General features: G+C 47.1%; 4 protein-coding genes across 5 annotated transcripts; 1 reads left to right on the top strand and 3 right to left on the bottom strand.

The window, feature by feature from the left end:
* Positions 1-22,446: 22,446 nt before the first annotated feature.
* Positions 22,447-26,950, top strand: LOC123119727 (boron transporter 1). Of its 2 annotated transcripts, XM_044539630.1 has the most exons (13): positions 22,447-22,641; positions 22,730-22,860; positions 22,955-23,037; positions 23,255-23,447; positions 23,558-23,696; positions 24,201-24,366; positions 24,517-24,683; positions 24,780-24,953; positions 25,038-25,133; positions 25,218-25,355; positions 25,457-25,776; positions 25,986-26,253; positions 26,394-26,950. In XM_044539630.1, the coding sequence occupies exons 2-13, from the start codon at positions 22,757-22,759 to the stop codon at positions 26,682-26,684; spliced, it is 2,139 nt and encodes a 712-aa protein (XP_044395565.1). In that variant the 5' UTR covers positions 22,447-22,641; positions 22,730-22,756; the 3' UTR covers positions 26,685-26,950. The 2 variants fall into 2 exon arrangements, with proteins under 2 accessions (XP_044395565.1, XP_044395564.1); XM_044539629.1 differs by having other exon boundaries at positions 22,466-22,860.
* Positions 26,951-28,946: 1,996 nt separating this feature from the next.
* LOC123119728 (uncharacterized) lies at positions 28,947-36,995 on the bottom strand. The gene is made up of 5 exons (XM_044539631.1): positions 36,852-36,995; positions 30,453-30,517; positions 30,124-30,168; positions 29,431-29,528; positions 28,947-29,334 (listed from the first exon to the last, which is right to left on the bottom strand). Exons 2-5 carry the CDS (start codon positions 30,504-30,506, stop codon positions 29,262-29,264), a joined length of 270 nt encoding a protein of 89 aa, XP_044395566.1. The 5' UTR covers positions 30,507-30,517; positions 36,852-36,995; the 3' UTR covers positions 28,947-29,261.
* Positions 36,996-43,962: 6,967 nt separating this feature from the next.
* Positions 43,963-46,254, bottom strand: LOC123124449 (WUSCHEL-related homeobox 5). Its single transcript, XM_044545065.1, has 2 exons — positions 45,704-46,254; positions 43,963-44,760 (listed from the first exon to the last, which is right to left on the bottom strand). The coding sequence occupies exons 1-2, from the start codon at positions 46,194-46,196 to the stop codon at positions 44,285-44,287; spliced, it is 969 nt and encodes a 322-aa protein (XP_044401000.1). The 5' UTR covers positions 46,197-46,254; the 3' UTR covers positions 43,963-44,284.
* Positions 46,255-61,625: 15,371 nt separating this feature from the next.
* LOC123124448 (uncharacterized) lies at positions 61,626-63,016 on the bottom strand. The gene is made up of 2 exons (XM_044545064.1): positions 62,565-63,016; positions 61,626-62,067 (listed from the first exon to the last, which is right to left on the bottom strand). Exons 1-2 carry the CDS (start codon positions 62,943-62,945, stop codon positions 61,897-61,899), a joined length of 552 nt encoding a protein of 183 aa, XP_044400999.1. The 5' UTR covers positions 62,946-63,016; the 3' UTR covers positions 61,626-61,896.
* Positions 63,017-70,979: the final 7,963 nt, after the last annotated feature.

Raw genomic sequence — 70,979 nt, 5'->3', positions numbered from 1 at the left:
GAGACAGGTTTTTCTAAACCCAGGTTTATTGCACCCATGGTAACAGTAAAATCTAAACAATTAGCAAAGTAAATATTTAAAACTAAAATTTTGTGGCCTCAATGATGACCAAGTGTATTACAGCTTGCAAAATTTTGTGGCCAAATGACATCCAAGTACCTCCATACAAAAATAACCTAGAATTACCACTCAAAGTTTTGTGCCCTTCTGAGCAGAAATTTTGTTCTTTTTTATTTGGAGCTTCTCAGGTGTCACTTGGGCACCAAATTTTGCAAGCACCTAAAACATTTGGTATAATCGAAGCCACAAAGTTTCAGATTTTTTTGATTTTGTTCAGTACTTTTTTAGTTTATTGTTCATCGTGGGTGCAATGTTTAGCCACAACTTTTCCATACGTTCATTTATTTCTACCGAGTGACTTGGGTCGATCAAGTCAAACCAAGAGGGCAGCCAAAATGTATGCACACAGAGGGAGAGTTAACAAAACTGTGTGAGTCTCCAAAACTTTAGTTCACATCACCCTCATCGCATCTTCATTTGTTTTGGTGCCAAACAAGAAATAAGACTGCACTGAAACCCATCATGCATGAAGCCATGAACCACTTGCATTGGACTGGATACTTATACGCTCCCCAGTCCCCATCACCTGCCTTCAAAACTACACCCTTTTCTATGGCTCCGTGACATAGTAGTGAACAACTTAAAACAAGTGAGATGGTGGAGTGAAGCAAACTAAGCGGTCGCGAACCAAACCAGATCAGCATATGGTACTAGGAGAGATTCAATGTTACTCATCAGAAATCCACTCGCTTGATTTCTTTAGATGCCTGACTGGCTGTAGTAAGCCTGGATATGGGCTCCATACGGTTTGCTCCATTGGAGGAAAGCCGCCTGGATCCGCTAAAATTATAGATGGGCTAACACATTGTCAGCGATACAGTCCAGATGAAGCTGGTTGAAGGGAGAGTGCACCAGAAATCTTTCAAACATATCCATGCAATACTTCACCGATTGTTGATTCTTCGGTTCATGTTTCTGCTTTACCGATTATTGATCAAGTTCTTAGAGATTTTTCTTCTGTTGGAACCGTATGGGCTAGTTTCTTGTCCCTGTTGAACTGGAGAGCGAGGCTACTCTTACTCTTAGGATTCACAACCTTTCTGATGATCCTAATATTTGACGAACTACAAGGACAATTCTGTGGAGTTCACATACCAGTACTTGACTAAAACCCAAACTTATATTATTTATTTCCGTAAGAATTACTACATTGTAATTTGAAGCGTTTACTGACGCAAAACCATTTTGATGCGTTCACGGTTTAAGCAGCGCCACATAAAGTAAAAACCATAGGTGAGGTACATGAAAGACTAGAAAGCCGACCCTGCACCCTACAAAAGTGAAGAGCCAAACAAGATTGGGTTACATGACATATGGTGACCATGGACACTGCAACTTGTGTCTGACCAGTCACCAGCAGCCCTGTTCCATCTTGATTTCAGCTTCACGTTAGTCTCATCAGAATAATACATTCAGGATTACCATGGATTCGCCTTAATTTTTGTTGGTTTCTAGGCATCCAGATTAGACGGTTCCCTGGTGTTTCTTTACGCAAAACATTGAAGCATAGTTCAAAATTCTGGCCATCACTAGTCTAACCTCGAAAACAAATCATGGTTTATCTCAGCAGCAGCAAGAGCGGGAATTTCTGCTAAATGGCAGTGGCTTCAGATGACGTTTGCTATGATCTTTGGATGTGTCAGTCAGCAAAAAAAGGCCGAAAGTTAAAGATAAGTATCTAGGCAGATATTGCTTTATTCACTTTCAGAAAAGAGTTAACCTGAGCTTTCTTTCATGTCAATTGTCAAGCACTGACATGAGTGTACCATTCAGACTTCTGATTTGCCATCATTCACAGCCACTGCCAAAGGCTTGCAAGAAATTAGGCTTTAGGTGTTGAAATGGAAGGAAAAGCATCGTCAGTGTATTGCTTGCCACCCATATGGTGAAGACGTGCCCTGGTTTGTCGACAAGTTAGATACTAGAGACAGAACAGTGATGTATTACCCAACGAGGAGACTCAATAATGCATACAGCATACATACTAGAGAGAGCAGATGAGATCATGAGAATGAGATTGTTTATCAAGTGTCAGCCTCAATGTTTCTGAACTGTCCATCTGTTCGTTACTAGTGCCATTGACTTCTGGTGGAAAGGGAAACACGCCGAAGCACGTCGTTGCCTGAGGCTTAAGGCAAGAACATGTCATTGCCATATATGGAAATGCAAGTAGTAGCAGTAGACTGTACTAATCACTGCCATCAGTCGAGTAGACTTACGCATTATACAGTAATCTAACAAATTGCAGTGAGCAACACTGAAACTGGTCATGGTTGTCAAACAGTTCAGCAAATTTGGCTTGAACCTACTCTGAGATTCCAGCAGCCACGATGTGAAATGCAGCATGAATTTTCTGTGGCATTATACTACTTGACATGATGGATGCCTAAGATCGATTTCATATGCTATTCTTCCAACGGAAGACTAGGACAGAGAACATAATTGTTTACTCTGCAATCATTTTAACTTATTAAACAGATTGATGCCTTCAATCTCTGACAGCATGGGCACTAGAGTAGTCACAATAATGCTCAAGTCTGTGATTTCTCTGGGGAGGTGCTTCAAGTTTTATAATAAAAGAAACAAATGTTCTTTAGTTTCATCACCCCCTTGTCAGTTCTAGTGTTCAGCAACTCCTGAACAATTGCGAACCTCATGTACGCAGAAGATATCTCGATCTTTCACTCCGTCCTGCACTGTCATGGGAAAATATACTTCAAAATAGACGCTGTGTCAGCAGGACGGTGCAAGATATTATCTGGACGGTTAACTGAAAATTATCATGAACATAATTTTTCAGAGAAATAGTGATGTGTGGAACGGTCAATGCTCTGATGAAGCTTCATTTGATTGGCCTCCAACCTATAAAGTTTATTATATTATCTTGCATAAGAATGGAAGGATGCTTAGATGATCTCATCATTTTTTCTGGAGAGGAAAAAAAAACCAGCGTCTGCATCGATCACGAAACAGGTTTTCGCCTCCTTTATAGATAAAGGCACAAACAGCCAAGCCGATACAAAGTGATGAGGAAACTCTCATACAAGCAGGTCGAAAGAAAATAAAACGACACTGGGCGAGTGGCACAAGTGCCACTAACCCAACACCAAGCATAAAAACAGGAGTGGCCACCCCTAACAAACTACATCCATGACTACTCAAGAGGAACGGAGCCGTGCCACCATGAGAAAGCACCGGACACCGAGCCATCTCTGAAAAGGGCTGACTCGCCGTTGAGATAGCTCCCTCGCGTAGGGCTGTGGAGCGTCGCTCCTGCCAAGAGATAGCAAGGACCGATAATGGAAACCACGGGGACACGTCTATAAGATAGGAGATCACTGGATCCACCCCACGCTAGGGATGAGAACGCACTACGCTAGGTTAAAGGCAAAACCGACGCCATAGGCCACCTACAACCAAGACGGACTAGGGGTCGGTGGTGATGCCCTTAAGAGGGTGATAACGCCGGGCGCCACCGGCGTCGATCCTGAAAGACAGACTAGGGTTTTCTTCCCGGACCCCTGGCGCTGTGAAGGGACCCCTAGCAACGCCTGCAGAGGGAAGCACAACTGTAGGTGCCGCCGTTGCCGGCACCGAAGTGCAGAACTTTCACTCAGACCCACACAAGTGACACCCGTGGACTCAAGGTTTTCGACCCAGCCCATGAGGGGGGCGCGGCCGCCTGCGCCAGACCTCCAGATCTACACCAAGGGGTCGCCACGAAGACACCAGGGCCACCCCTCACCTTGCTACCCACATAGCCAAGAAGACGCCACCACCGCGGACACGCTGCCCGCCACAAAGCCATTGTGCAACCTAACCATCGAGGGCCTCCTCCCCGGCATCCAGGAGCGACACCACGACCGTCAGGATATGGGGCCGCCGAGAAGCAAGCCTTGGACGAAGAGAACAAAGGAGGAACCGCCGTGGCGTAGCACCACCACGAGGCAAAATTTCGTGTTTTGACCCTTTTTGCAAACAAAATCAGGATCTGACCCCCGTTCGAAAATATTTCAGGATCTGACCCTTTTGCCTACCGCCAGGGGGTCTGGCGGTAGATTTGCACGTCCTACCGCCGTCCCCTCTGGCGGTAGGTCCTTTGACGGCGACTGACGGCCGTTGGCAGGCGCTGACGTGGAAAAGGGCCTACCGCCAGCGGGTACGGCGGTAGGTTACCGAAGCCTACCGCCAGACCCTCTGGTGGTAGGGTCTTGTGTGGTAGATAAGGTGGGGAGGGGCTGGATATTTCCTCCCCCTCCTCAACCACTCATTCAGGCCACTTCACCTCTCCACCGAGCTCAACTCTCCCCCCCCCCTCTTTCTTTGAAGCACAAGAGCCTCCCAAATCTCTCTCATTTGTTTGAGATTTCTTCGGTGGATTCTTACCATTTTCATCACTCAAGGTGGCTCTCTCATTTCCCCTCATTTTGATTGGTTGATATCTTTGTTTACTTTGCATTTGCTCATTTGATTGCAAACCCTAGCTCATCATTTTGGTGTGGTCAAATCAATTACTATGATCCATTTAGGTTTATGTTTGTGATTTCCTTATGTATGATGTGCTTAGAATTGCTTGTAGAATAGTTTGTGTACCTAGATCTAGTGCTAGTCTTAATGTACATAATTGGGGTTGGGTTAGGCTTAAGAAAGCAATTAAAGCTAAGTTACTTTAATAGCAACTTTTCGAAATGTAGGATGGCACCGTTCGTTTTCTTTGAAACTTCTGCTGAGGCGGCGGCGAACCGTGAACGCGAATTGATTGAGGAAAAGATGAACGTGTGGATCGAAGCCATTGATGCGTTGAATGCGGAGTGTTGGGCCTTTTCATATAATTATTTCAATAAAGACCGTTCCGAAAATTTTATAACAAAAAAGGAGAGGCAGATGAAGAAGCTCAAGACGGCGGAAAAAAATTGTAGGCGTGATCTTGCAATGCAAATTGCATTGTGTGTGACAAGGGGAGAATATGCTGAGATAGACATGGGCAATCATGGTCAGGTCATTGATTGGTTAGTTCGCCAACCATTCTCGTCGGACGAGAACCGGGCTTCTCGTTGGGCATGGGTCAAAGTAAGAAATGATGTTATTTGTTGCAACCCGGGACCGTACGCCGCATAGAATTGCATGAGGCTATGTAATCTTTTTCATTTGGACTGTAATGACATGCACCCTATGCTTGGTCGTCATTTGAACTACTATGACTTGTACCCTTAACATTTGAACTCATTAAGAACTTGGTGTTGTATGTCATATCAAGTAACCAAGTGTTGTACTCTACTGAATTTATTTTATTTTTTGGTTTATATCATCTAAGACCCGTATATTCATGTAGGATGGACAGTCAATCCATGACTATGAACATAGCGTGTGAGAAGATCATGGCGGAGCGACACCGTTGCTTGAAGAAGGAATGTGAAGCATGGTTGAAGAGTTGTGATGAGGCAAATGCAGCCATGAAGGATTTCAGCAAGTATCACTTTATCGAGGAACCTTCTGATGCTAAGGAGAAAAAAGCTTTCCGAAAGTTTGTGAAGAAGAAAGAGAGGATGCTTGATGAGCTGCAAGACCGGGAATATGCTTGCAGACACGCTTTGGCAGTTGAGATTGCGTTCACTGCAAGCAAAGAAGAATTCCGTGAGATGGACTTGAGGAAACCCGGCCAGGTCATAGGATGGGCAATCAAACAGGGCGTGTCAGAGAATCCCGCTCGTCGTGCTGCATGGGCTTGGTTCCGTGAAACGAATGGTGTGTTGGGTCATTGGGCAAGATCCACAGAATTTCAACTGAAGCGTAATCAAGCGCGTGACGATCAAATTGAACGTCTGATAAGTATGAGAAATATGTTACCTGTTTAGAAAATGTGCCGTTGAGCATGAGTTATTAGTTTCAACCGATGTCATCCGAACCGGGTCATGTTTTAATAAGTTTGAACATGTGTTATTCGTGAATGTAATGAACTATGTTGAATTGAGTTATGTATGTGCTTGCGAGATGATCATTCTAATATTTGATAGAATTGGATATATTATGCTAACATTCGACAAATGGGGCAAAACAGAGGGGAAAAGAGGAGAGAAGGATTGAGCATAGTTATGAGAATATCTAGGTATGATCATGTATATAGGCATCATGTCCAAGACAAGTAGACCGACTCCTGCCTGCATCTACTACTATTACTCCACACATCGACCGCTATCCAGCATGCATCTAGAGTATTAAGTTCATAAGAACAGAGTAACGCCTTAAGCAAGATGACATGATGTAGAGGGATAAATTCATGCAATATGATAAAAAACCCATCTTGTTATCCTCGATGGCAACAATACAATACGTGCCTTGCTGCCCCTACTGTCACTGGGAAAGGACACCGCAAGATTCAACCCAAAGCTAAGCACTTCTCCCATTGCAAGAAAGATCAATCTAGTAGGCCAAACCAAACTGATAATTCGAAGAGACTTGCAAAGATAACCAATCATACATAAAAGAATTCAGAAGATTCAAATATTGTTCATAGATAAACTTGATCATAAACCCACAATTCATCGGTCTCAACAAACACACCGCAAAAGAAGATTACATCGAATAGATCTCCACGAGAAAGGGGGAGAACATTGTATTGAGATCCAAAAAGAGAGAAGAAGCCATCTAGCTAATAACTATGGACCCGAAGGTCTGAGGTAAACTACTCACACTTCATCGGAGGGGCTATGGTGTTGATGTAGAAGCCCTCTATGATCGATGCCCCCTCCGGCGGAGCTCCGAAACAGGCCCCAAGATGGGATCTCGTGGGTACAGAAGGTTGCGGCGGTGGAATTAGGTTTTTGGCTCCATATCTGATCGTTTGGGGGTACGTAGGTATATATAGGAGGAATGAGTACGTCGGTGGAGCAACATGGGGCCCACGAGGGTGGAGGGCACGCCTGGGGGGTAGGCGCGCCCCCTACCTCGTGGCTTCCTGTTTGATTTCTTGACGTAGGGTCCAAGTCCTCTGGATCATGTTCGTTCCGAGAATCACGTTCCCGAAGGTTTCATTCCGTTTGGACTCCGTTTGATATTCTTTTTCTGCGAAACTCTGAAATAGGCAAAAAAACAGCAATTATGGGCTGGGCCTCCGGTTAATAGGTTAGTCCCAAAAATAATATAAAAGTGTAAAATAAAGCCCAATAATGTCCAAAACAGAAGATAATATAGCATGGAGCAATAAAAAATTATAGATACGTTGGAGACGTATCAAGCATCCCCAAGCTTAATTCCTGCTCGTCCTCGAGTAGATAAATGATAACAACAGAATTTTTGATGTGGAATGCTACTTGGCATAATTTCAATGTAATTCTTCTTAATTGTGGTATGAATATTCAGATCCGAAAGATTCAAGATAAAAGTTCAATATTGACATAAAAATAATAATACTTCAAGCATACTAACTAAGCAATTATGTCCTCTCAAAATAACATGGCCAAAGAAAGTTCATCCCTACAAAATCATATAGTTTAGTCATGCTCCATTTTCGTCACACAAGAATGCTCTCATCATGCACAACCCCGATGACAAGCCAAGCAATTGTTTCATACTTTAGTAATCTCAAACTTTATAAACCTTCACGCAATACATGAGCGTGAGCCATGGATATAGCACTATGGGTGGAATAGAGTATAATGATGGGGGTTATGTGGAGAAGACAAAAAAGGAGAAAGTCTCACATCAACGGTGCTAATCAATGAGGTATGGAGATGCCCATCGATTGATGTTAATGCGAGGAGTAGGGATTGCCATGCAACGGATGCACTAGAGCTATAAATGTATGAAAGCTCAACAAAAGAAACTAAGTGGGTGTGCATCCAACTTGCTTGCTCACGAAGACCTAGGGCACTTGAGGAGGCCCATTGTTGGAATATACAAGCCAAGTTCTATAATGAAAAATTCCCACTAGTATATGAAAGTGACAAAACAAGTGACTCTCTATCATGAAGATTATGGCGCTACTTTGAAGCACAAGTGTGGTAAAAAGGATAGTAGCATTGTCCCTTTTTATTTCTCTTTTTTTGGGCCTTCTTTTTTTGGCCTTTTTTTGGGACAATGCTCTATTAAATGATGATCATCACACTTCTATTTATTTACAACTCAATGATTACAACTCGATACTAGAACAGGGTATGACTCTATATGAATGCCTCCGGCGGTGTGCCGGGATATGCAATGAACCAAGAGTGACATGTATGGAAGAATTATGAACGGTGGCTTTGCCACAAATACTATGTCAACTACATGATCATGCTAAGCAATATGACAATGATGAACATGTCATGATAAACGGAACGGTGGAAAGTTGCATGGCAATATATCTCGGAATGGCTATGGAAATGCCATAATAGGTAGGTATGGTGGCTGTTTTGAGGAAGATATAAGGAGGTTTATGTGTGAAAGAGCGTATCATATCACGGGGTTTGGATGCACCGGCGAAGTTTGCACCAACTCTCAATGTGAGAAAGGGCAATGCACGGTACCGAAGAGGCTAGCAATGATGGAAAGGTGAGAGTGCGTATAATCCATGGACTCAATATTAGTCATAAAGAACTCACGTACTTATTGCAAAAATCTACAAGTCATCAAAAACCAAGCACTACGCGCATGCTCCTAGGGGGATAGATTGGTAGGAAAAGACCATCGCTCGTCCCCGACCGCCACTCGTAAGGAGGACAATCAAAGAACACCTCATGTTTCAAATTTGTTACATAACGTTTACCATACGTGCATGCTACGGGACTTGCAAACTTCAACACAAGTATTTCTCAAATTCACAACTACTCAACTAGCACAACTTTAATATCACTACCTCCATATCTCAAAACAATCATCAAGCATCAAACTTCCTTAGTATTCAAAACACTCATAAGAAAGTTTTTACTAATCTTGAATACCTAGCATATTAGGATTATTTAAGCAAATTACCATGCTATTTAAGACTCTCAAAATAATCTAAGTGAAGCATGAGAGATCAATAGTTTCTATAAAACAAATCCACCACCGTGCTCTAAAAGATATAAGTGAAGTACTAGAGCAAAACTATATAACTCAAAAGATATAAGTGAAGCACATAGAGTATTCTAATAATTTCCGAATCATGTGTGTCTCTCTCAAAAGTTGTGTCGGAGTAAGTGGCCACGGGTAGCCAAACCGGCTACCCCTGGCTCTTCAGAAAATTTATCAGGCCTTTGGGCCTTCAAGCACTCCAAGCATTTGGGCCGCCTTCCCGGGCCGGCTACCACTAAAGCCGACTCCCGGAAGGCGACCCAGCCTCACCGACTCCAAGAAGCCGGCCAAGAAGAACGCCGACTCCTAGAAGCCGGCCGAGACCACAACCGCCCCTACATAACAACGACCTGACGGGGCATGGCCACAGTGCGGCCCACGACCCCCGAAGCCCGAGGCAGGCATGGTTACAAGAGGCCGTACGGGAGGGATGTCTCCCATGCGGCCCGGCACTGTAGCCACGCCAGCCGCGACGTCATCCACGACCCCCTCCTGTACGGCCCAAGGACTGCGGGCCCCTTTAACCAGAGAGAGGCGTGAAGGCGGCCCGGCTTTTCCTAGTCGGCCAGGAGCATAGCCGGCCTCCAGAAGCCGGCGACTCCCTTCCTCGAAGCAGGAGCCCCATTAAGGAGACAAGACGAGGTGAGGCAACAGTGATAGCCCCCGACGTGGATCACTGTAGCCACGCTTACCTCGACAAAGCCCTCATCATCAGAGGCGCGGCTACAGTAAGCAGCCGCCGACAAGACCCTAGGCGGTGGGGCCGGCCTGTCGACCGAGTAGCCGGCAGCCGGCGGGACCCACCGGCCGGCGGGACCCAGCAGCCGGCGGAGAAGCCGGCAGGCGTAGACACTGACGGCTGGGGCCAGTTCCCAGTCGGATTACCATTGTACCCCCGGGGGTAGGCCTATATAAACCCCCCAGAGCACCCATGCAAAGGGTTCGCACCCAAGCATAGTTGGCACCTCTGCATGTTTGGCTTCCAAGCATAGCACACGCACTCACACCATAGATAGAGAGAAGCAAGAGCTAGCCTTGTTCTTCTTCTCCCTTGATCCCAACAGCTCTAGGAGCGATTGTAGCTACTCTTTATCGAGCTAGTGATCATGCGGAGACCCCGCAGAGCAGGACTAGGGGTGTTATCTCCTCGGAGAGCCCCGAACCTGGGTAAGATTCGCCGGCGTGCATGTCTTCGCCTCATCCCGTTTCCAGGCACCGGCGACGTTTTATTGGCTCCCACAATGATAAGCCATCCTTTGGCATATGTCGCACCAACCACCCGACAAGTTGTGTACAGCAAGGATGATTGTGGCAAACTAAAAGCAAAGATTCAAATCATACAAGACGCTCCAAGCAAAACACATATCATGTGGTGAATAAAAATATAGCTCCAAGTAAAGTTACCGGTGGAAGTAGACGAAAGAGGGGATGCCTTCCGGGGCATCCCCAAGCTTTGGCTTTTAGGTGTCCTTAGATTATCTTGGGGGTGCCATGGGCATCCCCAAGCTTAGGCTCTTGCCACTCCTTGTTCCATAATCCATCAAATCTTTCACCCAAAACTTGAAAACTTCACAACACAAAACTCAGCAGAAAATCTCGTGAGCTCCGTTAGCGAAAGAAAACAAAAGACCACTTCAAGGTACTGTAATGAACTCATTCTTTATTTATATTGGTGTTAAACCTACTGTATTCCAACTTCTCTATGGTTTATAAACTCTTTTATTAGCCATAGATTCATCAAAATAAGCAAACAACACACAAAAAACAGAATCTGTCAAAAACAGAACAGTCTGTAGTAATCTGTAACTAACGCAAACTTATGGAACTCCAAAAAATCAGCCAAAATAGGACGACCTATACAATTTGTTTATTGATCAGCAGAAATTGGAATCAATATTTTATCACGTTCTGGTGATTTTTAACAATTATTTTCGTGAACAGAAAGTTTCTGGAAATTACAGCAAGATCAAATAACTATCATCCAAGAAGATCCTATAGGTTTAACTTGGCACAAACACTAATTAAAACATAAAAACACATCTAACCAGAGGATAGATTAAATATTTATTCCTAAACAGAAGTAAAAAAGCAAAAAAAACTAAAAATAAAATTGGGTTGCCTCCCAACAAGCGCTATCGTTTAACGCCCCTAGCTAGGCATAAAAGCAAAGATAGATCTAGGTATTGCCATCTTTGGTGGGCAATCCATAAGTGGCTCTCATAATATATTCATATGGTAATTTTATTTTCTTCCTAGGGAAGTGTTCCATGCCTTTCTTTAATGGAACTTGGAATCTAATATTCCCTTCCTTCATATCAATAATTGCACCAATCGTTCTAAGGAAAGGTCTACCAAGAATAATAGGACATGAAGGATTGCAATCTATATCAAGAACGATAAAATCTACGGGCACATAGTTCCTATTTGCAATAATAAGAACATCATTAATTCTTCCCATAGGTTTCTTAATAGTGGAATCCGCAAGGTGCAAGTTTAAAGAGCAATCATCAAAATCACAGAAACCTAGCAAATCGCACAAAGTTTTTGGAATCATGGAAACACTAGCACCCAAATCACACAAAGCATAGCATAGCAAACTATTTATATGATACCATAAGAGCTTCCCTTTTTCAGACAAACGATGATGCACAAAATGAGCATGCTCATCTAAAGATTTCCCATCAACTAGGCTAGTTGGGGTTTCAGCACGAGCGCATAAGGATCGAAGATGATCCAAGTAGAACACTTTAAGTGGATCCATATCAATAGATTTTCAGCAAGCGAAGATGCAAGCATATAGGAGGCACATGGAAACACAAACAAAGATACATACGGGAAGAAGGCGAACGAAAAAAGAGAGGGCGAATAAAACGGCAAGGGTGAAGTGGGGGAGAGGAAAACAAGAGGCAAATGGCAAATAAAGTAATGCAGGAGATAAGGGTTTGTGATGGGTACTTGGTATGTTGACTTTTGCGTAGACTCCCCGGCAACGGCGCCAGAAATCCTTCTTGCTACCTCTTGAGCACTGCGTTGGTTTTCCCTTGAAGAGGAAAGGGTGATGCAGCAAAGTAGCGTAAGTATTTCCCTCAGTTTTTGAGAACCAAGGTATCAATCCAGTAGGAGGCTACGCGCGAGTCCCTCGCACCTACACAAAACAAATAAATCCTCGCAACCAACGCGATAAGGGGTTGTCAATCCCTACACGGTCACTTACGAGAGTAAGATCTAATAGAATATGATAGGATAATATTTTTGGTATTTTTATGAAAAAGATGCAAAGTAAAATAAAAGCAAAGTAAAAAAGCAACGGAAATAACTAAGTGTTGGAAGATTAATATGATGGAGATAGACCCGGGGGCCATAGGTTTCACTAGTGGCTTCTCTCAAGAGCATAAGTATTTTACGATGGGTGAACAAATTACTGTTGATCAATTGACAGAATTGAGCATAGTTATGAGAATATCTAGGTATGATCATGTATATAGGCATCATGTCCAAGACAAGTAGACCGACTCCTGCCTGCATCTACTACTATTACTCCACACATCGACCGCTATCCAGCATGCATCTAGAGTATTAAGTGCATAAGAGCAGAGTAACGCCATAAGCAAGATGACATGATGTAGAGGAATAAATTCATGCAATATGATAAAACCCCATCTTGTTATCCTCGATGGCAACAATACAATATGTGCCTTGCTGCCCCTACTGTCACTGGGAAAGGACACCGCAAGATTGAACCCAAAGTTAAGCACTTCTCCCATTGCAAGAAAGATCAATCTAGTAGGCCAAACCAAACCGATAATTCGAAGAGACTTGCAAAGATAACCAATCATACATAAAAGAATTCAGAAGATTCAAATATTGTTCATAGATAAACTTGATCATAAACCCACAATTCATCGGTCTCAACAAACACACCGCAAAAGAAGATTACATCGAATAGATCTCCACGAGAGAGGGGGAGAACATTGTATTGAGATACAAAAAGAGAGAAGAAGCCATCTAGCTAATAACTATGGACCCGAAGGTCTGAGGTAAACTACTCACACTTCATCGGAGGGGCTATGGTGTTGATGTAGAAGCCCTCCGTGACCGATGCCCCCTCCGGCGGAGCTCCGGAACAGGCCCCAAGATGGGATCTCGTGGGTACAGAAGTTTGCAGCGGTGGAATTAGGTTTTTGGCTCCATATCTGATCGTTTGGGGGTACGTAGGTATATATAGGAGGAAGGAGTACGTCGGTGGAGCAACATGGGGCCCATGAGGGTGGAGGGCGCGCCTGGGGGTAGGCGCGCCCCCCTACCTCGTGGCTTCCTGTTTGATTTCTTGACGTAGGGTCCAAGTCCTCTGGATCATGTTCGTTCCAAAAATCACGTTCCCGAAGGTTTCATTCCGTTTGGACTCCGTTTGATATTCTTTTTCTGCGAAACTCTGAAATAGGCAAAAAACAGCAATTATGGGCTGGGCCTCTGGTTGATAGTTAGTCCCAAAAATAATATAAAAGTGTAAAATAAAGCCCAATAATGTCCAAAACAGAAGATAATATAGCATGGAGCAATCAAAAATTATAGATATGTTGGAGACGTATCAACGGTCCATGTCTTGTTGCCGCACAATGACATCCAAGTTACCAATTGGATTGTAATGGATCTCTTCATTCTCCGAGTAAGCATCCTCTTGAGCAACAATAGCATCATCATCAACATGACCACTAACATCTTCTTCGACATGAGGAATAGCATCTTCTTCAACATGAGGAATAGCATCATGACGGAGTACTATGGCGCTAGCATTGATATGATCTTCATTGGGTTGGCTACTTGGTGGTTGGCTAGAACAATTGGGGACATACACCTCGGCACTATCATCATGTATGGGGGAGGATGCATTGAGGTTGAGATCAATTTGCAAAGGAGGAGGAGGATCAACCTTTGTGGCAAAGATCTCAAGAGACTTGTCTTGTGATGCGTCTACTTTTTCCTTGTACACATTCCAATGTAATTGGGAGGTGATGGGCATACTCTTTAATCGGGACTTTACTCACAATCCAACGTCATACCTCCCAATAAGCTTAACCACGGCATTTGAGTCATTCCAATGTAAAACGCTTCTCACTTTAACTACAAGATCATCAAAGCTTGGACTTGTGTCAAAAAACATAGCCTCTTCCCCTTCATCGTCATTTCCAAGCATAAATGTCGACTTGTCCAAATAATGAACATTTACGAGCTTATGCATCTAAGAAAGTGGAAACAATATAATCAATCCATATATGTCATCCAACCAACACAAATGGACAAATGAACTAAATTTTGCATAAATTGGACAAGTAACTACTATTCATACTAAAGTTAACCTAATCATTAACCCTAACCCTAACCATAACCCCTATAACCCTAACCCCCAACATAACCACCATAACCCTAACACTAACACTAACCCCTAACATAACCATAACCCTAACCATAAATGCACACAACAACATCAACACCTAGGGTTTGCAATAAATTGACCAAATCAACACAAAACAAAGATCTCAACCAATCAAAAGGAGGGGGAATGGGGGAGGTACCTTGGGAGATGAAAATGCTCCGGATCCACCGATGAAATCTCAAGCAAGTGGAGTGGATCCAGGGGGGTTTGTGAGGGGGAGAGAGTGGGGAGAGGAGCTGAGCACCGGGAAGAAGATGAGTGGGGAAGAAGAGTGGTGGTGGGGCCCACAAACCAGCCCCTCCCCACCTTATCCACCACACAGGACCCTACCGCCAGAGGGTCTGGCGGTAGGCTTCAGTAACCTACCGCCGTACCCGCTGGCGGTAGGCCCTTTTCCATGTCAGCGCCTGCCAACGGCCGTCAGTCGCCGTCAAAGGACCTACCGCCAGAGGGGACGGCGGTAGGACGTGCAAATCTACCGCCAGACCCCCTGGCAGTAGGCAAAAGGGTCAGATCCCGAAATATTTTCGAACGGGGGTCAGATCCTGATTTTGTTTGCAAAAAGGGTCAAAACACGAAATTTTGCCCCACCACGACCAGCCAGCCAAAATAGATGTCGACCCACGCAAAGAGGACAACCAGGTATGGGTGCCAGATCCCAGCTGGATCCAGCCCCCACCATGGCCGGGGATAGGGATCACCGGCCCAGGAAAGCAGGCCTCCACGGGCCAGATCCGCCCGTACGGAACCGGCCAAGGAGGAATCCCCGAGGCCCACTGCAGCCCAAACCCTAGATCCCGCTAGGCACCGGCCACCGGAGCCAAACACGCCACCCCTTCGGCCTTGTACAATGCAAGGTGCTCTGGGAAGGTGCTTAGAGAAATAAACCAGGCTTTCCTTAAGCACCGGTGCTTATTTGTACAAGATAGACGCTTAACTAAGCGTCTCTCCTGTAGAAATAGGCACCGGTGCTTCAGAAAAACTCGGTTTATTTTTCTAAGCACCTCCCTAAGCATCTCCCATTGTACAAGGCCTTATGCCGCCTGCCATCCTCCGAGCAAGCCACATCGCGCCACCGGTGGGGAGGCGCCCCGCGTAGCCCAAGAATGTCGTTGTCTCACGCACGCCAGCCTCCACACCACGCACCACGGCCGCCCCCACGCGGCTGACCCCCGTCAGACGCCCGACAGAGTGAACGGCCGCCCTACCCGTCGCCGTACCCATTGATTCAACCCAGATACCCCGTCCGTTGTGGCCGCCGACAGGACCGAACTTGGAGAGAGCAGGCGCCGCAGGGGAACGCCTGCCGCCGCCGTCCCTGAACCTGCCCGAACTCTGCCAGCAGGGCCTTAGGCGGCGGCGAGGCAAAGAGGAGGAGGGAGGAGAACGCGGTGGCCGACACATTTTTTTCCTACTTTGGCATATGCATCGACTGATGCACATAGCCCTCTAGTATTGCGTAGTTTTAACATCCATACAAAGCTTCGAAGGAAAATAAAACAACGTCATGACAACCAAGTGGTAATAAGATTACAAAATCTTATACTTCTGCAATTCTATCATTGGACTGCCATTCAACCCGTTTGAATGCCCGAGTGACCATCTCCCAGCGGCTGCATCCAAAGCCTGTGGATTCCCATGCCTCCGCAAGCTGAAGATTGGACCACATACGGATCTAGTTGTAGCCCAGTAGATAGCCTGCAACAAATTTGGTGCTTTCGCCTTGTTAAAAACGCAATCATTTCTACAACTCCATATAGCCTAGGCTTGATCATTGAGAAGCTACTTTTTTTTTACAACCTTGTCATCTACGCTCGTCGGGTTGTCTTTCGTTAGGAGGGCTCTGGTATTTAGGTGCCACAGGAAAATTTTGATTTCTAAAAGGACTTTGAACTTCCAAATATATTTTGGAAGGAAAGAAAGGACCATTATGAGGTGAACTCATCATGACCATTATTGTACTTGTATGCTACATTGTCGATCCGGTGAATAACGATGCAGAACCAAACCAATAAAATTTACTAGTATATTATTTTGTTCATAGGATTGGAAAGGAGGCTTCTGTGATCGATCTTGACATTGATGTTCTTTAGTATACAAACAGTATCTTAGATTTATTGTACTTGTAAGTACAATGCTATGCTGTCGATCCTGCGCATACCGATGCATATCCCAGCCTATAAAATTTACTAGTATATTGTTTTGTTCATTCATAGGATTGGAAAGGAGGCTTAGGTGATCTGCCATGACATTGACGTTCTTTAGTTTACAAAGAGTATCTTAGATTTATTGTACTTTTTTTTTAACAATGATTTATTGTATTTGTACAATGCTACGTTGTCCATCCGGTGAATAACGATGCATACATTGATCTAGCAAGAAGCTTCTTAATGAGCTTGGCTTAAATTATACTCCCTCCGTCACTATAAGAGTGTAAAAAACGTTCTTATATTATGGGACGGAGGGAGTATTACAAAATAAGTTGCAATCCAGCTGCCACAGTTAGGTAAATAAATCTACACATGCTTTGCGTCAAACCAATCTGAGATCTGCCTGGTTAGCTTTCACCTTTTCAGGAGTCATTGCATCTTAGATATAATATTGAGTACCACCTAGCCATTCTCTAGATAGTTAAGAGGAAAGTATACTAAAGAAATATTTGTGTCATCTTTCCGAAGTGAGATAGGGTACAAACCAGGATCAGTTTGTTTATTAGGCTGCCATGTTATGCTAAATTTATCTTACAGAAAAAAGGGTTGTTTGATTTTGCTTCGGCAGGCGGTGAGGCTGAATGAAAGGAACACCAGTTGGTGACTTGGTGGTTGCTGACATCCAGGCCACTAGCCAGCATATTTTCTGAATCTTGATTTGATCCATACTAGGATGTCCATGATGGTTCCTTCACAAAAGTGATGGTCATGCTGATGATTATTTGTCTTACAAAATATTTACAATTCATATGATTAACTGACAAATATTAGAGTATTCTATTCTTTTTGTGACATTTTGATGCAGAAGAAGTTCCTGATGTCAAATCCACTAGACCTAATTTGAGCAAACTTCCTTTTACATTATCAAACAACGAGGGAAAAGGCAAAACCTATCATTTTATACTGAACTTATGTGGTTACTTTACAGCTGATGCCATGAACCAGCCCATGCTTGTAAAGACCCTTGCTTTATTGGTTTCAAAACTATTATCAGAAAGTTCAGACAAGTCACATCCAAATAAATCACCATATCTTCTTCTTGTAGAGGTTGCGACCGAGAAAACAAGATATTTCTGCTTCCTTTGCCGTGAAAAGAATACTTAAGCGTAGTTTCTGATTTGCACTCCTTCTCAGAGATATTTTCGTCAAGCTGCTATGTTCGTGCTCACCGAAAGCTCGCCAATTACCGCTGCACATATGATCTTACCGTACCGAAAGGTCGAAAAGACAGGCCACAAAATACTAATAATGTCCTCTCAGTTTCTAGGACAAATTTCCAGTATAGATAAAGTCATAGTGAGTTGAGAGGTCACTCATCATCAGGCAAACTTAAATCTACAAATTCAAAAGTTTCTCAGCCTTGTAATCATAGTAAACGTTATCATAGTGGAGTGAGTACTAGAAACTGAAACTGTCGAATATTGCACTGCTATTTTCTTAATTTCTTGGGCTAACCTTCAATATGATAATGTGACAGAAATCAGTAATCATTGCGAAAACAGAGTATACAACCCATAATCATGCATGATTGCATCTCTTCCCCGACGACGACGATAAGCCAATATTAACTTGGCATGCATAGTACACCAAGATCCAGGAGCCTTTCTTGGCAATATTTCTGTCCGTGTGAAGAAAACTGCGCACAACGTGCATTTTCACGGCACAATGCAACGCATGTGGATCTTAATGAGGCGAACCAAAATAGAAGCATACTGGACTATATACGAATCCTGGAAAGTTAGCTCTGCATCAGTGCAGCTTTGGTGTCTAGCACTTCATTCTGATAAGTACTTATTCAGCATCAAAATGCCAGCACATGCTGATAAAACGTTTGCCAGAAAAATAGAGTAGCTGGTGCAATAATGGAATGGTTTATCTATTCATGCATCCAGGCCATGATATTTCTAGCAGGTAAGTGTATATCCTACTATCCCCTGGTTAGGCGCCTCGTGGAGATCACGGAGGCACACATCTACTATCAGTAGGGCAGATATCTAAATCTACAATTATGGTTATGATTTGACAAACGGTACACACTGAGATAGTAACAACAGGAGGTTATGTAAAAATTGGAAGAATGCAAGGAGCATTGAATGGCCTATTTCTCTCTTGGCTATTTCTGACAATTGTGTGTGCACCTTCCCTCTTCCCGGGAAGAAAATGTAGCCCTTACTTACATCACAATGGAAACATCTAGCTTTGCTTTAATCAGGGCGAGGAGGTCGTGGGGGAGGGCTAGATCCGGCCGGATCTGACCGCGGAGGCTCTTGCAGATGTGTGGTGTGTGCAACTTTGAGTGTTACTTTTCACGGCACAATGCAACGCATGTGGATCTTAATGAGAGGAACCATAATAGAATCATATTGGACTATATATGAATCCTGGAAACTGGTTCTGCATCAGTGGAGCTTGGAGTCTTGCACTTCATTCTGATAAGCACTTATTGAGCATCAAAATGCCAGCACGTGCCGATAAAACGTTTGCCAGAAAAATAGAGTAGGTGATACAATAATGGAATGGTTTATCTATCCAGGCCATGATATTTCTATAGCATGCAAGTGTATGATGGAATGGTTTATCCTCCCCTCAAAAAAAAAAAGAATATGATGATTATGATTGGACAAACGGTACACACAGTGAGATAGTAACAGCAGGAAGTTAGGTAAAAATTGGAAGAATGTAAGGAGCATTGAATGACCCATTTCTCTCTTGGCTATGTGTATCTTTCCTTTCTCGGGAAGAAAAATTCAGCCCTTCCTCCTTACATCGCAATGGAAACATCTAGCTTTGCTTTGATCAAATTTTAATAGCAGTGGTGCTACACTTGATAACTTTTCGAATACAGGATGACATCGGCACGTTTCCAACGTGCAACTTTGAGTGTTACTTATTAAAAGTTATTTAATATGTGAGTTATATTGTGTGAATACTTTCCATGAAAAATCAAATAAATTTATATCCACATGAGGAATGTAAGCATTTTTAGTACATATCCAGTCAAAATTAGAGAAGTTTGACTGCAACGAGTAGGTTCTAGCTCTCTAAAATTTCCTAAATAGAGAAATGCATAATTGAAATCACCACGTTTTTATTGAAATTGCGAATTTTTTGAGATCTTCTTAGATGTCAAGCATGCAAATTTTGGCGAAAGTGCATGAGAACAAAGTTGGCATATCTGTCATGCTAAGTCATGTCCAATGACCTAACTATTAACAAAAAAATATAGTTTCTTACTGCAGTTCTTTTCATGTCAGTGCAAGCTAGCATCACTCACTTTTTTCAAGTCCATAGAAATATAGTTTAACTAAAGAGCTCGGTTAAAAAAAGAGTACCAAATAAAAGCACCATTGCACGTGTGCAGGAGTAGCCTGTTAAAGTGCTCTCTTATTTATATGCATATTGTTTGGGGTTGATCTTTCAACCAAGTTAAGGAGAGTTGAACATTCTTAGGAGGGATGAAGCAAGGGCTATACTACACCAACCTATTTAACCTTTGGTATGCAGATGGTAGTGCAGGCAGTTAGCCTTTCTATCATAAATTTTATTTTAAGTACTAAAAGCTTTTATCATAAAAGGCCAACATGCTTGCACAAACCCTAAAATGTGTCGGTTGATGGATGGGCAGTTAGCTCACACTAAAGTGCAGGTGCAAGATCCACAGCTTGACACCACATGCATGGCCCAGAAACCATCATTTGTACAGTAGATGTTACTCTCCATTGTCAGCATCAGAGAGAAAGTAAAGCACTTAGGACTAAACAAGTTTATTTACCAGTTAAGCACATTCATATTTGATCTAGCACAGAGTACCAGATTAGCCCATCAGAACCGCTTGCCCTGACCTTGTTTTTCAAGCTAGGTAGAAAGGTACCTATCTCTCCGTGTTATCTGAAGATAATAAATTCATCTACAAGACAAATATTCTTCAGATAACTCCACGCCAGAGCAAGAGCTTGTAGCTTTGTTAATGTTTCTCCAGAGAGAATCATGCATGCTGGGACAAAGCTAAGGTCAACCTTTTGATCTACGCCAGAAGCAAACTTCAGTTTTCAATGCTCCTCAGAGCCTGATTTCTTAATGGAAGATTCCGTGGACATGAACAGGATGCAGGTTTCAAGGAGCTTATGCACACTGTTTCTTATTAACTGCAAGTACTGGATGTTTTAAAGTAAAATAATAATGCATGTGCACATGCTGAGGCGAAGTGGTTGTGGTTTGTGACTGATCAAGTAGTTGATTGTAGGTTCAGAATAATATTAGTACAATCATACTAGTCCCCCTTTTGTATTTGCTGAGTTCTGGATGGTGGGGCCACATGGTCGTAACTCACACTGTGCTGTAATATACTTTCTCAGTTCCTAAATACAAGTCTTTTTAAGAGATTCCACTATAGACTACATACGAAGCAAAATAAGTGAACATATACTTTAAAAGGCGTTTATATACATCTGAATATAGTCTCTATAGTGGAATCTCTAAAAAGACTTATATTTAGGAACGGAGGGAGTAATATGTAAAAATATTTTGCGCCCGGGATTTGTTGCACTTACAGAACAGCTGTTGGCCTGCTGCTTCCATAAATTAATTACAGTTTCATAGTTACGGTTGTAAATTATGAGAACTGAGCGCTAAGTGGCAGGAGTTCAGGTTGTTGAACCCGTCCACCGGGGTGTTATCGGCGTTTATTCGCGGAGAGGCCTCACTTCTCCCTAACAGCGGACAGTTAAGGAACCATGTTTTCCCTTTATGATGCATAAATTGGCTTTGTCCCTTGGTCAAGTGTCAATCAATCTTACGTATTAGAAATAAGCTTTTCTACAGATAAGAAAATGAAAAGCAATAACTTATGAGATAAAAAGAGGTGAAAAGGGCCACTGCTGAAAGCTACAGTTTCACAATGATTAGCATTTGTTGAAAAGCTTCATAATTTACAGTGGTTTTCGTTGTGTTCTCGCCTCTCAGGCAGTTATACTACATATTTAGCCAGAGCTGAGTAGTATTTTCTGCACATACATAGAAGAATTTTTGTTGGGAAAAGGATACAAACGTACATGGGCATTCTCCCAAAAATTTGCTGCCTTTCTACCTTAAATCCAGCAAAAGGATCAACTTAACAGAAATAATGAAAACCTAGAAAAATAATTTATTAATTGATTAGAGGAAGCTGCTTGGCTCCTTCCCTCGGCCAGACGGACAGCTAGAGCTGGACTGGCACTCACTGACCTTCCAGTGCCAGTGAATATAAATGCGACCCACCCATGGTGGTAGTTCTGGCAATATCAATTTCATGTTATCGTCTTGGTAACATTTTCCCCATGGTGGTAGTTCTGGCAATATCAATTTCATGTTATCGTCTTGGTAACATTTTCCCCATGGTGGTAGTCAAACTCAATAATATTTGACCAACACAAGTCCTAAAACGAATCACATTTGCAATCTAATTAGAGGGAGCAACAGTCAGGCTCTACCGTCAAGAGGAGAGGACAGGATAGGATTTAGGACTGCCATCAGCCACGCAAAGCCACAACTATCTTTTCCCTTTGATCCCGTCGATAATCTCCCTTTGTGCCAGGAAATTGGTTTAGTACCACCAGACAGTGTTGCTTGCTGACTCTCCACTGCCCCGCCTGTCTATATAGCCGAGCCGTCCTCTATCTCACAGCTCCAGTACCTTCCGAGAGCTTCTCCTCCTCAAATCCCGCCCTCCCTCCCTCGCTCGCTCGCTCACCAGTGCTGCTCCCTCTGCCACCTACGCTCTTCTTGAGCTTGTAGCCTTGGCCCCCTAGCTTCCTCCAGGGATCCGCGCTAAATGCAGAGCGAGCTCGCCAACTCGTAGCGTTTCTCCCGGTCCGGTCTGCTGCAAGATGTAATCTGGGTCTCATTTCACACCTTGTGGCCATCTCAATACGCTCTCCGATTCCTTCGTGTTTCTCAGGGCAGGTGAATCCCTTCCCCCGAGGAAATGGAGGAGAGCTTCGTGCCCCTCCGAGGCATCAAGAACGACGTCCGCGGGCGCCTCGCCTGCTACAAGCAGGACTGGACCGGAGGCTTCAGTGCCGGTATCAGGTACGGGCGCATCTGCCTTGTTCTCTTCTACTAGCATTGTGTTGCTGGCACAAGATCTTGGAACGTTGAAGCTGCTGCGCCCCATGTGTTTCAGGATCCTAGCGCCGACCACCTACATATTCTTCGCGTCCGCGATACCCGTGATATCCTTCGGGGAGCAATTGGAGAGGAGCACTGGTAATGGAGGAGCCAAATTTGCTGTTTCCTTTGTGTGTGTGTGTGTGTGTGTGTGTGTGTGTGTGTGTGTGTGTGTGTGTGTGTGTGTGTGTGTGTGTGTGTGTGTGTGTGTGTTTTGAGTTCTGTTTTGGTGTTAGTTTCAGACTTTCAGTGCATTTGAGTGAGTGGCCAGAGAAGCTTGCTTGCTTACTAAGGGGGCTCTAATGGTTTGGTGCAGATGGGGTCCTCACCGCGGTGCAGACATTGGCATCCACCGCCCTGTGTGGCATAATCCACTCCATTGTGGGAGGGCAGCCCCTGCTGATCCTGGGCGTGGCAGAGCCGACGGTAATAATGTACACATTCATGTTCAGCTTCGCCAAGGACAGGGCCGACCTCGGTCCCAACCTCTTCCTCGCCTGGGCCGGTTGGTAAGTCATCCCTGTTGCATTGATTCAGATGATTACTGTTGTCGGTTGGTCCAATTGCAGTTTTTTTCAAAAAAAAATATGGTTTTGAAGCCATGGATGTGTGTATGCAGGGTCTGTGTGTGGACTGCCCTCTTGCTGTTCTTGCTGGCGGTACTGGGCGCGTGCTCCATCATAAACCGGTTCACCCGCATCGCCGGCGAGCTGTTCGGGCTCCTCATCGCGATGCTTTTTATGCAGCAAGCTATCAAGGTAGGTACACCACCAGGGCCTTTTTTGGTGTCCTTGCTTATTTGGCCTTGACATCATGTGATGATGCAGAAAGTTATCAAGACATTTTGTTGATGTTGGTTAAGCTTTCTTTGAGGTGAATGTGCTAAGAACCTGGTGCAAAACACAAAGTACCCTTCTAAGAGTTGCGCACTGCTGTAGTCAAGCTCTATCTGCCAACTAGTGGGAAAGCCTAATGACATGTGCAGAGGCTGAAACGCACATGGAGGCTAATGGGGATGCCCATCAGTGATTTTGCTGTTTGGCCATTGCTCCAACCAAATGTTTCCTTTTCCTAAATCACGAATATGCTTTGGCCTAAATTCTAAACAGTGGAAGCGTTCAAATAAAAAATGTTTGTTTGACATAAATGGTCAGTAACAGAACATAAAAATGTTTATCTGAGATAAATGTGCAAACTGAGCTCTCTTCATTTAATAGACGGTTCCATGTGTACTCTAGCTCACATACCTGGGTTGGTTGCAGGGACTTGTTGACGAGTTCCGCATTCCTGAGAGGGAGAACATAAAAGCACTACAGTATATTCCATCATGGAGGTTTGCCAACGGAATGTTCGCTATCGTGTTGTCATTTGGCCTTTTGCTCACCGCGCTGCGAAGCAGGAAAGCGCGATCCTGGCGCTATGGAGCAGGTATATCTATCTGTAAATTGTACCTGGTTCTGCAGATGCTACGAGAATTTTCTTGCCTCAGATCTCCTCCACTTTCTTTGCTTCCTACGACTGTTAAGTGCTTCATTAAACCGAACTCTGTATTCCTTGTGATGCTTTTCCCGTACCTAGGTTGGCTGCGTGGCTTCATCGCCGACTACGGCGTTCCACTGATGGTGCTGGTGTGGACAGGAGTTTCTTACATACCACATGACAGTGTGCCGAAAGGGATCCCGCGGCGCCTCTTCAGCCCTAATCCATGGTCCCCTGGTGCATATGACAACTGGACAGTCATCAAGGTACTACTACATAAACTCAACCAGACTTCTGAAACATTCAAGTTTCTTCATGTGAACCATCAGAGCTCATCAAATGTTTCCAATACCATTGAGCAGGATATGGCCCAAGTGCCAGTCATGTACATCATTGGTGCCTTCATGCCTGCAACAATGATTGCTGTCCTGTACTACTTCGACCACAGCGTGGCATCCCAGCTTGCTCAGCAGGCAGAGTTCAATTTGAGGAAGCCTCCATCTTTCCACTATGATTTGCTTCTCCTAGGCTTCCTGGTATGTCCAGATGAGTATAACTCTGGCTAGTAACTTCAACATTTGGTATATGTTTATCTTATTTCAATGTAATTTCTTGAACAGACATTGATGTGTGGCCTAATTGGTATCCCTCCATCCAATGGTGTCATTCCACAGTCGCCGATGCATACAAAGAGCTTGGCTACTCTAAAGCATCAGGTAGGATATGAGGAATGTTCTGAGATTCTGATATTTGATCAATACTTGACACTTCCATTCAAATGACAAAACATTTCTCCACAGATACTCCGTAACCGACTAGTGGCCACGGCACGGCAAAGCATGCGCCAGAACGCGAGCTTGAGCCAACTGTACAACAACATGCAGGATGCTTATCATCAGATTCAGACACCGCTGATCCACCAACAACAGTCCGTCAAAGTAAGCACAGATCTGATTGAAATTAATAGATCGCAGTATCATATATAAAAACAGTCTGGTACATGTATCTGATATTGCAGTGCCATTTTCACAAAATGTAGGGCTTAAACGAGCTGAAGGACTCCACTGTCCAGTTAGCATCAAGCATGGGTAACTTCGATGCACCGGTTGATGAGACAATCTTTGACATAGAAAAAGAGATTGATGATCTGCTGCCTATGGAGGTCAAGGAGCAAAGGTTGAGCAACTTTCTACAGGCTGTGATGGTTGGGGGCTGCGTGGCAGCCATGCCCTTACTGAAGAAGATCCCTACAGCAGTGCTGTGGGGGTATTTTGCGTTCATGGCGATTGAGAGCTTGCCTGGTAATCAGTTCTGGGAAAGAATATTGCTGCTCTTCACTGCTCCCAGCAGAAGATACAAGTAAGTTTCACTAGTTTCATTACTGTGAATTCAGGAAATCTGAACATTCTACTGCACATATGTGTATACACGGATGCGTAATCTGGTGGAAAATAAGTCATATCATTATATATACAGTAGTAGACTCAAGTATGTAAAATTGTTTGCAGTCTAGTCATCAGCAGCCCCCGTGTGAGACTTAGATGCTTACCATTTACCAATCTTTGCAGGGTGCTGGAAGAGTACCATACAACATTTGTCGAGACCGTGCCATTCAAGACGATAGCCATGTTCACACTCTTCCAGACCACATATCTGCTTGTTTGCTTTGGGATCACATGGATCCCAATAGCTGGGGTTCTCTTCCCCCTCATGATCATGCTCCTGGTTCCAGTCAGGCAGTATATCCTCCCAAAGCTCTTCAAAGGTGCACATCTCAATGACCTGGACGCAGCGGAGTATGAGGAGTCACCGGCTATACCGTTCAACCTTGCTGCGGTGAGTCCATAAACTCTTGATCTGTCCTGACAGGCAACCTTGTTTGTCATCATGCCATTTTCTAACGTTTAGCTGATGACGGCTAGAAGAATTTTAATCATGTTACACTAGCTTGACACTGAATGGTGTAAAACTTTCAGCAAGATATTGATGTGGCACTGGGACGCACCCAAAGCGCAGAGATCCTTGACGACATGGTCACCAGAAGCCGCGGTGAGATCAAGCGCCTGAATAGTCCGAAGATCACCAGCTCAGGTGGCACTCCTGTCACGGAACTGAAAGGCATCCGCAGTCCTTGTATTTCTGAGAAGGCCTACAGCCCTCGCGTCACCGAGCTGAGGCATGAACGCAGCCCTCTAGGGGGGCGAGACAGTCCACGGACGGGTGAGGCCCGGACATCCAAGCTGGGTGAAGGCTCAACACCAAAGTGAAGCAATAATGCTGCATCGCTCATAGCTACTGGAAGTAAATTATATCGATAATTTAAGCATCAGTGCTAGTATAAGATGTCTACTTATGCACGGTATGATGCCACTATATGATGGCCAGTGTTGAAGTACGAGGCCCCTATATGATGCCTACTGATGAAGTATGAAAATAGGCTAATGTGTATCTATCTGTAGCCTCCTGATCTAAGGGAGCACCGTATGTGTAATCTCTGAATGAGTAGAAGACTATTATAGCGTCAACTTTGAAACTTTTTTCTGTCTCACTTTTCTACATTACCGCAAATTGTTCATATTATTCTTTGATTTTTGCACCATATTGGTGAGTGATGAGCATCATTTCTGCTTGCACCTTTCTTGAGCTTAAGTTGAGCGATGTGCACGTGTACTGTTACCAGTTGAATATGATACTTAACTGAGCCTATTCCCTTCTGAGTACTGCACATTTTTTGTTGGTTAAAATGATGAACAATGACAGGCTCAAGTCTTTAACAATAAATATTTCTGATCTAACAGATCAAGCTATTGAATGAGATCCAGTTGATGGATGAACATGTTACTTGAATTTCCATGACGATGCTGTCGGTGTATATATGCTTCTCGCTTGCCTGAATACCAGCTTAATTCAGAATGCAAAGTTCTTCCAAAGTGGCCCGTACGAAACGCAAATCGCGTCAAATTCAATGAACTGAAAGTTGAGAGTTGAGGCAATAGTGCAATATTTGTAGCCTAGCCAATACCCTTGCTGACTCGAGAACTCCGTCGACACCATGCGGAAAACAAGATAAGCTGAGGCATGACTGAGTTGGACAGAAAGAAGATTGCACAGGGAGATACCAGTTGTCTGACAATCTGAGCCTATTGGTAGAGCAGGCCATGCTGATTTCACCAGTAACTTGCTGGTACAGGCTCTAGAACATGGCAGGAAGGTATGATCTCTGGTGTGGTAGTGCTGTTGCCAAGCCAACTACCGAGTACAGCTGCTGAACAGTGCCTTAATTGTACTTGTCCATGTTTGCTATAGAGGGAAAGATGCCAAGATCAGGAGGGAATTCAAGCAGCAGCTCTTTCAACTCCCAACACACGCCTGCAGGCTGCAGTAGGCAGAAAGCTACTGGGCTGGCACTCCTCTTTCAACAGCAGCCATGATTCCAACTTTAGAAGACATTGCATTGCACTGGTCATGGAGCATTGACCTACTGAAACCAGGTGTACCATAGCCACCGCCCACCAGTGAGTTCATCTGTATGCAGTCCAGGTCATAGGCTCATAGGAGCTGCTGCTGCATTGTCATTCCGCTGGGCTAGACGACGCCCCCCAATTGTCGACAATCATGGTCGCCGTCGCCCTTTTCCTCAACCGATGATTCCCCCGACAACCCGTGAGCTAGGGCTAGTGATCAGATGGACCTTACGGGTGATGAACCTGTGCCGGGAAAGGAGCGGCTGGAGTTCGTCGGCACGGCGGAAGATGAAGGCTGAAGGCTATCCATCCTTGAGGTCCATTGGTGATGTCTGGATGACAATCTTTTGTCAGGCATGGGTGTTCCTTCACCATCATTTGACCTGCAGACAGTAAGTAGTGTTTCACACCCTGCAGTGCAGGGAATTCCAGAACTGGCCCCAGCTCTCTGAACTCATCATCCTCATCAGTTCCTTTCCTACACCCCTCTCTCTCATCTCTTTGACGCAACGCCATCCGTTTTGTCGCGCTTTTCCGGATTCCAGAGAGCAATGTGACAAAATACCTCCCATAGAGTTGTAGCTGCTTCAGTAGAAAGTTGAAATATCATATCCATGCATGTTAGGTGCAGAGGGGCAGATGCATCATCCAGGATCTACAGATGTGACCATGAATAATTGGGATGCATTCTGTTACTCCGGTAAGTCAAGCCTCTTGGTAAGAGTGATTCTCTTGCTTTTTACTGAGAAAGACCAATGGTATCAGTAGAACTTGGTAAGAGTGCACTCTTCAGGCTCACCTAAAAACAGTTCCATGAGAGAATAAACTGAAGGCAACGGCAATCTTCGGTGTTATAATCTGGCATTTCATAGGCATGAGCTCTTTAGTTGTGCAGGCTGTTTAATACTGCAGACAATCCAGTGAGACCCCAAATAGCCTTTGGAAGCTTCAAGTGATTGCAAAGTTCAATCGTCCCAAGAAACAGCGAAAAAAGACTGCAACGAATATTTCCGGTTTTGCAAACTTGTGACCGATTCAGCTCCATGGAAATGGAACCAGTGAACGTGTTCAAACTGCCTCAATACATCATGAAAAGAAGAAAATTCAAGCAACGCATCCGTTTTCACACAGATTGGAGCACTTAAAATTGCTGAAGATTTACACCTTAACAAAACAGCTAACGCTTGGCATGTGTGGGTCAATTACATCCAGAAGCACAGTAAAATGCAACTGATGAAAAAACACTGCTTTATTAAGTCAACAACAAAGAAAAGCATTAGATGGTCCTTGTGTCGGAGGAGAAAAATAATTCAACAGCCATAGGATCAAGTCGCTGTTCAACTCGTACAGCATATTGCCGAAAGTCTACTTTCAACTTTCTTAACCTGAGAATTTACGTCCCGTCATCTTCCCAGATTCATATATTATGTGATTGATAAGGCCCCGTGCCGCACTGCATAGTAAGATATAATTTCAGAATGTATGTTCCAACAAGAATAAAAAGGTAAGACAGCCAAATATTGAAGGTGCCCACGGAGCAGTAACTTACTCATCCTTCATTTTCTGTATCTTCTCTGGATCAGTTTCATGCATGTTTTTCTTGAACTGTTGCCTCACCATGGAAACAAGAAGCCCTGTATTATGTTGCTGGGTCATAAAATACAATGACTCAGTCAAACATGCACCTTCATAAAGTTACACAAATATGCCATAATGTCAAGGGTAAAAAAAGGGCAGCCCGGTGCACGTAGCTCCCGCTTGCGCAGAAGGGTCCGGCCATTTTTGGTCTTTTGTAAGCAGCCTTTCCCTACTTTTACCGCTGCGCCAAGGCTCCCCTACCCATAACATCAAGGGTAAACAGGACAAAATAGTTCTAATTTGTGATGGCCTTTTATTCTACTGTGGAGCTGGTTCTCCATCTTGTAAATGGAAAAACACAATTTGCATATTCAGGGTGCAACGTATAAAGTGCCTGAAAACAATAAGCCCTCTTACATGTTATGCTGCTAGAGAACATTGATTCCTTGGAGCAGTTTTTATTAGAAGAAAACAATGTGAAGTAATTCAAAATCTATGTACAGATGCTTAAGTGACACAGGAACTGACGATGGAGCGACCAGACTGTTAGTTCTCCTGGAAACTCTCAGGTTAAAGATACTTGAGGAGAACGGAGCAAGCTGAGTGTGTGTTAAGAAACATTATGTACAAGATAATACGATAGTTGGAACGAAAGTATGCTTACCTGACTACCGATGAACTTAGCCCTCCTTAAGCATTCACGGTATAACTACAGCATAAGAAAAAGAGCTTATAAGTACCGATAACATTTTCTCCTCAAATGCCATCATATATCTATTATTTTGTGTGGCTAATTCTAATGATGATGAAGAGCTAGGTGCACAAGAGTACTAGACATGATTTGCAAAAGCTGAAGCTAAAAGGGTAAACCAACTGATAGGGCTGCTGTGACTACAGAAATGAAATTTCAGAACTTACTACTCATTACCAATACCATGTACTGGTCATGATGGGGGTAATTTGTCTATTAGAAAGGTGTGATAGGAGCCTTACTCTAAGCGCATTATCGGCAAGTTCTGGAGGTAAAGCTTTCTGAAGTGAAGGCATCTTCCTTTACTCTGAAATAGTCAATCAACAGGAAAGTCGGTTACTTAAACATGTAAATCTTATTATTCGCCTAGAGCAATTAAGGAACAACAATCCAGACATTGTTTTTCATTACAAAAATGTTTAAGGCACACACACCAGTATAACATACAACAACAAAAAACAACACCAACAACTACAACAAAGCCTTTAGTCCCAAACAAGTTGGGGTAGGCTAGAGGCGAAACCCATAAGATCTCGTGGCCAACTCATGGTTCTGGCACATGGATAGCAAGCTTCCACGCACCCCTGTCCATGGCTAGTTCTTTGGTGATATTCCAATCCTTCAGATCTCTCTTTACACAGCAGTATAACATACTACCACAAAAAAGAGTATAGATAAAAAAAATACCAATATGCACGCAAAAGCTATATATCAACAACTTAAAAGAAACAAGGAACAAAACCATATCCAAAAATGTGATACAACCTTACAATCACACCAAGGAACATGGTCAAAGCTTCATGTAAGAGATTGCATGAAAGTACCAGCTTCCGAAAGCAAGGACTATTGTAACACCCCGGATGTAACTTTCCATAATTGTAACTCCAACTCTTGCCATTTTCGGCTATGTGTTATGATATTCCCTTCGTGGTCGGGCTTTGTCTTTCGTTTTGCATTTTGTTCATGTCATGCATTTCATATCATGTCATTATGTGCATTTCATTTGCATACGTGTTCGTCTCATGCATCCGAGCATTTTTTCCGTTGTCCGTTTTGCAATCCGGCGCTCCCATCTCCTCCGGCGCACCCCTCTTGTTTTCTTTCATGAGCGGGTGTCAAACATTCTCGGAATGGACCGAGGTTTGTCAAGTGGCCTTGGTATACCATCGGGAGGCCACCGGTCAAGTTTCGTTCCATTTGGAGGTCGTTTGGTACTCCAACGGTTAACCGGGTAACCGCAGATGCCTTCTATATGTTGCAGTAAACCCCCCTCTCTAAACAGCCCAAAACCCACCAAACTCTCTTCCATGCTGTAGGTCGTTCGATCACGATCGTGTGGGCGAAAACCGCACCTCATTTGGACTCTCCTAGCTCTCTCTACCTATATAATTGCATCCCCTTCCGAAAACGTTCGCAGATCAAAACCCTAAAAAAATCCCCGCCGCCACCGGACGTGTCCACCGCCGCCGCGCCCGGCCAACCAGGCGCTGCCACGTGGCGCCGTACGCCGCGCGCGCCCGCCGGCCCGCCGCGAGCCCTCCTGGCCCGTCGCCGCCCGCGCCCAGCGCGCGCCTCCCTCCGCCGCTGTGCCCCGCCCGCCGCCGCGCGCGTCGCCGCCCACGTCGCCGTGCCTCGCCGGTGCCACTCCACCGCGGCGCCCTCTTCCTCCTCTGCCTCCGGTCCGCCCTCTCCTTCCTCCGCCCTCCCCGTCCTCGACTCCGGCAACGACCGAGCCCGAGTCGGCCAGATCTCGATCCATTTTGACCTACGGTTGACTTTTCCCGATCCCGAAATTTTTCTAAGTCATGATATTTTTACAGCATATTGCCATGTTCTTTGCATCGTAACTCTCTGCACATAGCTCCGTTTTGCGCGTGTAATATATCGAAATGTTCGTCTCGTGATGCTCTTCATTTTGTTCAATTGCACCATGTTCATTAGAGGCCATCTTGATGCCCAAATCTCTGGTGCAAGAGTGCTACTTGCTGTTATCTGCTGTTACTTAGCAGAACTTGGAGATTTGTTATTTTTGTATCATTTAATCTGTGCATCTTATGGGCATGAGCTCTACATGTGTTTTGTTGTATGCCATGCCATCTTTCCAGTGGTGTATGCCATGTATTTTTGTGACCTCTGTGGTGACTAGCACAAGCATGCAAACTAGGCCCCGTAATGTTTGATTTCAGGGACTTAGTGATTTCTCTAAGTCCTTGTCTGCTGTTATTTTGTTGCCATGTAAACTTGATGCTACAGAGAGATCCATGCATATTTTGGAGATGTTCAGTAAGGATGTTTTGTAGATATTGTTGTAAACGTGAAACTAGGCTCTTGCCATGGATAGCTTCATAAACATACCATTTTGCTGCAGATATGCTTGTTTTGTCATGCATTGCTTTGTGGTGAGTGCATCAAGCTCACCAAGATGCCTCATATTATTGTTTCTGCCATGCTCTGTTTTCTGCTAAGTCTGAAACCTGATAACGAAACTTGCTATGTTTGCATGGTTGCCATCATATCTTCTGATCCTTTTTGGCTTATGGTCAGTAAGGGACTTTTGTCATATACATTTAATAGAATACTGCCATGCCTTGTTTGGCCATGTTAAGTTCCTATAGCATGTTGATTTCCTGCTTTGAACATTGCTACCTGATGCTGTTTCAGACATGTCCAGTAATTTCACTAAGTCTGTGAACCTGTTATCTTTTGTACTTTTGCCATGCTTATTTGAGCTTGTTATGTTGTGATCTAGCCGTAGCTCAGTGTTCATCTTTTGTCAAGCATCTCCTGTAGATTACTGCCATATGCTTTGTTGCTGTGTTGAAGTGTTGTACCGTTGTTACTTGTTGCATTCTAAGTGTTATTTTGCTGTTAATCGCAGATTCGTGTCATTCTTGTTTTGCTTGCCATTTGCAAACCGTGCATTCGTTTCCGGTGATCTTTATATCGATTTCGACCGAAATCATCTCATCTTTCTAGTGGCATGCTTGGTTTGCCAAGTTACTGCCTTGTTCTTCATTTTTCCTTCCGGAGCACGCATATGCATCGCATATCATATCTCGCATATCATACATGTATTGCATCATGTTGATTGTGCATTCCCGTGATTGAATGTGGTTCCTTTGCTTGTGTTCTTGTCTTGGGTAGAGCCGGGAGACGAGTTCGTGAACAAGGAACCTGTTGAGTACGCTTACGAGGATCAAGCTCTCGACAACTCTGAGAACCTTGCAGGCAAGATGACCACACTCGAAATCACTTCTATCTTTGCTTTGCTAGTTATTCGTTCTATTGCTTTGCTGCGCTATCTATCACTTGTTGTATCATGCCTCCCATATTGCTATGTCAGCCTCTAACCATCCTTTCCTAGCAAACTGTTGTTTGGCTAAGTTACCGCTTTGCTCAGCCCTTCTTATAGTGTTGCTAGTTGCAGGTGAAGTTGGAGTTTGTTCCATATTGAAACATGGATATGTTAGGATATCACAATATCTCTTATTTATATTAATGCATCTATATATTTGGTAAAGGGTGGAAGGCTCGGCCTTATGCCTGGTGTTTTGTTCCACTCTTGCCGCCCTAGTTTCCGTCATACCGGTATTATGTTCCTTGAGTTTGCGTTCCTTACGCGGTTGGGTGATTTATGGGACCCCCTTGACAGTTCGCCTTGAATAAAACTCCTCCAGCAAGGCCCAACCTTGGTTTTACCATTTGCCACCTAAGCCTTTTCCCCGGATTTTCGCGAGCCCGAGGGTCATCTTATTTTAACACACCCCCCCCCCCCGGGCCAGTGCTCCTTCAAGTGTTGGTCCGAACTGAGTAGACTGCGGGGCCCCCTCTTGGAAACTCGAGGTCTGGTTTTATTCGTAGGATGTCTCATCCGGTGTGCCCTGAGAACGAGATATGTGCAACTCCTATCGGGATTTGTCGGCGCATCGGGCGGCTTTGCTGGTCTTGTTTTACCATTGTTGAAATGTCTTGTAAACCGGGATTCCGAGACTGATCGGGCCTTCCTGGGAGAAGGTTTATCCTTCGTTGACCGTGAGAGCTTATGATGGGCTAAGTTGGGACACCCCTGCAGGGTAATATCTTTCGAAAGCCGTGCCCGCGGTTATGAGGCAGATGGGAATTTGTTAATGTCCAGTTGTAGAGAACTTGTCACTTGACCTAATTAAAATACATCAACTGTGTGTGTAGCCGTGATGGTCTCTTCTCGGCGAAGTCCGGGAAGTGAACACGGTCTGAGTTATGAATGACGTAAGTAGGAGTTCAGGATCACTTCTTGGTCATTACTAGATGACGACCGTTCCGTTGCTTCTCTTCTCGCTCTCTTTTGCGTATGTAAGCCACCATATATGCTTAGTGCCTGCTGCAGCTCCACCTCTTTACGCCATCCTTTTCTTATAAGCTTAAATAGTCTTGATCTCGCGGGTGTGAGATTGCTGAGTCCTCGTGACTCACAGATTCTATCAAAACAGTTGCAGGTGCCGACGATGCCAGTGCAGATGATGGGATCGATCTCAAGTGGGAGTTCGATGAGGAACGTGGTCGTTACTATGTGTCTCTTCCTGATGATCAGTAGTGGAGTCCAGTTGGGACGATCGGGGATCTAGCATTTGGGGTTATCTTATTTTCATTTGGATCTTGAGCGTAGCGGTCTATGTGTGTATTTTGGATGATGTATGAATTATATTTATGTATTGTGTGAAGTGGCGATTGTAAGCCAACTCCTTATCCCATTGTTGTTCATTACATGGGATTGTGTGAAGATGACCCTTCTTGCGACAAAACCACTATGCGGTTATGCCTCTAAGTCGTGCCTCGACACGTGGGAGATATAGCCGCATCGTGGGCGTTACAACTATCCAAACAGTAAACAGGCCTGAATTGCCCCTTCGTTGACCAACACAAACATTATAGACCAACATATCACAACATCTATAAAATCATCTGGGCCTTGGGCTGCTACCCAAGAGACAAAGAGCAAAACTACAAGGCCTTGTGAACACCTGTTCAAGAAAATGCCTTTCTTCCACAAGCAATTTCTACTAAAATGTGGACATTGCAGTTCACAGTAATTATGAAGTACTGATCCAGGCATATCATGGAGAAGGGAAAAGAGAGGCTGGGTTATTTGGGGCTTCTTTGGTTAGCAGGGTGGAGAACCCTCTCCCACCATTGGGGAGATCTCCTCAACTGGGGGAAATCCCTGTCGCTATTTGGGCAACAAGTGAGAGGGGGGGGGGAGGATTCCAGGCAGAAAATTATCAGAAATAGTGAAAAAAGATCAAAACAAATCATAATGTTTGGACAACTAATAGCAGTACACTATGTTAAATTCTTCAGTATATCCAGAATGGGAAGAAAAATGAAGTCACATGAGCAAGACAGTGTCAGGAAAATAAAGTCATACAAATAAGCAAAACAAGAAAGAGACCTAATTGGCGTGAACTAATGCTGGGGAAAAGACGGAACTGGTATAACCTCTACTCTGTGAGAAAGCTGTGATCAGACTTCGCGTACAATTATGTATCCATGATATGAGGCAAACTACTCATGTAAATCCTAAGGAGCTGGGAGTACTTGGCTCAGTCGCTCCAGGAGCTAAGTTACAGACGTACTGCAGTGCCCCCCCACACACAAAGCAAGTGGCAATTGATTCATGGAAATGCATTAGAGTTAGATCATTGTGGCTACATGTACACATAACTCTAGGATCAAATTGGAATATATAGCAATTCGATGCACATAGATGAAGCATTTGGCTCTAGCTGTTTGAGGAAAGCAATTCAGTGCACATAGGTGCAGCAATTAGTTCTAACAGTTTCAGGAATGAGTGAAATATGACAAGGGTTTGGATGCAACCAGTCTGTGCCATGATTAGCGATGGTTTTCTCAGAAGTTGTCCCCAAAGATGCAAAGCTGCAGATCAATTGCCATCAAGAAAGAGGGTTTGGAAACTGAATCTACAACATCTACAACAGATCTGTGGACAACTCGGTTGCCTTCTGAATATAATTTGTTGAACCCTACTCCGGAAACATTTGAGCTTGCCAAATGGGCTGTAATGATGTATGGTGGCCTACCTACCCTGCCAAGGTTTAACAAAGATGCATCTATGCACAAAGTTCATCCACGGGGAAATGGTGGGACGCCTCACTCGTGGCTGCTTAACAAGGTGATGGTCAACTAAACATGGGCATTGCTGAGGAAGAACTGCAGTCAGTGGGGACAAGATGCTCCCCATCCCCAGCAGCGGGGAGGGCATCAAGAAACCAGGCAAGCAGGAGGAGACTCGGCTAGCCTTCGCAGGTCTGGGGGGCAGCTAGCAGGTTGGTGAGAGACGGCGGTGAGCGCGTCGGCGTGGAGAGTAACCGGAGGATGAGAAGGGAGACGAGGCTGCCGCCGTCGCCGTCGCCGTCGCCGGAGGGAGGTGTAGTTGCTCGGAGGAGGCATGGAGCTCGGTCGTCGGATCAAACCTGGCGAGATCAGTCGGATCAACCTCTAGGTTTCCAACCATTCCGGTAGGATCACTCCACAACGATCCAGTAGATGGAGAGGGGAAGAGAAGAGAGGAACTCGAGGCGGAGACTACCCGCGGGATTCAGGGAGAGGGTTCGGTGACACAATGCTTAAGGGCGCCAGTGTACCTGGGGTTCTCGTAGCGGCCGACGACGGGGAAGCGGCGGTGGCGGCGGCGACCTCTGGACCGGTGTGGGAGAGACGGCCGTGAGCGCGTCGACGGGGATGAAAAGGATATCTCTCTCGCAGGTACTTGCCCATGGGCCTGTTCGCTATTGGGTCAGGCTTATTCCGTGGCTTAGTTTTTTTTTAGGGATTATATTCCGTGGCTTAGTGGCCATCCCATAAAGCCCATGTAATAATGCCAGGAAGTATAGTTCCGGGTGCGGACGTTTGGTTCCTGGGTGCATATACACCCAGGAATTACCGCTAAAAAAACCCAGGAATTAAAAAATAATCATAATTACTCTATAAGAAAAACTCAAAAAAGCTCAGAAGTATTTTTTAAATAAATTTGACTTTCTTTTACACCATATGTAATTTTTCATAAACCAAAATCCAGCTGACTTCTGGGCAAAAAACAAAAATTATTGCTATATACTCCCTCCGTTCAAAAATACTTATAAGAGGAATGGATGTATCTAAACGTATTTTAGTTTTAGATGCATCCATTTATATCCATATTCGTGACAAGTATTTCCGGACGGAAGGAGTACAATACACTATTCACACTATTTTAATCAGTTTTGTAAAGTTGGGTTTTAGTTGACGGAAAATTACATACTAGTGCAAAAGAAACGCAAGTTTGTTCTATAAAAAACTTCCGATCTTTTTTGACTTTCTTTATAATTATTAAAAAAACATCAATTCCTAGGTGTATATATTTTTTTAGAAAAGGAGGATGACCTCCGGTCTCTGCATCTGGGCGATGCATACGGCCACTTTATTAATTATTCTCACAAGACCTTACAAAGCCATACAACAGCAAGACTAAAGCCACTGTCTAAGCAACAACTGTCGCTACACCTATCCAATTGATGAAGGGACGCAGATAGTCTGGGCCTAATACCAAACAGACATCGCAGCCAAACATGAACATCTAAGACCTGAGGTCCCAACCAGGACGCCTGCCGGGTATGGAGCACCTACAGTCCGGTGCACTCCTCAACCAGGACGCCTGCCGGGCATGAGGCCGCCGCAGCCACCTGCCACCAATCCATCTTCAGAGTTGTATTGTTGCATGTACCGTGCCAGGTCTCTCTGCCATCGACGCCACCACGACGCCCGACAGCGTCGTCCTCCTGTGCGAGTCCATCCTCCCACAGCGAACTCCGAATCTGCACTGCGCCACGCCGTCAAGATCCGTCGCCATCAGTGTGTCAGATGAATCACCGCTCCACCAAAGAATCCGTCCTCTGGTCCCTCGATCACGTGTGTACCTCCAAGAATGACGCCCCCAAGGGAGGAACGACACCAGAGCGCCGCCGTCATCCGATCATCCGATCTAGGGTTTCCCCCGGAGGTAGCAGAGAGTGGCCTTGAACTTCTCCACGGCGATGCCTTCAAGAAGGGAACGACGCAGATAGCGCCGCCACCGCCGGCCTTAGCAGACGCCGAAGGCAAGTTTTCACCCAGATCAGTTCGAAGGGATCCAACTTTCGTGCACGGGCCGCCGTCACCACCAGCATCACCAGGCAGAACCCTGGAGCACCGGCAGATCAGCGACCCGCCGGCACCACCGCATCCAGATTGCCGGCCACGCCGGGCCGCCGCCATCCCCGCGCCGTCCGGGTCAGAGACGTAGCCGCCGGCCGCGCACAGGGACCACCGCCGCCTGCACACGCCGGAGCGCCGCCGAGATCCCAGCGCCCGCCACCGCTTGCCGTGGGCCGCCGCCGCGCGCCCCGAGCAGACTCCCACGCACATCAGGGGAAACCGCGAGCGTGAGCCCTGCCGTCGCCCCAAGCCCGCACCGGCGCGCCCCGCCTCCAGCACGCCGCCAACAACCGCCGCGATCCTCCCGCGCCAGATCCAGCGAGCCGTGGGAGAAGAGATCCCGCCGCCGCCGACGCCGACCGGGCTTTGCCCGACGGCGCGTCCCGGCGGCGGCGAGGAGGAGAGGTCGGGGGAGGGACGAGGACGCGGCGGCGCTAGGGTTCCCCCCGGTCCCTGCGCAGGGGCGACACGGGACACCCAGAACCAAGGGGTATTTCCCTTTTCACCCTCAAATCCATCTCAATAGACCCAAAACCATATAATTTACACCATTGCCTCGAAAATAAAATATAACTTACACCAAATAAACGTGTCAAAACCAGATTAGTCAAACCCCTGAGTGGTTTCATATCCTATAGATAGGTGGTTTTGGTTTTGGCTGACTTGTCAAATATCGATTGGCTGTTGTGGCAAGTGTATAACTGCACCGAATTCTCATTGTCTTATCCCATTCCTAGCACCCAAAATTCGTGATTCAAAAGAACCTAGCGCCCGAAATTCTCCAGGATCCCGTCATGGAGGAATCCTAGGACACTAATTCCTTTCCCGGGATCGATGGCACACCACCAGTTGGCCATTGTGTCGAGGGACTTTTCGTCAATCCTAACAGTGACAAGGGGGAGTATGTGGAATTTGTAATCGAGGGGATGTCACATCAGGAGACCGGTCACAGAGACACACAATTTTATCTAGGTTCATGCCCCCGATGAGGGTAAAACCCCTACTTATTGCCTTGCTCTTTTCTTGTATATATGGAGAATACAAGAGATTAGAATGTCGGGAGAGGAACTCGGTGAGTCAAGGAGACTCAATGAGTTGTGATTGTGGAGATTCGAGCGTTAAGCGTCGAAATCCTTCTATGTGGTACCGTCTAAACTATGGCGTGGGATAAAGTCTCGCTCTACGATGCCACTAGGGCCCCTTATATAACACAAGTTAGAGTGGTAATTGAACATCTGGATGAGGCTCTTCTCAAAAATAGAGCGTCTCCCCTCTCGCGTCGCCCCGCGTGCGGCGGGGAAGGCGTCTGCGCCACCGCCGCTAGAAGTCTCTCCTCCCCCCTTCCTCACCGCCGTTACAGGGCGCAGCCGGGCAAGGCCTGGCCGGCGCTGGCGGCGGCGGGGCTCTCTCGGCTCCTCACGCGGCAGCTCTGGCGCGGGACAGGGCGGCCACGGCGGAATGCGGCGCTGGCTCCGGGCGTTGCGGCGCGGCAGCTCTCCGGCGCAATTTCGGCGGCGGCTAAGCCTGGGCCGTGTGGCGGGCGGAGCTGTGGTGGCGGGGCTGGAAGGTGGTGGTTCTCCTCGTCTCCGATCTGGATCGGGCTGGGGACGGGGAGCTGCCTGACGGGCGATGCGGGGCGCCGGCGGGTGGCGGCGACAAGATCTCAGGCGGCCACCTCTGCCATGTCCTGGCTGGTGGAGGTGGGTGGTGGTGGTGCGCGCCGGGGGTCGGGGACAGCGGTCGCGGTGGCTCGGCCAGATCTGATCTTATGGCGGCGCGGGTTGGGCAGCGGCCTCGCTTGGCTGTTGCTCCGGCCGTGGGCGGCAGCATGTGGAGGCCTGGCACGGGCGATGGCCTCCCGATGGCGCGGTGGCAACACGGTAGCTCGACGGCTCTATCCGCGGCGACAGTCGGCTTCTACTCCGGCGTCGGCTCGTCTGCGGGCGGACCGTATAGACCCTCGCTTCACACTCTCATCATGTGTTTGCTACGTGCACCGGAGAGCTAGGCCTCTCCCAGTTTCGGTTCATCTCTCGTCTCGCGTCTGGAGTAGCAGGACCGAGCTCGTCTCGCACCCGGTGCAGCAGGATCGAGTTCGTCTCGCGCCCGGTGCAGCAGGACCGAGCTCGTCTCGCGATCGGTACAGCTGGACGGGTCGATGGAGGCCAGTTTTGGCCGGCCTATTGGGTCTCAGCGCTGGGGGCGTCTAGGGGTTCGAAAGGCGGCTCCTTTCTCTCATCTCTTTGGTTGGGGTAGCGGCGTGTCTCCGGTGCGGTGGTGTCAGGGTCCTGGATGCCGGGGCGGCGGCCTTAGTGGTGGTAGCGCAGTGCTTTTGGGCAGAGCCCGTGGCTTGGGTGTTGTCCGGCTGTCCATGGTTGTGTGGGCGGCGTGGTGGCCGGGGGGTGGCGTTCGGTGGCGGTGAGTATTGGCCGGAGTGAAAACCTGTTCTATCTTCGGATGGACCGGCAACGGCGAAGTTCATTCCCTTCTTGAAGGCGTCATTGCGGCTCTCATTACCCGTCGTGTTGCTCCTGGGCAAACTCTGATCCTCGGATCGGGCGGTGGCGGCGCTCCGGTGTCGTAACCTTCCTGAAGGCACCGTCTTGGAGCCCACGGTTCGTCGTATGCGGTTTCATCTCTTTGCGGTGGTATGTTCACGGTTGAGTATCCCGGTTGCTCTTGTAGTGCTAGGGGTGGTGTTGCTGCGCTTAGCATCTATGTATCTTGCCTTGGGTGTGTGCATGTGTTGTGGTGATGTGCGACTGTATCAGATTGTTGATCGTGGTTGCTTTATATATAAAATGGGGTGAAAGCCTTTTTCGGTATATAACACAAGTTATGGAAGGCTTCCATGTCGTTGCGTGGGGTGTGCATGGATATGAGTCTAGACCTGGTGTCGGTTTACAGCATGTCTACGAGAATTTTCCTTCCTTGTAGAGCATTTTCCAGACTCCCATTGTGGTGTGCGATGGTAAGCCTCCTCCTGAGGCGATGGCAATCCTTCTGGTGTTGGTGGGGTGTCCTGGGCTTTATGGGGCCCATCTTAATTAGCATCGAAGGTAGGTAGGGTGATAGTTGATTTGACTTATCATCGACGAGCTCCCCGATCAGTACTCTTGTGATAGAACAAGGTTCGTGAGTAAGATTGATGTAAATACTCATGGATTTCGTCTTCTTATTTTCTTGATTGCATGCAGTAGAACTTCCTCCCATCATATTTTGTTCTGATGCAGATATTCCTTTGATAGCATGCAGGCAAAGATTTTTTGTATATGCCTTTCTGCCGAGTATCCTTCATGTGCCCACAAGCGGAAGGGTTGGTGTAGGCGCCTTGTGTCGAATGATCTCCATATGTCGATAAGAAAAGGGTCGATGTAGATGCCTTTATCGAGAAAGGTGTTTAGAAGTGTGTGTTGCTTGTCCATGAGCTATAAATAACCTTTTTCCCCTCTGCAAAGAGGTTTTTAGTCCGGGGTGGCCTTGGTTGTTGAGTTCCCGAGGAATCCTTATCAGTGGGGCTACACGTGCCTTAATCGTGGTACGCTAACTTGACGGGCAATGATGATTACGAGTGCTGATGTCAAGAGGCGTCTCAAGATGTATTTGGGGTGACGAGTCACTTAACTTTCTCTTCTCGTGAGATGATTTAGTATCTTGGTCACTTATGTGTATTCCTTTGGAGGCATCAATTCCACTTAGATCTTTACCCATGTTCTTTAGATGTCTTCGAAATTCCTTCATCCCCCCAGATCTAGTGCACCTTGATAGTCAGTTGACCTTCTTGTTCTTTGGTGGTTGGCTCTCTGCCTTGCCTCCATGGAACAATCAGTGTGAATGGTCTTGCTATGGACTTTCTTCTTACTGTGATGGCCATGTCACTGCCTTCTTCCATTACACCATTACATCTTCGATGACCTTGGAGCATCTCTTTGGGTGCGACCTTCTTCCTGGAGACATGCACTTTCGTGCTCCTTCTTGGGGGGGGGGGGGGGGGGGGATGATCTCTGGCTCCTCGTCCTGGTAAGACGGTGGTTAATTATGGTAGACGCGTTTAGGTATGGCTTTGGCCTTCCTCTTTCCTCCTTTGTGAAGGAGGTGCCTGATTTTTGCCACATTTCTTCATACCATATCCCCCCTTTTATTTCCTATACAAGTCCAATTTTGTGAGGGGTTGGTCCCAACTTTCCTCTGTTTCGGCACTTCTTATACCTTTCTGCTTCTAATTCTTCCTCGAGGGAGCCCATAAGCTAGTCCTTCCCTCCTCGCCAACCACGTGCTTTCCTCTTTTTGCGGCCAAGGCTGGCCGACCAGTGCTTTTCATCGAGATGGGTTTATGCGAAGCAGGGATGCCTAAAGCTGCTTTTTTTGTCTGCAATACTCCCATCGGTGGATATCCGATCCTATCCCAGATCCAGGGATGCAAAATCTTCTTTTTGATTCCCTAGAATTTGTGGGCGGTGGCTTAATTGGCGCCCACGTCATCGAGACTTTCCTTTGTCGCCATCTTTGACCTCTAAAGCAGCAGTTTTTGGCTACCTAGGAGTTCGCCGCGAGTTATCAGCCTGACCAGGAGGGGAATGCACATGCCAGAGGTCATCATCAACAGGGGTTGCGGAAGCAGAAGAAGGTCAGTCATGGGGTGGAGGAAGTAGATCTCATGAAAGGGTACGCGCCGCTGGTGACGACGACAACGAAGGGAAAGCGAGGTGGTCTTAGCCGTTTGAGCCGCCGCCATAGGAGCGAGAGGTCGCTGCTAGGGGAGCCGTTGGGGCACAACCTCCCAAAATTTGTGTCGCCAGGGGGTGTGCAAGCCTCCTCACACGATGAGTACACGTCGTCAGCCACCAGGGGACACACCACTAGCCGTCTAGCCCCTGAAGTCTGGAGCCGCCACCCGCAGGGTCGCTCCACGAGGAAGAAAGCCCGCCACCGTCGCCTCTACGCAAGCTTCGCTTGGTGGTGGCATCTGGCATCGGCGAGGGGAGGAGTAGGAGAGGTTGGACAAGTGAGGCGCGATAAGGGACGACGCCCGTGCCGCCTAGGGTTAGACGATGCAGGGGGCGATCATAGTTTTGAATCTTGATCAATCATCAGTTTAACTTATTTAAATTATGGTAATTGCGCTGCCTATCACCGGTAAGAAGAACTCGAGCGCTTGTGGTACCTTAACAAAACAAGGCGGCCACAAATTTTAGATCATTAAGCTTGACGTGCTCGAGCTTAACGAGCCAAGCGCCGGTTGATCCACCCCTAATCGAGAGATAGCCTACATCCTAAACGAATGTTGAAGTTGAATTCCCAATTTTGCAGGGGATGCGTGCACAAAGCAGGCCATTACACCATGACAATGCACGCACATTTTATGTTCTGCTGCGCCGACGGTAGCAAAACCTTGGCCAGACGACAATCCCCTGGTATTCAAGTGAATGCATACATCCCGTGGCCAGATGGACTGAGAAAATCTTTTAGCAACAACATTAACTCCAACGATCGTTTAAAAGACAATTCAACTCCATAGCCATATCGGTGCAGAAAACTAGAGCATGTATACGAAAACCAGAAACAGCGCCAGCCATCGGTGATACTGTAGATTACAATTCTTTCGGGACTTGTCCTGTTCTCCATGGCACACTACACTTCAGAAGATTTGTTTTTTCGAAAAGGGTAAAAGCTCGGCCCATCACTCATCTAGAAGATGAACCGAATCTACCAAAACTAAAAATAGTTTGTCTGACAACTTGCTCCTTGAGTCGGTGTTCAGCTTAGTGAACATTGTTGTTCTACGGTCCATAGGAATGCATGCGACAACAGGTTGAGCAAATCAGCAATCATGCATGCATCATCTTCAGCGGCCTGCGCCGAAGAAGTCATACAACGGCAGAGGGGCGTCGCCGCGGGGGCTCTCCGGTTCCCAAGAGAAGGACCCCGACCCCGAGGCGGACGGCCCCGTCGGCGTCGCGGAGCCGGCGATCCCGGCGGGGCGCGGCTTCTCCGGAATGGCGAAGGTGGGGTGCAGCGGGAACAGGTTCAGGGTCTCGGGGCGGCGGGAGCGGGCGGCGGGCGGCCCATGGGTGCCGGCGGCCGGAGGGAGCTGTAGCGCGCGCGGCTGTTGAGTGCCGGCGCTGTTCGGAGCTGCTGCCTGGTGGTACATGGTGGCCTGTGCCTGCGTCTGGGCCTTGTCATGCGCCACCGCCTCCACTCTGGGGTGCAGCATCGGCGCCTGTGCCTGCGTCTGCATGTAGTAGGATGCATTCGCCGCTGCCTGTGTCGCCGCCACCGCCGCCGCCGCTGTCACGTAGCTAGGCTGCTGCCCGTACATCGCTGCCACCAAAAAACGGAACATGGATCGAATGCAAACCATGTTAGAACAAAGAACTACTAGTGCACTACTACTTCAATACACAAAATGAGTGTTCATGGAACTCAATGAAATCTGTGAACAGAAGCAGCAGAAATCTATTCATGGCTATTTTAGTAGGGAACAAATCAGCATTGCTAAACAAACACACTGCTCGCTTCGGTCGTCCTACGTGCATTATGAGCTATAGGACTGGTGCCGCTTCGGTGTGTGAGTAAGCTAGTAGGACAGTTAATTTCCTTCGAACCTGGGGCATGCATATGCATTGATGCATGAACAGCGGGCAGAAGATTAAAAGGGCTACTCACTACAAAAGGTAGCAGCAGCGGACGCTACATAGGCTAGCTAGGCCGGCAGCGTACGTACGTTAAATCGTGTGACCATGACTACGAGGGTTCCCCTGCTCCACTGACACTCCACAGACCGCAGGGTCAAGAGGAGAAACGACAGGCCTTATGAGAAACAGCATTACACACACAGGGCCATGCATGCATGCATGCATCGCGTGCACATCGGAAACTGAGGAACAACTAAGCCAAGCAAAACAAGCAACCGTGTAGAGTAGACGCATGCATACAAAAACGAAGGAACAGCACAAAACAGACGACGAATAGTACAGTCACTGTGTTGCATCATGCATGCATAGATGGGTCAACACCGAAGCATATCCATGCGTTATCGTCGTATCCTACCACATTGATCAGCTTTGACCACCGCACGCATGAACGCCGTGGGTTGCAAATGGAAAGTCGTAGATGCATATCCTTTCCAGCTAGACCCCAAGTGTAAAGCTAAGCGAAAAAAACGCGCAGGCCATCGGCGGCTAATCAGTCAAGACGTACGTGCCAAACGAACGCGGCCATGGATGATGGATGGAGGGTTCGTTCACGCGCGTACGTAACGTACCTTGTCTGTTGCATGCAGGAGGAGCGGGAGGATCCGGCGTCGTCGCCGACGACACGTGCGACGGTGGCGGCGGCGGCGCGTGCAGCGGGATCGGGGGCAAGGAGGGGTGGGCGGCGGGCCTGTGGAGCACGGGCAGCGGCTGGGGGCGGCGGAACTGCTTGGAGAAGTAGTCGAAGGCCTGCTGCTTCTGGCGCTGGCGCTGGCGGGCCTTGTGGTTCTGGAACCAGTAGAAGACGTTCTTGCCCTCGATGGGGCCGTGCTTCTGCAGCCGCGCCGTCACCTGCTGGATCTGCTCCGCGGTGGGGGTGCGCAGCCCCTGCCGGTACAGCCCCTCCAGCACGCCCACCTGCTCCTTGGTCGGCGTCCACCGCGCGTTCGCCAGCGCCGCCGCCGCCGCCGAGTTGGGCGACAGCGGCGGGGAGGGCGGCGCCGCCGGAAGGGACGGGGAGCGGGAGCGGGTGGCGGCCTGCTGCTGGTGCTCGACGCTCTCCATGGCGGCTAAGGAGGACGGATCTGCTCTGTGCCTGGCTAGCTAGCCTGGAGATGTTCTCTGCATGACGGTGGGTGGGGGTGTGCAGGGGGGTTTAAAAGGTGCATGGGAGCGTGAGGGCGAGGGGGAGAGGGGCGCGGGGCGCGTGCACGCCCACGCCGCGACGCCGAACGGTCCCGGGCTTGGGGTGTCGCCGCGCCATCGGAAGCTGCGCGGCAGGGTGGCGAGCCTCGTGTGCCAGCTCTTTGCCGTGTACCGCACTCGTGTGGCCACACGATCAGTGACGAGGCACTACAGATAGCAACGTACCCGCGTGTCCTTGTTGATCAGGTGTAGATCATACAGTTGTGCTACGTGGATCATACGATCGAGCATTATTTGTGCCATGGTACCATGTGACCTGGAAATAAATTTGTGCCAAGTATAGCAAATATTTGCTCTGGCGGTGTTATGGTGCCAGCATGTGACCGTCTAGCATAGCGCGTGCGTCGTGTGCCCACAGCCATACGATCGAGCATTACCTTTTTTGTTCTTCTTCTTGCAAAATAACTTTGTGCCAAGTATAGCAACATTTTCTCGTCGATCAATATTAGCTCAACCCCGGCTCCATTTTATTGAAACAAAACCCAACGGTTCAACAGTCTTAACAAGAAAAAGAAACAGACCTCTCATCTTCAAAATCATGATAACCTCAAGCTTCTCGCTCGCCCACTTTTGCGGCATTCGTTAATCTCCGGGACACTCTGCGCGACTTCCATCTCAAAGAGGACGCCGAGGATGACACCGTGTGAAGCGCACCGCTAGTGGGTTTTACTCCACGGCGTCCGCTTACAAAGCCCAATTTAATGTCACCATTCGATACCCCATGGAGCACACTGTCTGTAAGGCTTGGGCGCCGACTAAGGTTAAATTCTTCGCTTGGCTTGCCATCCAAAATAGGAGTTGGACCTCCGTTCGCTTGGCCAAACATGGGTGCCCAAATTGTGGCCCTTGTGCGTATGTAAGCCGGTGCAATAGTCCGTTGACCGCATCTTCTTCAAATGTCGGTACACGGCTAGGCTTTGGGACATGATCAAGGATTGGCTACAACTTGGGCATCGCGACACCTCCATGTGGCACCTCATGTGATCCGCTAAAGATTGGTGGGTCAGCCTCCGCGACAGCAACGTCCAAATCGCAAGGCGTTGGTCACGCTCACTTCTTGGGCCATTTGGAATGAAGGGAATACCCGTGTCTTTTGTCACAAGGGTGCCCCACCGACGGTTCTTCTCCACAACATCAAAACCAATGTGGCGGTCTGGGTTACCGAGGGCGCCAAGAAATCGGGGACAATCATCTCAGGAGAGTAAATGGCCTTAAACCCTAAATGCGGAATATTCTTTAAGTGGGAGGCGACGTTACACCTTTATGATGGGTGCCATCCATTGACTCGCCGTGCTGCACCTGTCGATGACCCATGAGATCAACGCCAATCAGATCCCTGCCGCCCTCATCACGGACGCCACATGGCCTTGTCCGACAGTGTCCTCCGAAAACGGCGGAGAGAGAGAGAGAGAGAGAGAGAGAGAGAGAGAGATGGCCAAACATGGATGCCCAAATTGTGGCTCTCGTCCGTCTGTAAGCCGGTGCGATAGTCCGTTGACTACATCTTCTTCAAATGTCGGTACACGGCTAGGCTTTGGGACATGATCAAGGATTGGCTACAACTTGGCATTCACGACACCTCCACATGGCACCACATGTGATCCGCTAAAGATTGGTGGGTTGGCCTCCCCGACAGCAACGTCCAAGCCGCAAGGCGGTGGTCACGCTCACTTCTTGGACCATTTGGAATAAAGGGAATACCCGTGTCCTTTGTCACAAGGGTGCCCCACCGACGGTTCATTTCCACAACATCAAAACAAATGTGGCGGCCTGTGTTACCGTGGGCGCCAAGAAATCAGGCACAATCATGTCAGGAGAGTAAATTGCCTTAAACCCTAAATGCGGAATATTCTTTAAGTGGGAGGTGGCGTTCCGCCTTTATGATGGGTGCCATCCATTGACTCGCCGCGCTGCACCTGTCGATGACCCATGAGATCATCGCCAATCAGATCCTTGCCGCCCTCATCACAGACACCGCATGGCCTTGTCCGACAGTGGCCTCCGGAACGGCGGAGAAAGAGAGAGAGAGAGAGAGAGAGAGAGTAACAACAGTGTCTAGCGTTGCGGGAGGAGGGTGGTAGCGGCGTCCAGCTAGGGTTGCGGGAGGAGCGCGGCGGCGCCACCGACCTCCAGGTAGTTTTTAAATCCATAGTATACATTTATAGCCAAAGCCTCTGAGGGCAAGGATTTCATACGCTTTATCATAGTCTATTTTAAAAAAACTTACTTTTTTGCCCACAAGGATGCACAACGTGCAGTCGGCAAAACCGTCTGAGAACAAACGAGTGGCCTGATGTACAGTGCCAAGGAATTGCTTCACCGCTTGCCTTGGACGGTTCCATTTTACTGAATCAAGACCCAACCAAACACAGCTCAATAGCCTTAACAGGAAAAAAAGCAGATCTCAAAAAAAGAAATAGACCTCCCATCTCCAAAATCATGATAACCTCAAACTTCTCGCTTGCCCACTTCCGCGAATTCGTTAATGTCTGGGACACTCTGCATGACTTCCACCTCCATGAGGACGCCGAGGATGACACCGTGTGAAAGTGCACCGTGGGTTTTACTCCACGACAACCGCTTAATTACAAAGTCCAATTCCACGTCACCATTCAATACCCCATGCAGCACACTGTCTGCAAGGCTTGGGCGCCGACTAAGGTTAAATTCTTCGCTTAGCTTGCCATCCAAAATAGGAGTTGGACCTCCGTTTGCTTGGCCAAACATGGGTGCCCAAATTGTGGCCCTTGTCCGTATATAAGCCGGTGCAATAGTCTGTTGACCACATCTTCTTCAAATGTCGGTACACGGCAAGACTTTGGGACATGATCAAGGATTGGCTACAGCTTGGGCATCGCGACGCCTCCACGTGACACCTCATGTCATCCGCTAAAGATTGGTGGGTTGGCCTACCCGACAACAATGTCCAAATCGCAAGGTGGCGGTCATGCTCACTTCTTGGACCATTTGTAATGAAGGGAATACTCGTGTCTTTTGTCACAAGGGTGCGCCACCGACGGTTCTTCTCCACAACATCAAAAACAAGGTGGTGGCATGGGTTACCGTGGGCGCCAAGATATCGGGGACAATCATGTCAGGAGAGTAAATGACCTTAAACCCTAAAGGTGGAATATCCCTTAAGTGGGAGGCAACATTCCGCCTTTATGATGTGTGCCATCCATTGACTCTCCATGTTGCACCTGTCGATGACCCATGAGATCATCGCCAATCAGATCCCTGCCACCCTCATCGCGGTCACTGCATGGCCTTGTCCGGCAATGGCTTCCGGGAATGAGGAAGAGAGAGAGAGAGAGAGAGAGAGAGAGAGAGAGAGAGAGATATGGCCAAACATGGGTGCCCAAATTGTGGCCCTTGTCCGTATGTAAGCGGGTGCAATAGTCCGTTGACTACATCTTCTTCAAGTGTTGGTACACGGCTAGGCTTTGGGACATGATCAAGGATTGGCTACAACTTGGGCATCACGACACCTCCACGTGGCACCTCATGTGATCCACTAAAGATTGGTGGGTTGGCCTCCAAACATCAACGTCCAATCGCAAGGCGGTGATCACGCTCACTTCTTGGACCATTTGGAATAAAGGGAATACACGTGTCTTTTGTCACAAGGGTGCCCCACCGACGATTCATTTCCACAACATCAAAACCAATGTGGCGGCCTGGGTTACCGAGGGCACCAAGAAATCGGGGACAATCATGTCAGGAGAGTAAATGGCCTTAAACCCTAAACGCGGAATATTCTTTAAGTGGGAGGCGATGTTCCGCCTTTATGATGGGTGCCATCCAATGACTCGCCGCAATGCACCTATCGATGACCCATGAGATCATCGCCAATCAGATCCCTGCCGCCCTCATCGCGGACGCCACATGGCCTTGTCCGGTAGTGGCCTCCGAGAACGGCGGAGAGAGAGAGAGAGAGAGAGAGAGAGAGAGAGAGAGAGAGAGAGAGATGGCCAAACATGGGTGCCCAAATTGTGGCCCTTGTCCGTATGTAAGCCTGTGCGATAGTCCGTTGACTACATCTTCTTCAAATGTTGGTACACGGCTAGGCTTTGGGACATGACCAAGGATTGGCTACAACTTGGGCATAACGACACCTCCACATGGCACCTCATGCATGTGATCTGCTAAAGATTGGTGGGTTGGCCTCCCCGACAGCAACGTCCAAATTGCAAGGCGGTGGTCACGCTCACTTATTGGACCATTTGGAATAAAGGGAATACCCATGTCTTTTGTCACAAGGGTGCCCCACCGACGGTTCATTTCCACAACATCAAAACCAATGTGGCGGCCTGGGTTACCGTGGGCGCCAAGAAATCGGGGACAATCATGTCAGGAGAGTAAATGGCCTTAAACCCTAAATGCGGAATATTCTTTAGGTGGGACGCGACGTTCCGCCTTTATGATGGGTGCCATCCATTGACTCGCCGCGCTGCACCTGTTGATGTAGCAACCCAACCCGAAATCGGTCAAGTCTCTGTGTAGCTGTACCATCCCAAGATCATGCTGGCACACACAGTACATTGATGCAAAGATTCAAAGTTCAATCACACCTGAATTTATTACACAATTCTCATATCGAGTCTTTATTACATCATAATAAATTCGGCCGAAGGCCAACTCATGAGAAATAAACTAAATAAAGCTGCGGAAGCATAGACGAATAGCGAGTCCATCCGACTCCATAGGGCAATCGCCAAGCGTGGATCGTAGCCTCACTCCTGATCGGAAAACTCCTCTGCAACATAAGACGTTGCAGCCGTGTAGGTCAGCATTTTGAATATGCCGGCAAGTCATGAAGAGAGAACAACAATAAAATTACTAATACTATATGCAATTTGGTTGTGGGGCTCTAAGTTTCATTGTTTTGCGAAAAAGCCGGTTTTTCCCTACAACAAGGACTTGTTTGCAATTACTACAAAATGTTGGTAGTTATTGAGATGGTTCTGCCAACCAATGTCTCATTCCCAAATATTAAATAACCCCTCAATTAATTTATTAAGTTCGGTGTTGAGATTTCCGAAATACTCCAATCCCAGAGGCTCATTTGTCCGTAACCGGGGACATGGCTAATCGATTAGGTTGTTACTCTGTAGAGTCTTGTGCACTTTACCCGCAAGAATCGTCCCCTCCTTTATGTCCTCGCACTGCCTGGTGTTTGAAGACGGGACAAACGAAACAGGGTCTTCCGTAGAGTTTCTCTGGGCCACTGCCGGTGCCCATCCAATCCTACCGTTCTTCTACATCTCGTAGCACCGTCCGGCCAGAGTCACGCCTAGGGTCGACCAGGCCAGAGCCCATAATGGCTTGCGGCTGCACAGGTAAGCTTCCGATCAATGGGGTATCCATCCGTCTCTTCGTGGCTGGGTGAAGCTTTCCGCAAGATGTCATGGCGCTTCTCCATGCATCCCGGCCATCCGCTGGTTTCTCCAGGGTGCCCGTCAACCGTCCTCCACCCAGTAGTGAATTTTGAAGTCCATCTTGAGCTTGACGTCATGGGGTTGTCATCATCTTGACTCTCGCATCTCCCTTATGAATCACTCAACCAACCCCGTCTACTAAAGCATAGCAATCAACTACATTGTCCCGGGCATCGGTAACAAGGGAGAAGGGTTCATCCTACCTCATGATACTACTCAAGAACATAACTTAACAAAATTCTCCTACTGCATGCATGGTGGGGAGGTATAACTCTAATGCAATAAAATCATAGGTATTGTAAAAACATGATCAAATGACTTGCCTGGCTGACGGTCTTCGAAAGCTAGCGACTCGTAATAGCAGGCTTCGCACTCCGGGAATTCTACCGAGTCAAACAATAGCACAAATAAGTATACACAATATAACATAACAACAATTTGAAGTAAAACACCTAAGCACTCAAACCAAAACCAAAGAAAAACTCGGAGAAAGCAAATCAAGGTTTTCATCATATCAAGCAACAACTAAGAAATAGTTTTACACAACTAAAACTTTTCTTACCAGAACCTAAGCATTGGTTTTGCTAACTAACAGAAGGGAAAACATCATACAAACTAGTAGCAAAAAGAATCACATCAAAAGCTATTATAGAACTCCTATTATGCCTAAAACAATCCTAGCAAAGAAAATAAAATAATTTTTTATTCTACCGTAAATAAAAGTTCCTCCTCTGTAGCTACAGAAACTAATCTAAAATAAACTATAACATAATAAAAATAAAATTATTTACTAACTAGAACAGTAGGAAAACAGTAGCTAGCTAAATAAACAAGAAAAACTTGATTTCGACATAAAACTAATTGTTTATTAAATCTAAAATACCCAAACAAGTTCCTACTGCTAGGCATGGTCAAAACTAAGCAGTAGCAAAAAGAATCACTAAAAACAAATAATCCTAACTCAATTTATGGCAGAAAAACTAATATGTCTAAATCTAATATAAAACTATTTATAATAATTTAAACATGGCTAAACATATTTTCTACAGAAACTACAACAAATTTTCAAACTAACAAAAAAAGAATCAACTAAAAATATTAAAAAAACCTAAGAGAAACAGATTTTACAAGATTGGAACTTTTTTGTTTTTAAAACAGAACGTAAATAACGGAAAAAAAAACTAACGGGCGCTACTGGGCTTATGGGGTGTGCGATCTGAAACTAAACAGCGCCCAGGCGCAACTTAACAGGACGTACACGTGCGTTTGTTTTTTTTTTGACTAAAACCGATCTACTGGTTTGATCTGAACCGCACTAAACCGGCTTTAAAAAAAACGTACCCCTTCACTCTTCTAATCTAAGCCGTACAAGCGAGATCCAACAGTGGAGGAGAGTCCGGTGGCTTACAGCGGCGGTCGACGGCGAGGTGGGCTCGGGCGTTGGTGGCGGGGGTGCTCCGGTGGTCCGGGGCGGCGGCGAAGTCGTCGGGCGGGTGCGGCAGCTTGAGGGAAGGTCGGGGATGGAGTCAGTGGAGCTCGGGGGCGGCGAAGACGATTGGGATGACGGAGACATCGCCTTGGTGAGCTGCAACTCCGGCGAGGGGCGAACGAGCTCGGGGACGATCCTGTGATGGGAGAAGGAGGTCGAAACCATGTCAAAACGATGCGCAACATCGGGGGAAGCTCATAGGTGGAAGAGGAAGTCGTGTTGTTGCTCACCGGCGGTGAAGGCGGCGATGAACTGAGGCGGCTGCGGCGAGATCCAAAGGAGGAGGGCGTGAGCTGTGGTGGGAGTTGAGGTAGGGTTTTTGGGGGGTTCGGAAGAGGAGATGCGTAGGTATTTATAGGACACGCTTTCGTGGAGGAGGGGCAGCTCGGGTTAGGGTTTTGGGAGCGCGGACGTCGAGGGCTGGCGAGATTCTGGCGCTGGTTGTTGCGGGAGGAAGGAGATGAGGTGGGGTCGGGGTGTCGGCGAGAGAGGGAGAGGAGGGTTCAGTCGGGCGACTGATCAGAACGGGGTCGGCGCGTGTGGCGCGCTGGGCGGCGGCCTCGGTGCTGGTGGGCTGCGGCCTCGGCGACTGGGCCTGCTGGCCTGGCGCCTGGCGCGCGGGGTTTTTTCCTTTTTTTTGAATTACCATAGAGAGAGAAAACTAATTATAGATAAACCTATTATATTTTTATATAGGACATATATATATCAAAATTCTCAGGGGAATTAATCCTACAATGTGGACATTTTTCTAGGGGCAAATCTCAAACTAAAAAAACAATTTTCTGGAAATCCCAAATAATATTCAAATTTGAATTCAAACTTTTTGGCAATATTTTTCTTCTGACATTTTTGGAGTGTCATGTTTACTCCTCTCATACTTTTGCTCAAGTATTTGTCCGACATTGTTTGAAATAAATTCAACTGCCAATTTGAATCCAAATTCCAACAAACTCAAAAGCCTCTGAAATAATTCAAATGTCACTCAATTCAGGCAATATGCATAGATGCTTAGCTATAATTGTAAAACATTCCAAATGGGAAATTTGGGATGTTACAGTTGATGACCCATGAGATCATCGCCAATCAGATCCTTGCCGCCCTCATCTCGGACACCGCATGGCCTTGTCCGACAGTGGCCTCCGGAACGGCGGAGAGAGAGAGAGAGAGAGAGAGAGAGAGAGAGAGAGAGAGAGAGAGAGAGAGAGAGAGAGAGAGAGAGAGAGAGAGAGAGAGAGAGAGGGAGGGAGGGAGAGTAACGACAACGTCTAGGGTTGCGGGAGGAGGGTGGTAGCGGTGTCCAACTAGGGTTGCGGGAGGAGGGTGGTGGCGCGGCGGACCTCCAGGTAGTTTTTAAATTCATAGTATACATTTATAGCCAAAGCCTCCGGGTGCAAGGATTTCATATGCTTTATCATAGTCTATTTAAAAAAACTTACCTTTTTGCCCACAAGGATGCAAAACGTGTAGTCGGCAAAACCGTCTGAGAACAAACGAGTGGCCTGATGTATAGTGCCAAGGAATTGCTTTACCGCTTGCCTTGGAGAGGGGTTGTAGGTGGTACGGCGCCTAGTGCCCTAGTATGCTTGGTAATCCGTTCTTCAGTCTCCCGCCTGGAGTAATTCTTTGCTCTCAATAACTATATGTAAATCGTCTGACTTTTAAATTTGGCTCAGTCGATTTTGGATTGAAGGAAGAAACAACCCAAGGGGAGGAAGAAGCTTGACGGCTCGCCGACGAAACTCCACCATTATCTATCTTAGGTTGCCAGGGTCCCCCATTGTCTGTCTTAGGGGTGTTAGGGGACGCGCGGGGAGGGGGGGGGGGGTCCAGGTTCGCCAAACAAAATTTGTTCGTGGTTGGGCTTAAAGGGATGGCCAACCGGGGCGGGGGGTAGGACGGTGAGGCTGGCGCGGGAGCGCCGCCGGCCACGAGTGGTGGTGGCAGGCGGTTTGGCCGCGGTCTGGGGAAGAAGACGTGCTGAAGGTTGAAGATGGAAATCTGACCGTTCTTTTTACATCTAATGGCTAAGAATAGATTGACTGATCCACAAATTTAATTTTCAGTCACCTTACTCGTAGCCATTTCCCTTCGTTGCTTGTGCTGCTGGACCTTTCTTCCACGGATGAGCGGCATCGCTGGTTGACCGCTTGGTCCGCACCGCATGCGTGTGGCTGCATGCATGCATGAGCTCCTGTCAGTTTCACTGCTCTCTTGCAAGCCACTTCTGCAAAAGTCGTGCTGGTTCGGTTTGTGTAGCTATTGGCAAAGATTGTCGATCAGCAGCTGAAGATAGGGATAGGCAGCGAAATGCTGGAGCCACGCAACGACATAAATGTGGAATCCATCTCATGCCTGCGACGAGATCTTGTGGAACTTTTTTGCTTCGACCGATTGACCCCCGTGCATGCTCACAGGAGGATACGGAGGAGGGTGGCAATTAAAGACGGCATTACTGTGCGTGTCTGCATGCTGCATGCGTGGTAATCAGCTATACTCGTGAGCTTGCAAACAATGGATACAGTATGATTTTATCGGGACGCCATGCATGCCATTACTACTACTGTGCTAGCTAGGGCTCCTATAGGTAGGGATTGAAATGGCTGGGCACCTTGGGAAAGAGAGCGAGTGAGATATGAATGCGCGCGAGAGCACTGTATTCATTGTGCTGGGGACATACATTGTGCAGAGCATGGCATGCAGACCGGACGGTTCCTTCAGGAGGCGGATGTTGAGAATATCGATTCGATGGATCGCTTCCCGTTTCCCCGTAATGCGAGTGAAGAGGAAGAGAGATGGGACGCTGCAAGCCATTACTCCTCACGCTCACGGGATCGAGATGGCTAGCTAGGTAGAGGGCCGGAGAGAGAGGAGCTGCAGATTGGCGCTGTTGCTGCGTTGGGAAGTGCCAACTGCCGATCGTAGGTTTCCTAGGAGCCGCAGAGGCTGGCTACCGCCGCGGCCGCGCCAAGGGCATTGCTAGTGAGCAGTGGCGGAGGAAACACAGCGTCCATGCGAACGGGACGCCCATTTTTAAAATCTTTTTTCAGCGTCTATAATCGGACTTCACAAATCTGATTCTGGATGTGTCCGCGGACAGTGACCAGTCACACCTAAAAAAATGCATTCCACATTCGGATATGAAACCTCAATTTCATATTATTACATGCAACACAACGATTTGAGCGGAGCTTCGTCCGGCTCCGCGTGGCCATGTCTGGCGGCCGGCTACGTCCCTCAGAGTGTTGGTCCGGTTGCCGGCTAGGCAGAGTAGGGCATGGGACAGGAGCCGGCTCACGGGACTCAAGGCGGCACCGTCTCCCATGCCCTACTCTTCTTCGTCGGAGCTCGGAACCCATTGGATGTCGGTGGACGTCAGATCGATGATGGATTCGTCCTGGAACGAGCGGCGACATCCACCACGACGCGGTTGCGGCGCCCGGACTGGTGCATCATACGTGGCGCTGAAGAATGCGACTCCACCTCGCCGACATCCACCGCGGCGAGCGCTGGTGCCGGCTGCCGCGCACGGCAGGCACACCGCGCCATGTTTGCGTTGGGCGACCCCCACAGTGCGTCCATGGCCTTGGCGCGCCAACGGAGGGGTTGCGCATCCGCCACCGCATTCGGACGCCAAACGGACCACACCGCCTCCGGTGAGGCAGCGACGGCTGCCCTAGCGCCGGATCCATGCGCCATTTGGGCGGATGCAATAGATTCCTGACGGAAGGAGTTCGAGCATTGCTGTGCACGGGCCTCCTCCCGGGCGCGGCGCAGCGCAAGCCGGATAGCCATTTTCTCCTCGAGGCCGCGTGGGATGAGCTCGGGGTCGACGGATCTGGAGGTGAAGGAGTCGGATCCGCTGCCCGCTATGCCGGAGACGGCCGGGCAGAGCCAGAGACGAGTTTGGGTGGTGGAGGGGAGTTGAGTGAAGTGGCTAGAATTTTGTCTGGCGAGCGAATGGGGAGAAATATATATGGGGTCGGGTGGGCCAGCGTGGGTCAGGTCCGACATGGTGGACGTGCCCGGACGCCTCATATCCGCCCCATATTTGAATTGGATATGAGGGAGCTGCCGGTCAGTCCGGGCATTTGAGGCCCGTTTGAGACACCCATCAGGATCAAATTTTTACGACCGGACAATGACCTGGCGGCCTGCCCAGACATATGAGACGGGTTTGAGACGCCCGGATGTAGATGCTCTTACACTTATTTTTCATCTCAGTTTTGATCCAAGAACACACTACCTCTTGTTGTCGTCTTGTTTCTACGACTACCCACAATGGGAGTAAGACTACCCACAGTGGGAGCAACATAGATGGTAACATCACACATCTTTAGGCAAAACAGATGATGTGGCGAATAATTAATGAGGAAAGAGAGGAATGTGGTAACATAGCTAGTTACTGTAATATCACACATACCAAGACACGATGAGTCTACAACCTAATAAATGAAGTGTTACATGACACCACATATATATTACTTCCCACTGTAGAGGTAGTAACATAGACTAGTAACATATGCATGTTACTAGTCTAAGGGGGGTGTTTGGTTCAGAAGTCCTAGGACTTTTTCTAGTCCCAGGGACTAATAAAAAAGACTCTCTAGTAGAGTCTTTTTCTAGTCTCTGTAAAAAAGTCCCTCCCGTTTGGTTTCTAGGGACTTTTTAGGGACTTTTTCTAGTCTCTGGGACTAAAAAGTCCCTGAACCAAACACCCCCTAAGTTACTACCCATTATGACTAGTCTAACATAGATACTAGTAACATCACACATATCTAGATAAAATAGATGATGTGGCAAGCAATAAATGAAGAAAGAGAGACATGTAGTAACATAGCTATTTACTACTAGTATGATACGAAGGCACTGCATGCAGGGACGGGAACCCTGAACCTGAGGTGATTGGAGCCGGCTTCCGACGTGGTTTGACTTTTGTTCACGGCAAATCTCTGCCCAAGAGATTTGAGCCGGGGTCGTCCCTGATACGAATTAAAAACGCTGGCTGGGGAAAACGATGCCGTTCGACTTGGCACCAGAACTTGGCAATCAGAACCCGGGCGACAGTGCTAGCCGAGCCGAGCCGAGCGAACGCCGTCGGTAACACGAGACCACAAGATCCAAGGCCCGTGCGCGCATGCAACTGTCTCGTGCCAGAGTTCACGCCGAGGAGACGTTGGAGTACAAAATAAAATCATGAAACTCCAGACGTGCCATGCGGGATTCCATGGGTAGCCAACATCTCATGTCAAACGAAATATATCAGCCCTTGGCAGGCAGCTCCTAGAACAGACATTCTCAATGGATTATAAAACGGGCACGACAAGCAAATGCATGCACATGAGAACATCATGTTCTCAGGACCCATCATGTTTCACGACAAGCAAATGCCTTCACATCATGTTTTTTTTCTTCGGCAGGGGCCTGCACATCATGTTTTCAGGGCCCATCGTGTTTTTTCTGAGTTGATTGGCCTCGCCCCGAGCTATACATTCAATTCCACGTATAGCAAATGCGAGAGCTCCTAATCCGCGCTTCAGGCGCCCGTTCGCACACGTACATGGTAGGTTTGAAAAGTTCGTTGTTTGAAAAAAGTTCACGGATTTGCAAAAAGGTTAATGTATTTGAAAAGTTCACGGTTTCAAAAAAATTCATGAATTTGAAAAAGTTCGAATTTAAAAAGTTCATGGGTTTTGAAAAAAGTTAACGGATTTGAAAAGGTTTGCGGTTTCAAAAAGTTAATGAATCTGAAAAAAGTTTATGAGTTTCGAAAAAGTTTTATGAATTTGAGAAAAAGGTTCACAGGTTGAAAAACATTCACAAATTTGAAAAGTTCACGGTTTGAAAAAGTTTAAAATTTGGAAAAAAAAAGTTCACAAATTTGAAAAGAGTTTGCACTTAAAAATGTTCATGAATTTTTTAAAAAGTAAAAATAAAAATAAAGGCGAAACAGAATGAAAGGAAAAAGGAAACAAAAAATAAAGAATAAAACAAAAACGAAAACGAAAAAGAAAAAACGAAATAAACCAAGCCCGAAGAAACCAAAGAAGAACCAGCCCAGGAAAATAGGTGGGAACTTTCTAGATTGTTCCCAGGATGGCCCGGCCGGCTTAGGAACGCAGCAGTGCGTACGAAAAGAACATTTGTGCACAAAGTCAATTTCCTATTTGAAGCTTTCTACATCAAGTAGTCGTTCGTTCGCACACAACCGATCAAGCTAAATCCAACTAGGCCGACCCATCTTAGATAGTTGATTGCATCCGGTTTTGGGATATCAATGGTACTTATCCAGGAGCATCGGCACTTGTCTATAGAGGTATAATAGATCCAGCGACGACTAAGCCAATGGCATGCAGAGAGGGTTTGTGTCTAGTAGTAGACCTGGCACAGTAGATGATTCATCTGACATCTGTTGAGGATATCAAGAATAAGAGCATGGGATTACATGCAGCCATCACCAAGGAAATTGTAAAGCGCAAGGAAATTTTAAAGCGCTCTGCCTCTTTGTGAGAATGCCATTTCATCCATGAGCAACGTCCAAATTATGAGACTCACAACGTAGCTAAGGCCTCATTCGGTTGAAAGGAAGCCAGAATGTACGAATTTGAAGTAGTATCAAAATTTAATAGGATGGCACTTGTCATCCTAAGAAATTGATTTGCCTTGTTCCTACACGTAAAATGAGGTTTGAGTGGATGTTTAGTTTTCTCCAAAAAACACAGAAAATGAATAGTATTTTTATAAAATTTATGTACGCATTTCCTATGAACCGAATGTATCTGTAGGAAATTTTCCCTTGGAATCCTTATTCCTATGTTTTTCCTATAAAAATCCTCCAAACCGAATGAGGCATGCGAGCTCTTTAAGTGTGGGACGCCATGTGTGGCTTGGAGTTCCTTTAGACAGTGTCAATTCATCTAAACGTTGCCTAAAACATTCTATTCTAGGAACCTTCTGAAAGGTTCCAACCGTGGTTTTTGCCGCTTCTGGGAACTTTTAGAAGGTTCATGAACCACTTTTCTGTCTGTTTACTGTTTTTTTTTTATTTTTTTGTTTCTGTTCCTTTCTTGTTTCTTTTCTTTATGCTTTTGTTCAAATTTTTTTGGAACTTTTCAAAAAGAAATTGGATCTAAAAAATCTCGCAAATTTCAGTAAATGTTTGGGAGTTTGAAAAAACTGTTCATGTTTCAAAAATTGTTCGCAAATTTTGAAAACTTTTTCAAAAATTGTTTCCATTCCAAAAATTGTTTGCGTTTCCAAATTTTGTTTCTGGAATTTTAGAAAATGTTCCTGTTTTTAGAAAATATTCAAGAGTTCCAAAAAAATGTTCGTGTTTCCAAAAATTATTCGTGATTTTTAAAAAATGTATGTGTTTTCACAAAATATTTGATTTTTCAAAATTTGAATAGTTATCGCGTTTCATATAACATTCACGTTTAAAAATAATGTTTTGGGCTTGAAATTTAAAAATGTTTGGATCTGGCTTTGGTTCTTAAAGTTTTGCATTGCTTTATAACCAGGAACGCTCGACATGTCTACTGGCTTGTGGCATGTCCTCTGTGCGAGAGATCTTGGGTTCAACCCCTCGGGAGCGCGACCAACAATCTATAACAGAGAGTGGTAGATAGGAGCTCCCCACACAAAATGTGGATTGCCAACACAAATTGCAATGAATATTTTCATGCCTATCTGATTCACGGGATTTTAAAAGTGCATGAATGGTAACATTTTGTCATGCCATTTGAATCCTATAAGATTTTGGTTTGTTTGATTGCAGCATTTTTTTCAAGAGCTTTGCATAGATGCTAATATTCGTTGTCGCAGAGACTGAGTGACGGATCATGGAGATTTCTTGCTTGACCTGACCTACAGTTGAAAGAGCTTGAGTGTCTATCAGGAAGTGAAGGCCCTGAAGATCGAGTTCAGTCGCCATTTTCTTGCCCCCTTACATTCGGTTATCACCGGAATATAAATATATATTCTGTCTGGCCATTTGTTTCTTGCTGATGAAACTGCTGAAGATGGAACATTGTAAACTTGTTAGCGAACCAATTATGCATGCTTATTGCACTTGTTAGTGAATCAATAGTACAGAGCATATATTCACACATATAAGAAGCAATGTTCTGCACTGAGACGATCTTTCACAGGGGATGTCTGAACTAGTCCAATCCAAGCAGTACACATAAGCCCCAAAATATGATAAATATGGTTAATCTATAAGGAACCCGCGAAGGCCAATGCCCTGGTGCCATTGAGCCTAACACTAACTACTCTCGCTGCACAATCGCCCTAGCGTTACATAAACACAAGCTAGCAAGTTCACTAAAGCAAAAATAATCAAAGCAAGAAGAGAGTATGTGGGCAATGAAATGAGTCTGGTAATATTGGACCAGTAGTTTTCCGTTGTACTCCCTCCGTTCCTAAATACTTGTCTTTCTAGGCATTTCAACAAGTGACTACATACGGAGCAAACTGAGTGAATCTACACTCTAAAATATGTCTACATACATCTGTATGTGGTAGTCATTTGAAATGTCTAGAAAGACAAATATTTAGGAACGGAGGGAGTATATCATATATACAAATATTTTGCTGCAAAGAATGCAACTGCCATTCGAGGAAAAGGCCTTCAGTCTTGAGATCCGAATCTTCTGCTCCACTTCATGAGGAGCTGTTCTATATCAGCATCCATTCTTGTTCCTTTACCTCCCCACACTAACATATGAGCAAGATCCATCATTGACGATCCATCTACCTCATGCACTGCTTTGAAACCCATCCTCGTATAGAACTTAACAAGCTGACAACAACAAAAAGACACCAATGAATGAATCTAAATGAATAACTTTCCCAAATGAAAATTATACAGTACTCAGTAATCACCAAACAGAGCTTTTGTCACACTAAGCGAAAATCCATTGTAAAACCATGCTTCTTGCGCCTCCCATTTCTCTATCAAGTTGAAAAAGTTTGTGTTTAACTCGTAGAAAATTTAGAAGTAAATGTAAATAGAAAAATAACAGAAAAAATACAAAACTTAGGTGATTATAGCTAACTCCACTAGAACTAATTAGTCGTCAACTCAACACTAATAGACGTCCGCTCAAGAATCTTCTTAACCATTTTGTACTTTTACAACTCTAGATTTTTACACTGAATGTTTCCAAATATCATTACGGTGCACATTTGCTCAGACTTGCAATTCACTAACCATTAGTATATCCGATTAAGCAGCAGCCAGCAGCCACAACATTATTATATAGTACTGACGGACAGACATTTTCTAGGAGGTGATACCTTGTTGTGATAGAGCGGCGTATCGTTGATGGCTAGCAGCTCGGCGCGCACGCAACCAGCGTCGAAGCCATGGCGCACGGTGACGGCGCCTAGGAAGATGCCGAGGCCGAATAGCGGCCGGTCGGGGACCTCGAGCGTGGCGCGCGACATCCGCATGGAGTCGAGGTGCAGCACGGAGCCCCCGGGCCAAGGCCGGACGGCGCCCTCGGCGCGGCCCAGCTCCACGTCGCCGTCGCCGCCGACGCGGGTCGCCGTGACGCGGAAGAGAGGGCCAAGCGTGCTCAAGCGCATGCGCAGGCCCTGCGCGCGCGACGCGGCCATGATGTCCGCCATCGTCGGGAGTCTGCCCGTGCCTGGTGTGGGCGGCGACGGAGCGGCCATGGGGCTATGGGAGAAAAAGGAGCAGCGAGCTGCAGGAGGCGGGAGTGACTGGAGGGGAGGCTGGACACGTCTCGTTATAACGCCATGCGAATTGGCTGACTGCTGAGCTGAGTATCCAATATCTTACCGAGTACCCGCAAAAAAACATTAAAAAAATCTTAGGGGTGTAATACTACCCACGCACTCTGCATGCATTTGCCGCTCCCCGTCGGCCCGCTCCTCCGCCTTTCACCGCTCAAGGTACACCGCCTCCCGCTCCGGCGTGGATGTCATCCAGATGGCCGGTGCTCTCACCCAGTCGCGCAGGACGCCAGTCCACATGTACCTCTCCCCGACGGCGGGTAATTCCAGCGTGGCCTCAGTGGCCCAGTCTTGGGAGTGGCCGACGCTAGTTCAGGCAGTGTCGACGATGGTGGAGGGTAGACGTAGTCCCCGTTGTCGACAACTGGAGCGCCTCCTCCATGCCTGGCCAAAGTGCCCCTCCTCGCACGGGGACTCCTCAAGGGCGCACTAGAGTGCCTCCTCGAGTGTGGCCTGGTATGCCGCCTTCGCCTCCTCGTCCTCCTGCGCCACGACAAGGACTCCTCGAGGGCGCGCTGGACGGCGCCGCGGCGGCGCACATCGTGCTCGGTGGCGAACCAGACTTCCCAGTTGGGGGAGTCTGGCGCGTACACCGGGTCATGGCGCTGCTCCGGCGTCAGGAGGGCATGACGCCTGCGCACACGCGGAGACCACGGCATCGCTGGCACCAGGATGCGGTGGGGGTCGAGGTGCCAGTCGTGGGAGAGGTTGACGTCGGGCCACTGCAGCGGCACACATATTGCCATTGGTACTGCGCGCGGTGCACCGGGATCCCGTGGCCGGCGAGCTCTCCTTGTCCGCGGCACCAATGAGAAGGCGTCTGGCGGCAGCAGCGGCGCGCGGGATGAGCTAGCGGCGGCGGCGAACCTGCACTTGCCCTTGTTGTTGAAGAACCCATGGCGGACGCACGGGCTAGCTAAGGTTTTTTTGTCGCCGGCAAGGGAGCGAGGGTGGCCAAATATGGACGGGAGTGGGAGGAGAAGTGGATGAGCCCCCCCCCCCCGCGCGCGCACTTGCATTTAAAAAAGACGTGGACTCTCGAGGCTTCGAGATGCTGCCATGTGGGCCTAAGGTAGGTGGACGCATTGACTAAGACCGCGTGGGGTAGTTGGGCGACCGACACGCAGGCCCGAGGCAAACACTGAGCGGGCGCACGGCGTGTCCGTCTCGTGTCCGTGTGAACGCAAACCGGGCGCAAATTTGAGACAGGAATGCGTCCAAATGAACACCGAGCGGACCAATGATGGGCTTGCGACGGCGTGTTGGACTGGCGTTTTCATCTATTTCCACCCAAACAGACACGCGCGGACGAAATGCTTCGGCTCGTTGGAGTTGCCCTTACCAAGTAAAGCTATGGCGAATTGGCTAACTACTGAGCTGAGTATCCAATATCTTAGGCCAACTCCAACTCCAACTCCAACGCGGTGACTCGTTTGGTCCACGCGTGTCCGTTTATGTTTATGCAGACACAAACGACGACCCAACGCACCGATGCATCCCCAAATGATAACTGCTCGGCGTCCGTCTAGATGCATTTCCCATCCTCGACCCGACCCACATGTCCAAGAGCCGACGTGGCTAACACCCCCTAATCCAGGACACCATCGGTAGCCCGTGAATCGGTCTTCAAGCCGAGGACTTCCCTTAGTCACCGTCTCCGGTCATTGGCCTTGCAAGCTAGTTCAATAAGTCTTTATCCATTACCGAGGAGTCTCTCGTGCCACATTGACGGTGTTATGGACTAGGGGGTGTACCAACCAAGTTGGCCCACAGTCCATGGGTCGGGCTTACGGCCCACCATTCTCATAAGTAAGGACTCTGGAAGCCTTGCACTCCGACGTGATCAAGATGGATTCTATCGAAGACTTGGCGTGTACTCCAAGGACAACATCGGCCGCCGACATGTTTATCCCTAGACTGGCAATCGACCATGTGTAACCCTAGGTTCCCCCAGCGTCTATATAAATTGAGGAGTTTAGTCCATAGAGGGGACGGTCACAATTACAACCACCTAGCCTTAGGGTTAGAACACAACTTACAGTCTCGAGGTAGATCAATCTTGTACTTGATACATCATCATCAATACAATCAAAGCAGGACGTAGGGTATTACCTCATGGAGAGTGTCGGTGTCAAAACCGGCAGATCTCGGGTAGGGGGTCCCGAACTGTGCATCTAAGGATCGAAGATAACAGGAGGCAGGGGACACAATGTTTACCCAGGTTCGGGTCCTCTTGATGGAGGTAATACCCTACTTCCTGCTTGATTGACTTTGATGAGTATAGGGGTTACAAGAGTTGATCTACCTCGAGATCGTAATGGCTAAACCCTAGATGTCTAGCCTGTATGATTATGATTGCCTCTACGGACTAAACCCTCCGGTTTATATAGACACCGGAGGGGGCTAGGGTTGTACAGAGTCGGTTTACAGAGAAAGAAATCTTCATATCTGCACGCCAAGCTTGCCTTCCACGCCAAGGAGAGTCCCATCCGAACACGGGGGAAAGTCTTCTATCTTGCATCTTCGCGGCCCATTAGCTCGGCCCACGTTGCACAACCCAGACGCCCTAGGACCCCTTAATCTAGGACTCCCTCAGAGAGGGCCCTAACCTAGGTAAATATCGTCCCCTTTGTCTCTTGTTACCCATAGATCCGGGATCGACAGCTCGGGACCCCCTACCCCGAGGTCTTCCGGTTTATGTACTGACATTGGTGCTTTCATTGAGAGTTCCGCTGTGCGATAAAAAAGAGGATCAATGGGATCGTCGGTCAACGACCTAGATCTCCGTGGCATGACTTCCACGACCGAGCATCCAATCATCGGATCGCGCCTCCTCCATCAAGAGCTAGGACGCGATGAGCAAGAAGTAAGGCACGAGCCCTTCGTCTCTTCGCCCACGCTGGCCCAAAAACCCCCTAAAGAGGACCAGGGGCCGAGGTATTTCCTGGAGAGCAATCTCGACAACGGCCATACCGAAGAGGCCAAGGAATCATATCTCAAGACCCGTTCGGTCGATTCATCATCAACGTACCCTTATTGAGATAGCAGCATCGGAGCTTCGAGCCCGCAAACGATGGGGGTAGAATTTTTACTCCTACCCACCTCCCACATCGAGTACTGCCCGAGTAATTCGGGGCCACCAGATGTCTGTATGACAACAACCTGATGGACAGTCATGCTATTCTGGGCCAGGTTGTTGTTCGTCAAGAACAAAATACCGGACTACCGTGACTCAGATATAATAACAAATTTTTAGCATAACTGCAAGGATGAGGGCGTTCTAAATGCCCTCACCCGTCACTACGTCCAAACATTCTCCGAATTACCGGATCTGGTGTCAAAAATTTGCACCATAGAGGACGCTTGGCTGGCGCAAGAAGTGCAAGTAGAGTCAATCTGTGCCGGAAGGATGAAGCGTAATAGGCTTCCACACCGGCAAGAGCACTCTGGCCGGCTCGCATCGGCTGACCCACCCCCCAAAAAAAGCCCATCATAGGATCCAAGACCGCCCTTGACGGCCTGCTAGACAGACCATGCCCTATACACTCTGTTCTGCTCAACACCAGCCCAACTCACAGTCTTTGAGATTGCTGGGTGGTGAGACAGGTAGCCAAGGGAGGCGAGGCCCTCCTCGGGAGCACAGGCATGCGGTAGCATCCTCGGACAAAGATGAGGTCCTGATGATTTACAAAACCTTCACGTCAAAAAACCAGAGGAAAGGAGCTCTTAGGGAGCTTAGCTCCGTCCAACACATAGCAACCCCAGGCGCTTGGATAGACACGCCAATTACCTTCGAGTAGCGGGACCAGCCGAAGGGCGGCTTGGGCCGATGTCCCACCGCCCTGGTCCTCGAGCCGATCATCAGTGGTTGTCGACTACGGAAAGTGTTGATGGACGGAGGCAACAATTTAAACCTCATCTACAAAGAAACTCTAGACAAGATGCAAACCGATAAATCACGCATCAAACAGAGCTACACCACCTTCAAAGGAATAATACCTGGCAGAGAGGCTCGGTGCAGCGAAAAAATAACCCTGGACGTGATCTTCTGGACTCCCGAGAACTACCGATCGGAGGAGATAACCTTTCACATCGTACCCTTTCAAAGTGGCTATCATGCCCTTCTAGGGCACGATGCTTTCTCAAAATTCCAGGCAATCCCACATTATGGGTATATGAAGCTTAAAATGTCGGGCCCGAACAGGGTAATCACCATCTGAAGCAACCCCGACAGAGCACTTAGAGCCGAAAACAAAATGGCGTTGCTCACCCTCGAGTCACTATCTGAGGCCCGCGCGGCCGAGGAGCCGACAATACTTCGGGTCGCGGTCGACAAGGACGACATCGTCCTCGACAAATGATCCAAGACAACCTTGTTTAAACTACTTGATGAGATCATCAAATTTCAAGTGCACCCTACAGACCCAAACAAAACGTCGCCCATAGGAGCGCAGCTGGAACCAGCAATTGATGAAACCTTATGGTATTTCCTTAAGAGAAAATTGGGATATATTTGCCTGGCAGCCATCAGATATGCCAGGAATCCCACGTAAGCTCGCCGAGCACAACCTAATATCATCAAGGGCTCGAACCTGTTAAACAGGCGCTTCGGCGGTTCTCAGAACCCAAGCGTAGCCATGGGAGAAGAATTGGCTAAACTGCTTGAAGTCAAATTTATCCAGCATTAAGCACCCCGACTAGCTTGCCAATCTAGTCATGGTACCTAAAAAGGACAAGTCCTGGCGCCTTTGTGTCAATTTTAAAGACCTTAATAAAGCTTGCCCCCAAGGACCCTTTCCGCCTACCACACATTAACCAGTTGTGGACGCCACAGCATGGCACGACTCCTTGTGCTTCTTGGATGCTTATTCAGGATATCATCAGATCAAAAGAAGGAATCCGATCAGTCAGCAACAACCTTCATTACTCCTTACATGCCATTCTGTTTTAACACAATCCCCTTCGGACTAAAAAATGCCGGTGCAACATACCAACGCATGATTCGAACATGCCTGGAAAAACAATTGGAAAAACTGTGGAAGCTTATGTCGACAATGTGGTTGTTAAAACCAGACACGTCGGCCAGTTGGTCGATGACCCCCGACAAACATTCACTAATCTCCGAGCGTATCAAATTAAGCTCAATCCGGAGAAGTGAGTTTTCGGAGTACCCGCAGGCAAACTCCTCGGCTTCATTGTCTCTAACCGAGGAATAGTGGCCAATCCGGCCAAAATTCAAGCCTTGGCTCGACTGGAAGTGCCAACCAAGCTTAAACACATCCAGAAACTGGCAGGCTGTGTGGCTAATTAAGTCGATTTATTTCATGGCTCAGGGAAAAAGCACTACCCCTTTACAGATTGCTGAAACAAACCAAAAGCTTCAAATGGACTAGTGAGGTGGGGGCCGCTCTTGAGGAAATTAAAGTCCTCCTCATTACAAACCCCATATTGGTGGTGCCTGGGTCCTGTTAGCCGATGTTATTATACATCTCGGCCACCAACCAGGTGGTCAGTGCAGTTCTCATGGTCGAACGGGACATGGAGGGTCACAAGTTCCAGGTCCAACGACCTATCTACTACGTCTCCGAGGTCCTTACCCCGTTTAAAACACGATATCCGCACTATCAGAAGATAGCCTACGTAGTCTTTATGGCTAGCAATAGATTGAGAATCGACCAACTAGAGAGCGACAACGGTCATAATCATGCATTTTAAATAATTAACATTGAACATGAGCATGAGTAGGATATAAACACTCTAAACATGTGCCAAGTCAAGCCACCTTTATTCTCCAAAGGAGGATACCATCCTAACATGCTATGTCATGATCATTTTAATGCACGCCGACACACAAGATAACGTATTATCCACTCCTAGCTACTTAAGCATGTCATGAGAAACTATGATCTCTAATTGTCATCACAAACATGTTTACTCATAATATGCTGAATCAGGACTACTGAGTTAAACATATTTACAAAAACAAAAACAAGAAGAGTTCATACCAACTTTTCTTCGCCATAGTAACTTTATCAAATTATCGCCATTATTGCCTTTCGCTTGCACGGCCAAATGATGTGAAAATTATAATAGTGCAAGAGTGCCGGAAACAAAGCTGACATATGCAAACACTTTATACAAAGGAGAAGACAAGGAAATATTGGCCCTTCATTAGATCAACAATAAGGCACATATGAGCCACTTGAAAATTCTTATGAAGTCTTCTCCTTAATTACAATGACTCATGAAAAGAAAAGAATTTCAGAGAAGCACACTAAAGTACTTTTGGAGTTTTTAGTTTTCTAAGGAAAGCAAACGAAAGAAGAAAAATAACAACGAGAAATTTACACCAAAGAACTCATGTTTTTGGGTTTTATTTTACTACTACCGACTAACTAAACTAGAAGAAAAACCAAAAAGAAGCAAGAAACAATTTTTTTTGGAATTTTGAAGTTTTTCAAACATACAAAAGAAACGAACAAAAGCAAATAGGAATAAACAAAGGAAACGTTGAACACCGACAAGTGGAATGAATATGTGATAACATGAATGTAATGTCAGTGAGAATACATACTCCCCCAAGCTTAGGCTTTTGGCCTAACTTGGTCTGTGGCCACTGAAAGAATCCATCCAGTCTAGGGAAATACTGAGGATGCTGAGGCTCCTACTGGTGGACCGGTGCCGGTGCTGGTGCTGCCATCTGGTTCCAATACGCAATAATATCCTCTAGCATGATAGTGTACCTACCGTTGGAGAGATCAAACAAAGCAGGTGCAGGCAAGGTAATAATCTCATGGGTGCCATGGCGGAACACCAAGTTATACTGGGAACGGGGGTCACCCTTATTAATAAAATCATGCTCCGTCATGCTCTCATAGTTTAAGTATTTCCTAGGTAAAAGACTATCCTCGCTATATTTAATGTCGACCTCAAAATGTTTAGCAAGACGAGTAGCATAAATACCAAGACAATTAACACCCTTAGTTCAATTAGTGTATAAATGACATGCAACAATAAATCCCAAACTAAAGGTCCTATCACCGAAAAGTGCACTACGCAAAATAGCAAGATTAGGTGAACTAAGTGTTCCACTCTCCCATCTACCAGTCTGTCGGTGTACTAAAAGTTTGGGCCCTTTAGTACCCCTTACTTGTGCTCGGGCAGTTGCAGCCGTACCTGCGGCAAAGCCTGACGGGGGCGACCGGAAGCAAGTAGGAGACGACCAAGACGGCGTTCAAGCCAATAAACAAAGAACATAAGACAAGCTGAGCCCCTGGCAAGATCCTTGCCGGGATGGCTCGTGAAGCCCCGGCAAGATCCTTGCCGGGATGGTTTGCGAAGCACCGGCAAAGCCATCACCCTTGAGGTTGAGAGCTCTGACACCATCGACAATGTCAAGACCAAGATCCAGGGGCGTGTGCGTGGTGGCATGCAGATCTTTGTGAAGACCAGAAGGCAAAGTTCCCAGCAAGGTTCTTGCCGGGGACACTTGCGAGGCCCTTGCCGGGGACGTTTGCGAGGCCGCGGCAAGGCTCGCACACGGCAAGGTTCCGCCACCCTGCCACCGCTCCAGCACAGCAACTAGCTGCCAACTAGGCAAGCGCCTGCGTGGTGGTATGTGGTACGTCTCCGTCGTATCTATAATTTTTGACTGTTTCATGCCAATATTATACAAGTTTTACATACTTTTGGCAACTTTTTATATGATTTATTGGACTAACCTATTGATCCAGTGCCCAGTGCCAGTTCCTGTTTTCTGCATGTTTTTTGTATCGCAAAAAATCCATATCAAACGAAGTCCAAATGCAATATTTTACGGAGAATTATTTTGGAATATATGTGATTTTTGGGAGTTGGAATCACCGCAAACGGAGGCCCACACAGCCCACAAGACACCAGGGCGCGCCAGAGGCCCTGGCGCGTGGTGGTGGGTTGTGCCCTCCTCGAACGTCG

This window comes from Triticum aestivum, chromosome 5D (assembly GCF_018294505.1).
Source record: "Triticum aestivum cultivar Chinese Spring chromosome 5D, IWGSC CS RefSeq v2.1, whole genome shotgun sequence".
Lineage (NCBI taxonomy): Eukaryota > Viridiplantae > Streptophyta > Magnoliopsida > Poales > Poaceae > Triticum > Triticum aestivum.
Note: the sequence above shows the minus strand (reverse complement) of the source record. Positions and strands in the feature narration are given on the sequence as shown.

What these genes read in the sequence shown, in the direction of transcription:
- LOC123119727 (XM_044539630.1), top strand. Translation starts at nt 22,757, where the DNA reads ATGGAGGAGAGCTTCGTGCCCCTCCGAGGCATCAAGAACGACGTCCGC. An exon ending in TTATGCAGCAAGCTATCAAG is followed by an intron (nt 23,697 to 24,200) that starts GTAGGTACACCA and finishes GGTTGGTTGCAG; the next exon opens with GGACTTGTTGACGAGTTCCG. An exon ending in TACCGTTCAACCTTGCTGCG is followed by an intron (nt 26,254 to 26,393) that starts GTGAGTCCATAA and finishes TAAAACTTTCAG; the next exon opens with CAAGATATTGATGTGGCACT.
- LOC123119728 (XM_044539631.1), bottom strand. Translation starts at nt 30,506, where the DNA reads ATGCCTTCACTTCAGAAAGCTTTACCTCCAGAACTTGCCGATAATGCG. An exon ending in TTGCCGATAATGCGCTTAGA is followed by an intron (nt 30,169 to 30,452) that starts GTAAGGCTCCTA and finishes CTTATGCTGTAG; the next exon opens with TTATACCGTGAATGCTTAAG. An exon ending in ATACAGAAAATGAAGGATGA is followed by an intron (nt 29,335 to 29,430) that starts GTAAGTTACTGC and finishes CTTACTATGCAG; the next exon opens with TGCGGCACGGGGCCTTATCA.
- LOC123124449 (XM_044545065.1), bottom strand. Translation starts at nt 46,196, where the DNA reads ATGGAGAGCGTCGAGCACCAGCAGCAGGCCGCCACCCGCTCCCGCTCC. An exon ending in TCCTGCATGCAACAGACAAG is followed by an intron (nt 44,761 to 45,703) that starts GTACGTTACGTA and finishes TTTTGGTGGCAG; the next exon opens with CGATGTACGGGCAGCAGCCT.
- LOC123124448 (XM_044545064.1), bottom strand. Translation starts at nt 62,945, where the DNA reads ATGGCCGCTCCGTCGCCGCCCACACCAGGCACGGGCAGACTCCCGACG. An exon ending in CGCCGCTCTATCACAACAAG is followed by an intron (nt 62,068 to 62,564) that starts GTATCACCTCCT and finishes TGTTGTTGTCAG; the next exon opens with CTTGTTAAGTTCTATACGAG.